The sequence below is a fragment of the Sturnus vulgaris genome, unplaced genomic scaffold (genome assembly GCF_052056855.1).
Source record: "Sturnus vulgaris isolate bStuVul1 unplaced genomic scaffold, bStuVul1.hap1 Scaffold_194, whole genome shotgun sequence".
Taxonomy (NCBI): domain Eukaryota; kingdom Metazoa; phylum Chordata; class Aves; order Passeriformes; family Sturnidae; genus Sturnus; species Sturnus vulgaris.
In genome coordinates this window covers 2,218,700-2,290,213 of record NW_028276164.1, presented here as the reverse complement: position 1 = coordinate 2,290,213, position 71,514 = coordinate 2,218,700, and positions in this window count along the sequence as shown.

The window sequence follows — 71,514 nt, the reverse complement described above, 5'->3', positions numbered from 1 at the left end:
TCCACCACTCTTTGTTCTTTTGTTTCTTCCTGGGACCTCTGACTGGTTACTTCATGTTTGCTGCTGATTTCTTCTTCCTTTTGAAGATGAAAATGGTAAAAGTGTCTTTGACCTGCCTTGCTGGATATTGTGAAGAGGAACAGTCATCTGTTGCAAGTGGAAGTGTCACAGGTGGAGCAGAATTCTGTGAGTGCTGTATCAAACCAGACCTCGTCAGAGCTGCCAGAACAACTGGTCCATGCTGCCCTTCACTGCTCTGCCTGTTCCCCACTGTTTCATGCCAGAGTAATTTAACTGCTGTTAATTGGGTGTGTGTTTCACTCGAGCCAGTCCAGCAGAACCAGCAGAAAGCAGCCCCAGAATGAATGGGGCTCTGCAGAGGAGCCCCAGTCTATTCATCAGCCTGCCCCCAGAACTGGCTCCAACTCTGAACCCTTGTGACCACACTCTGAAGAAGACACACTTCTGATATTTCTGAGGCACTTATGACTGAGGCACTGCACGTGCTTGTGCAGGGAAGGATCCCAAAGCTCTTTCTTACTTCAGGAAAAACCCTGCAGCAGTGCATACCCAGCATCTGCTATCAGCACATCCTGGCTGCACGCACAGGAGAAGCAGCAGCAGCATTGTACACGTGGGTTTGTTAAGCTGAACTCCCCTACACTTTGAACAGTGCTCATCACAAACATATTTCATGGCACACCGGTGCCATACATTTCTCCTAAAAGCCTCCCTTGTAACTAAACTTTGCTAGAAAGTTAATACCGAGGATGACGGAGCAACTTCGGCCTCAGTCCGAAGGTGGAGGGGTTCTAAACACTGACTTTCCGCGAGCAGCATCTCTCCTGAAGCGCTCGGGGCCACCCGAGCCGCCGCCGGGAGCGCGGTGCAGAAGGCGGCCCGGACTCAGCCGCAGCGCCGGGCACCACGCATCGCTGCTCTGCAGGGCGGCCCGCACGTCCTCCAGCAGCTGCCGCAGGCTGCCCTTCTCCTGCTGCAGCTCGGCCATGCGCTCCTCGGCCCGCTCCAGCGCCACCATCTCCTCGCAGCGCTCTCGGGAGCAGGGCCCCGGCGGCCGCCGCTCGGGCTCGGCGGGGGCTGCGCGGGCGGATGTGGCTCTCGATGTGCTCGCCCTCCCGGCCCAGCGGCAGCCGCGGCCCCGCGCGGGTGCTGAAGTGGCCGCAGAGCCGCGCGTGGAGCTGGCGGAAGGTGAGCTCGGCCCAGAGCCCGTCCCACAGCCCCGCGCACTCCTCGGGCTCCGCCGCCTCCTCCGGCGCCAGCGTCCGGCACAGCGTGCGGGACTCCTCGCCGGGGATGCGGCCCGGCCCGGCGCAGTCCCGCTGCTGGAAGATCTCCTGCAGGGACTGCTCCGGGCCGCTGGCCAGCACGACCATCTCGTTCTCCACGCCGCGCTCCAGCCCGGGGCGGTGGGCGAGGGCGCTGAGCAGCCACTGCGTGGGCCGGGCCGGCCGCCCGGAGGGGTCCCAGCCCTCAGGCGGCTCCATCGCGCCCGCCCGGCCCGCGGCGCTGCCCGAGCATCCTGAGCGCCGCCCGCCCGAGCGCTCGGCCCCGGCCCCGGCACGGAGCGCCCGGCTCGCCCCGCACGGAGCCGCGTCCGCCTTTGTCCAGCAGGAGCAGGGACTCGGGCAAAGCGGGCAGGTGCCGCCCTGCTCCCTTTGTCTGCCAAGCCCGAGCCCCAAGTGTGGTTCTTATTTCTTAGCTGATTTCTCCCTGGTTTCTCTCTAACACAAGCCAGACAAATAGCATCGCACAATCCAGTTTGACAAGTAAGGCTGGTGAACGAGTGAGCGCTTCCACTAAATTAAAAACTCGATGTGTTTGAATGCTGACCTTCTGTTCGCTCAGGCTTCCTCACCTCTGTAGATGAGGTGACTTCCTGGTGTTGGTGTGTGGATGTTAAGAGGTCTGTGTTAGAGATGAGTAAGTGTTCAACTCGTTCAAACGAGCTGCCCAAAGCAGTGATTTTGGTCTCTCTTTGCCTGGGGAGCAGGACGGGCGTTGTTGAACGCAGGCAGCAGCACGAGCAGGGCTCCTCCAGCAGCAGGGACACGCCAGGAGCCAGAGGGGACCGTGGCACCAGAGGGGACCGTGGCACCAGCCATGCCCGAGGTCTGAACAGGCTGCCAAAGGCAGGTGGTGCTGACAGGCTGCGTTAACAGCCCAGGCAAGGCGTGGTGAGGAGCCAGGGCTGGGGACCACCAGAGGAATCCTGTCAAGAGCAAATGGTTCTAATATTCTCTCAAGGATAAAAAAGGAGCAAACCAGTCCAGCAGATATGTGAGGAAAACGAATTCAAGTTCGTTTAAAACGCTGCTTAATATAGGGTTGGCTTTCTTTTGTGTGAACTGATGCTAATAAATATTTGCTCCCATATGGTGGGGTTTCTCTGCAAATAGGCCTTGATAGGAAATTTCTGACCACCTTTAGTTTTGCTCTTTCTTCGGTTGAGCACCTGAGTAGCTTTGTTGAGGAATGGAGAACTATTTGTAGGTCAGTATTTTCTCAGGAGGAGTCTTAAATTTCAGCACAGGAGGAAGGAAAGGCAAAGGATTGAAAGCCTTCCCCTGCTGAAGTGACACACTTTGAGAGGAGTCTGTGAGGAGAAGTCCCCTCAGGCACTGCCAGGGCTGTTTGCCTCCTCTGCAGGCTCAGTATTCTGGGAGTTCCACAAGCCTCAGCTGCCACTGTATTTTCCCCTGAATATTTCTTGTCGTGCAGTACACAGGGAGAATATTTTGTGCTAGATTCTCCTCTGGGCTGAGAGGAATGTTGAATTTGTCTTTAAAAATGAGCTCTGGATCTGCCTGTAGATAAGGTTAAGCACTGAGAGATAAAAGTAACAATGGGATGGATTCCACTGACTGATGAATGGAAAGAGATATTTGCCTTTACAAACAAACTGTAAGGCTGCTGATAAATGAAATTGGATATCAAAAGATGAAAGAAGCAACGGGGGGAAAACTATGAATTCTATAAAAAATAAAAATGAAAAGGGAAGGTTATACATTAGAGGGGAATTTCAGGTATTGAGCTTTACGGGAAGTCTGTGCCTCTTAAGTACCTCAGCCAATGGGGAAAGAGAGAGGGAAATGCGGCCGGGAAAATAGGATAAAAAGGAGGCTGCGTCCTCCGAAAATTTGAGAGATCCCAGGGGAATGTCCCATGGCCTCTCCCTTTATTCAAATAAAGCAAAAAGGACTCCTCTGTCTCCTTTTTGGACATAAACCTCTGGTGTTTGTGGATTAATTTTCCTGACAATTTTGGGGGCTCGTCCGGGATCTTTCCACCATCCGGGGCAGCGAGTGGAGCTGAAGGCGCCTCACCCAGTTTGGGTGATCAGCTCCCCTTGGTGCCGGCCGGTACCGGGCGATCCATTGGGTTCCCGAGACTGTCCAGGAGACAGACGAGTGGCGGACCAGGGGGGTCCGTGAAGAGTCCGCAGGGAAGGACCACTGAAAATCTCACCGGTGAGTAAAATGGGATCTTCGGGGAGCAAAGCTGGGAGGGCACCCATGGAGGGTAGCACAGGTAAAACGGGGCACCCAGAGAGGGTTGGAAAGGTGAAGCCGAGAAGGGGCCCCGGCAAATGGGATGACGATCCCATAATACCCCCGGAGGGTCCCTTGGGGAGAATGCTGAGGTCTTGGGACAGATTGTATATTCACCCAGAAGTAACTGTGGAAATGATGGTAAAATATTGTTATTTTGTGTGGCCAGAGTATAAGCTGGCAAGGGGACTTATATGGCTACTTATGGAACAGATAAAATTCATTTGTGTCGAATTTTGTGGAGGTATCTAGAGGAGAATTGGAAAGGATGGATTGAAAGGGAATGTGGATTAATATGGGTCAGACAAGGAACAAGAGAAATTTATGTGTTAAGAAAAAAAAGGAGAAGAGGAAAAAGAGGAGGAAGAGGAAAGTGGTGAGGATTGGGATGTTTTTCAGCACCTTCCCCCGTCTTGTCCTCCAGTGTTGCTGGCTGACCCAGGGCCAGCTGCAGGTCTTCTGTATCCTCAACTTCCAGAGCAAGGGGATCAGGAAAATGTTATTCCTACAGCCTCACCTGAGAAGGATGATGGTGTGGGGGGAGGGGAGCAGCATGTTGTATCACCCCCCAGAACTAGAAGAGGAACTCAGTTTAGGGCATCAGAAGCCCCCCAAGAGACAGGGGTACACCAGATGCCACTCTGTCAAGTTCCTTTGGGGAGTCAAGGGGGAGGATTTGGATTTGTAATTGTACCACTTACTACCCAGGATATAAGAGGGTTGTAAAAAGAATTGCCCCCATATTTGGATGATCCCATAGGGGTGGGGGAAAAGATAGAGGAATATTTGGGAAATGTGGATTATACATGGAAAGATTGGGATTTTCTTTTGGGAATTTTGTTTGGGTTATCAGAGAAATGAATGATTTTGCAGAAAGCTCGTCAGCTGTGGGAGGATGAACACCCACAAGCAGCAGGGGGGGCTGGACCCAATGCACCTACGGTGGGTGATGCCATCCCCCAGGCAGACCCCCAGTGGGACCCAAATAACCAGGCCAGTCTGGCTCACCGTGATTGCCATGCTTATTTGATCAGGGCAATCAAGTCAGTGGCTCCCAGAACTAACAACATAGCTAAGGCTCTGTCGTTAGAACAGGAGAAACAGGAAAGCCCTCATTGGTTGGAGAGGATTAGGGATGCCTTGAGGAAGCACGGGGGGATGGATCCTGAAGGGCCAGCCTTCAACACATTGCTTAAGGTGCAATTTGTTACTAAGGCCTGGCCTGATATAAGGAAAGGGGTACAGAAAGATGAAGAGTGGCAGAATAAGCGTCTAGAGGAATTGCTTAGAAAAACACAGCAGATATATGTAAGAAGGGATGAGGAAAAGGCAGAAGCTAAAGCAAGGATGATGGCAGAGTTTTTGCAGCCCCGGAGGAATAAACTGCAGGGTCCAAGGGGTCCCCAGCGACAGAGGGGACGGGGTCGGCCACAAGGAAGTGGCAGAGGGATTCCCTCCTCGGCAGGGGACAGCCGACCCAAACAGCGGCTGGGGAAGAACCAGTGTGCTGTCTGCAGGGCAGAAGGGCATTGGAAAAACGAGTGTCCGCAGAAACAACTGGACCCTCAGGAGCAGGAAGTCCAGAGGATAATGGAAATGGATTGTTAGGGGTGTCAGGGGCTCCTATTATACCAAGGACCCACCACTCAGGAGCCCTTGATAACTTTTAAGGTGGGTCCGGATCGAGAGGAGGTGTGTTTTTTGGTAGACACGGGGGCGTCTCGGTCCACCTTAAATTTTATACCTAAGGGGGGGGAAATTGTCAAAAAGATCCTTGGTTATTCAAGGAGTAAGCGGGAAGGATGAGCGAGTGCATTTTATTCAACTGCTGTTAATAGATGTGGGGGACAGATTTGAACTGCATGAACTCTTGTTTGTTCCTAATTGTGATTGTAATTTACTGGGAAAAAAAATTTAATGGCTAGAATGGGAATGCAAATTAGTATTGTACGAAGTGACACGGAGTCCGAAACTGTGATATCTTTGTGTAAAATGTCTGAAAAGGCTTATGCTGAAATAAATCCGGAAGTATGGGCAGCTCCAGGGAAATATGGGAAACTGGACATAGAGCCTCTCCAAATTACTTTGAAGCAACCAGGACAAGTGGTGTCTAAAAAGCAATGCCCTCTTTCAAGGGAGGGAAAGAAGGGGTTACAGCCTGTTATTGAGTCCCTGCTAAAAGCAGGTCTTTTAGAGCCGTGTATGTCTCCCTATAACACTCCTATCCTGCCGGTTAAGAAACCAGATGGAACCTACAGAATGGTGCAGGATTTAAGAATAATAAATGAGATTGTCAAACCAAGGCATCCCACAGTTCCAGATCCATACACAATCCTAAATCAAATCCCTTCTTCACATCAGTATTATTCTGTACTGGATTTGAAGGATGCTTTCTGGGGGTGTCCAATCACAGAAGATAGTAAACAGTATTTTGCTTTTGAGTGGGAACAGGAGGAAGGAGGGAAAATGATAAAACAACAATTGCCATGGACAGTACTCCCTCAAGGATATACAGAGTCACCAGTTCTGTTTGGGCAAGCTTTGAAGAAAATATTAAGAGAGTTTACTCCACCCTCAGGAGTCAAGTTGTTGCAGTATGTAAATGATTTGCTCTTATCAGGGGAACAGGAAAAGGTGGTTGAAGGGGCTACTGTAAAGCTGCTTAATTTTCTTGCAAAAGAGGGACTTAGAGTATCCAAAAAAAAAAAAAAGCACAGTTAGTAGAAAAGAAGGTGAAATATTTGGGACACATTCTGTCTGAAGGGTTATGGTGTATTGACCCAGAAAGGATACAAGGGATTTTACAGGTACCATTACCCCAGACTAAAAAGGAGTTACAGAGGTTTTTAGGGTCGGTGGGGTACTGTAGAGCATGGATCGAGGACTTTTCTGTGGTGGCCAGACCTTTATATAACTTTTTAACTCAAAACAGTCCTAATGTCGTGGTATGGACACCAGAAGGAGAGAAAAGCTTTAAGAAATTAAAAGACAAATTGGTTAAGGCCCCAGTCTTAGCTCTTCCAGATGCAGAAAAAGAATTTCAGCTCTATGTGGATGTCAAACAGGGTCATGCTAAAGGAATTTTGGTGCAAGAGCATGGGGGAACACGGAGGCCTGTTGCCTGTTTTTCTAAGTTGTTAGACCCGGTGGCCAGAGGCGGCCCCATTGTCTGCAGAACTGTGCAGCCACAGCTCTGATGGTGGCTGAGGCCCGAAAGCTGACAAGGGGAGGGGATCTCATTGTTAAAGTCCCACATCAGATTAAAGCTTTGTTAACTGAGAGAGCCTCTAAGTGGATGACGAGTGCTCGATTATTACAGTATGAATCTTGTTTAATGGAACAGGAGGATTTAGAATTTAAAGGTGGGGAAATTTTTAATCCAGCCTATATTTAAATGGCCCTGGAAAAAAAGGCGGGGCAGGAAGAAATCCATGATTGTATCCAGGTTATAGACCTCCAGACACGGGCTAGGGAAGATCTACGGGATATTCCCTGGCCTGAGGGAGAGAATGTGTTCATTGATGGGTCCTCCAAGGTGGTAGGAGGGAAACGATTTACAGGATACTCTATCGTGAATGGGAAGCAATTAAAGGAAGGGGGGAGGTTACCACACACCTGGTCAGCTCAGACAGCAGAGCTGTACGGGCTTGTGAGAGCCTGTGAATTATACCAGGACAAGACAGTAAATATCTTTACTGATTCTAAATATGCATATGGGGTAATACATGCATTTGGAAAACTATGGGAAGAAAGAGGTTTATTAAGCTGCAGAGGAAAGTCATTAGCTCACGAGACCTTAATCTCTCGCCTATTGGAGGCAGTGAATTTACCAAAAAAGGTGGCGATAATCCACATTAAGGGGCATCAGGCAGGATGGTCGGAAGAGGCAATAGGAAACCGACTGGCTGATGAAGAAGCTCGAAAAGCTGCATTGTTGCCAGAAGTCTCTAAGCTCCTGCCTTTGCTCCCAGTAACTGCACCGCTGCCAGAGAAACTCTCTTTTCCACCAGAGGAACTTGAGATAATGAAAAAGAGTGGGGCAGAGAAAAGAGAAAATAATTGGTTTACAAGGGATGGTAAGCAGTGGATACCAAGAGCTCTAGCCTTACAATTGTTAAAACAACTTCATGAAGGGAGTCATTGGGGCTCCCGAGGACTGGCAGAAGCCTTCCTCAAAATGAACGCTGCTGTTGGTCTCTTTAGCCTGGCAAAGCGAGCTATTGAATGTTGTTTAACTTGTGCTAAAACCAACAACAAAGTTACAAAGAAACTGGCCAGGGGAGGGAGGCGTTGGGCAGTACGTCCCTTCCAGAGATGCCAGGTGGATTTTACTGAAATGCCTCGAGTGGCAAGATTTAAATATCTTCTGGTAATAGTATGTCAATTAACCGGGTGGCCAGAAGCATTTCCAACTGTTTCAGCAACTACAGGATCAGTTGTTAAAATATTTTTGGAACAAATAATTCCAAGATATGAGATGGTGGAAGCAATAGATTCAGATAGGGAAACTCATTTTACAGGAAAAATTCTTCAAGGAGTTATGACTGCTTTAGGGATACAGTGAAAACTCCATACCCCCTGGCACCCACAGAGTTCGGGTCAGGTTGAGAGGATGAATGGAGAAATAAAGAAACATCTCCTGAAGCTGGTGATAGAAACTAAAATGCCATGGGTACGGCTCCTGCCCCTGGCTTTAACAAGAATAAGAGCCAGACCCAGGGGAGATATTCAATTATCTCCCTTTGAATTGATGTTTGGAATTCCTTACCCTTGTAATTCTCAGCCGAGTGGGGGGATAGAGATAAGTGATGTGTATTTGAAACAATATGTGGCTCGGATACTGTCTCTTGTGAAATCTCTTCGACAGGAAGCTCAGCTGGCACAGACCCTGCCTTTGGACTTTGCTGTTCACAACATCCAACCGGGACACTGGGTCCTGGTTAAGGAGTGGGAAGAAGCACCACTGGTGGCCAAGTGGCGTGGACCTTTCCAGGTGTTGCTGAGCACAGACACAGCCGTCAAGACAGCTGAACACGGCTGGACCCATCACACTCGGGCCAAGGTCTCTGCAGCCCCAGAGATTTGGACATCTCAGCTGGAGGAGAAGGACGGGAAGCCGCGACTGACACTCGGCAGGAGGGGACTGGAGCAGCAGCCAGGGCGTCGACATCGGGGGAAGCCTCGTGTGCCCACCCACAGAGTGCCTGCTGAAATAGTCTGTGTGGGCATCCCTCCTCTCAGATCTCCAGGCACTGGGGGCCAACCCTTGCTGTCATTGTTTTCTTTATGTTGAGCTGTTTCTGTGCCTTCACTCGCCACAGGTGGTGTGAAAGACAACGTGAAAGTAAAAATTAAGTTAGGAGATTAGATTACACAATCAGAATGTTTCTCTTAATAATGTTACCTTTATATTATTGGTTAGGTTGGGGCCAAGAATGGGAAAATAATTTTTTGACCTTAGGAGAAGAAGTAGCAAAAACCTTTAACCTTAGCAATTGTTGGGTCTGTGGAGGGCCAGGAGAATCTGAAAACTGGCCATGGGTGGCCAGCCCAGTAAAACCTCAATAGTAGATAAACACCCTGAGTAAGGTCTGTAATGGAACAGGATTTTGGGATGAAGAAGGAAGTCCATGGCGGCTTCATTCTTCTGAAAAAGACACTTATTGCCTAAATAGGCAAATAGATGACAATGGAAAAGTGGTGAAACAAATTGCAAAATGAATTTAAAAAATTAGCTCATGTGCCAGTCCAAAGATGAAAAGGATGGGAATGGGACATGTTTTCTTGGCTACCTGGTGGACTATAAGTTAAACAACTGCTTTTTTTTCCTCTTACGTGCTGTAGCAACTCTAATCTTTTTGCCAGGCATGTTCCCTTGCTTAGTACAACTTATTCAACATGTGATCAAAGGGATGCAGGTAAGAGCCACGCCCACTGATCCAGAGATGGTTACAAAAGGACAGAAATTGATGTCACCCCAAATAATTACAAAACCAAAAAAGACTCAGGAACAAGAAATTAAGTCAATGATACCTAAAGTGTGTAAAGACAATTATTAAAAAAAACAAAAGAGGAGGGGTTGAGAAGAATGTTGAATTAGTCTTTACAAATGAGCTGTGGATCTGCCTGTAGATAAGGCTAGCACTGAGAGATAAAAGAAACAATGGGATGGATTCCACTGATTGATGAATGGAAAGAGATATTTGCCTTTACAAACAAACTGTAGGGCTGCTGATAAATGAAATTGGATATTGAAAGATGAAAGAAGCAACGGGGGGAAACTATGAATTCTATAAGAATTAAAAATTAAAAGGGAGGGTTATACATTAGAGGGGAACTTCAGGTATCAGGCGTTCTGGGAAGTCTGTGCCTCCCAAGTACCTCAGCCAATGGGGAAAGAGAGAGGGAAATGCGGCCGGGAAAATAGGATAAAAAGGAGGCTGTGTCCTCCAAAAATTTGAGAGATCCCAAGGGAGACCCATGGCCTCTCCCTTTATTTGAATAAATCAAAAAGGACTCCTCTGTCTCCTTTTTGGACATAAACCTCTGGTATTTGTGGATTAATTTTCCTGACAGAAAGAACTTGGGGATTCTTACCTGCACAAGCACGTGCAGTGCCTCAGTCATAAGTGCCTCAGAAATATCAGAAGTGTGTCTTCTTCAGAGTGTGGTCACAAGGGTTCAGAGTTGGAGCCAGTTCTGCGGGCAGGCTGATGAATAGTCTGGGGCTCCTCTGCAGAGCCCCATTCATTCTGGGGCTGCTTTCTGCTGGTTCTGCTGGACTGGCTCGAGTGAAACACACACCCAATTAACAGCAGTTAAATTACTCTGGCATGAAACAGTGGGGAACAGGCAGAGCAGTGAAGGGCAGCATGGACCAGTTGTTCTGGCTGGTCTGATGAGGTCTGGTTTGATACAGCACTCACAGAACTCTGCTCCACCTGTGACACTTCCACTTGCAGTAGATGACTGTTCCTCTTCACAATATCCAGCAAGGCAGGTCAAAGACACTTTTACCATTTTCATCTTCAAAAGGAAGAAGAAATCAGCAGCAAACATGAAGTAACCAGTCAGAGGTCCCAGGAAGAAACAAAAGAACAAAGAGTGGTGGAAAAAAACAGGTGGAGCAGGGATCCTTATCTCTGTGTGGGAGATATCCTCTGCTAATGGGCCATCTGTTAAAACCAGGTGGGGCAGTGTTCTTTATCTTTTCCACAACCCATCCTTCCTCCAGGAAGATATCTTCTGTTAATGGGCCATTGAGTGCCACTGCATGACTGATAAAATTCCATCATCCCATTGGGAGATGCTCCAGCCAGGGGGAGGAGCCAAGCCTTTCCTACCTAGATAAAATCTGAGATTTGGAACACCAAGGCAGCCCTTACCCACTGGTTTCCAGAGGACAAGAGCTACCAGACCTTTCTACAGCATCACTGCTTCAAGAAGACCACTTCATCGGGACTGCTACCACCACCCTAACTAGCGGGGTGTCAGGTTGTATTCTGATTCTGTCAGTTGCTTTCTTCTGTACTATTTCATGTATTTTATTTCTCTTTTCTTTTTTCCTATCAAATTGTATTTCTGACTTGGAGTCTCTCACTGGTTTTGCTTTCAAACCTGCAAAATTTTGGAGGGGATTTTGGCTGAAGCTTGATATTTGGGGAGATTTGATGCGTGCCTTAAAGTTTGGAGGATTTTGGGTAGGAATCTTGGTGTTTGAGAGGTTATTACAGACACAAGATGCCCAATGACTTCAAGAGATGAACTTGGGCAAGGAGGAACACCCAGTTTATGGAGCTCTCTTCTTGTTATTTCCCCCTAAACCAGGAATTTTCATTCCTCAGGTGTGCGGGGATGGAGGATGCAGAAAAGCCCCAGAGATCCCTCTCGAGGAGAGGCTGCAAACCCATCCCAGGGAGCTGCGAGGAGGAAAGACCCTCCCCGAGCCAGGAAGGCGGCCGAAGATCCAGGCAGAGCTCAGAGCTGGTGGAGAAGCCTCCTGGAGGGGAGAAGCCCCACAAGTGCTTGGAATGTGGGAAGGGTTTCAGCTGGAGCTCCAACCTGATCCGGCACCGGAGGATCCACACTGGGGAGATACCCTATGAGTGTGGGAAATGCGGGAAAAGCTTCAGGGACAGCAACTACCTAATGCAGCACCAAGTGATCCACACAGGGGACCGGCCCTACACCTGCTTGGAATGTGGGAAGAGCTTTCAGTGGAGCTGCAACCTGAGAAGCCACCAGCGAATCCACACTGGGGAGAGGCCCTACGAGTGTCCCAAGTGTGGGAAGACGTTTCAGACCAGCTCCAATCTCCTTCTACATGAGCGGATTCACACAGAGGAGAGGCCCTTCCGCTGCCCCGACTGCGGGAAGGGATTCAACCGCAACTCCCATCTCACTGACCATCGTCGCATCCACACTGGGGAGAGGCCCTACGAGTGTCCTGAGTGTGGGAAGAGCTTCTCCAGGAGCTCAACCTTGACCCGACACCAACGGAGTCACCACTAAGGGAAGCCCTGTGAGTGCCCCGAGTGTGGGAAGAGCTTCGTGCTTTGCTCCAGCTCCATCCCCCATGGGAGGATCGGTGTTGGATGATCCCCAGTGACCCCCGTTGGGCAGAGCCCTGGTGATCCATGGTCCTGGTTATCCCCGTTGGGTCGGCGAAGGGGTTGGAGAGATTTCTTTCCCTTCTCCTTATCCCGCTGTGATTTGGTTGGTAATAAATTCCCTCGCTGTGCCCAGGCTGGCTCTGTTGTTCCCGTGCAGGTGCTCGGGGCGGGATCTCTCCTGTTCCTTCTCTCAACTCCCGGGCCTCTCCTCAGCCAATCAGAGAATGCGATGAAGAAGATTCAGCCAATGAGAGAGAGCAGCTGTGATGACTCACCGCTTGCCGGGCAGACCTGCAGCACCCTGCAGTGTTCCCCACCTGGACCCCACCCTATCCCCCAGTCACGATCCCCCCGCGGGGTTCCCCCAAGTCCTTTCCCAGTCCCGCCCCCCAGTAAATGGAACTGGGTGTAACTGGGAAGCTTTATTGGGAGGACTGGGAGCAGCTGGGCTTAGGCAGAGTTACAGCAGGGCTGGGGCAGACCCACAACCCTCCCAAAATCAATGTGGGTGCGGAGCGGGGAGTCCGGGCTGTGCCTGAGGTCATGGGGAGGGGCTGCAGCCGCTGCCGGCTCAGGAGCTCTGTGGGCAGAGAAAAGGGGGTGACACCCGGCTGGAGGTCCCCAGGAGGAGCACACACACTCTGGGGGCGGGGGAATATGAACCCCGGGTCCCTCCCTCACCTTCTTGCACAGGTAGAAGCCGAGCCCCAGCACCAGGAAGACGAAGCCCAACACGGAGCCACCAATCTCTGTCAGCACATTGCTGTGAGCGGCGTCTGGCGACATCTCTGGGTGATCACAGGGGTCTGGGCCACCCAAAACCTCTCACGGACATTTCAAGCCTCTCCAAGAATCCTCACAATCTCCCCCAGCCCACCTAGGGCTCCCTAAAACATTCTTCTAATTCTTCTAATCTCTTCCTGACTTCCTTGGGATCCACCAAAGCCCCTCCTGTCCTTCTCAAAATGCCATAACTCCCTCCCATTTGCCCCCCACTGCCCCAGGACCCCCAAACCAACTCCCCGTCCCTTCCCAACTCCACCAGGACTCATCAAGACCCCTCCCAGTCTCTTTCCAGCACAACCAACCTCATTCCAACCCCTGCTTTCCAATCCCTGATCTTTTTCCAGCTCCTTCAGGCTCACTCAGATCCTTCCCAGTTATACCCAGCACCCCCAGACTCCCTCCTAGTGCCCTCCAGGACCCCTAGAACCGCATCCCACCCTCCCCAGCATCCTTCAAACTCATTCTCAGCCATTCTAGACACCCAATCCCTTCTCCTGTTTTAATCCAGGCTATCTCAAACTCGCTCCCAGTTACTCCCAGCACACCTCAATCCCTCTCCCAGCTCCCCCAGCGTCTCCCCCACTCCCCTCACACTGTGGGGTCCGGGCCGTGCCCCAGTGCCGGCTCAGGGGGTGCTCCAGGCTGACGAGCTCCACCTGGAGCTGGAGCTGACCCTGTTCCGGGAGGGTTTTCCAGCAGCACCAGGAGCTGGTGGGTCCAGTCCCCATTAGGGACTAGGTTGGTGGCCACCACATGCTCTGAGAGATTCTGCTGGCCCTGGGACCAGCTCAGCTGGATGTCGGCAGGGTAGAAATCCATCACGGAGCAGAGCAGGCAGCCGGGGCCCGGCTGGGAGCTCGAGGGCCATAGTGAGATGGGGACACTGGGGGGCGCTGGGAGAGAGTGAGGACACACTGGGATCAGCTGGGGGGGACTAGGAGAGATGGGAGAGTGCTGGTGTGGCACTGAGAGGGACTGGGAATGAAACTGGAGAAAATGGGAGAACACTGGGAGAGAGTGGAGTGGATTGGGGACCGGGAGAAAGAGTGGAGGCTCGGGATTGGACTGAAAAGGACTTGGAACAGACTGGGAGGGATTGGGAATTCACTGGTAGAGAGGGTGGAGGTCTGGGAGTGGACTGGGAATGGAATGGCTGTGGACTGAGAGGAATTTGGAGGGACTCTGGTGACAAGGGACTGGGAGAGCCACTGGAGTCACTTGGCGTGAGGGGGCAGGAGGCCCCGGGGATGGGCACAAGAAGGGCTGACGTGTCTCGGGTGATTCCCAGGGAGGTTTTAAGGGGCTCCAGGGTCATTCCCAGGGTAGGGCCCGAGGGGACACGCTCTGCCCCACGCTCACCTCTGTGCTCCACGAGGAACGGGCTGGACAACTCGTAGTTGTGCCGGCAGTGCCTGTCCACCGCAGCCCGTCTGTACTCCATCCATTGCGGGTCGCTGTTCCAGTGCCTGGCAGCCTTGTCCCCAAAGGAGGTGTCCCCACGTGCAGCCCCACATCGCTGCCCAAGTGCAGGAACTGCTCCCGCTTGGAGATGTTCCTCTCCACGAACCTCAGCCAGTCGGTGCCGTGAATGCAGTGACACTCGGACTAAACCATCTCCTGGAACAGCGCTGTGTGTGCAGGACACAGGTCCGGGGGTGTCCTCCCAGCAGCCCCCCAGCAGCCCACAGTAGCCAAGAGCTCCGGGGCAACCCGGACTCCGCACCCCCAGTGCCCCATGGCTGCCATGGGACCCTTCTTCCCGCAGTCCCAGATCCTCTTTTCCACTCTTCTCTGTATTTTCCTCCCCCTTTCCCAACATTCCCCAGTCACCAGCCCTCCCCAACATCTGTTTGGGGGTCCCACCTCCCCATTTCCCTTTCTATCCCCACCGTTCCCACCACTTCCCGTCCCCCCCCTCCCACTCACCCGAGAGCTCCGCGCCCCCAGCCAAGGGGGCTCCCAGTGGCACCAGTAGGGCCCCAGCTGCCCCACACGCCCCATGGCCAGAGCCGGGCAGGGTCTGACACCTCCCCCCTGCTGGAACCCTGGAAACTGAGGGGTTTGGGCTTTCTGTGCTGACAGGCACTGACCCCCAGGAAAACACTGCTTTTTACCAGAGGCCATGAAGACGCTTTCCAGAATTGTGTGATAGAACTGGGATCACTGGTGTGTAGTTTGAATAGAAGTGTGTAATGTCCCATGGTGGAAAATTTAGAATTGGGGTTTTAGAATATATTAATACATATAAAACAAGATGGAGGTTTTAGGGTGGAGTTTTCTTTCTTTTTCGCCTTTTTCACGGGTCTAGGTGGCACTTTTGTAATTGGATAGATAATTCCCCATTTCAGGTCACAGCTGATTGATTGTTGGGTTAATAGTTAAAAGAATTTAGGTGTCTGTTCTTAATTGGACAGATTGGCCCTTAAAAGGCCTTGTAGAGAGAGAGATACGTGTCCATTTTTAGCCTGTTAGCTAGAAGTGCTGTAGAACTCACTGTAATATAGATAAGAATTAATAAATATTTGAGTCCAAACACTAAATTCCGTCTGTCGAGCATTTAATCCTGACTCTGGAAGAATAAAAAAGAAGATAAAATCCTATATCACCCTCCCCAAATTCTCCTGGCGGGGGGCGCTGGGGGCGGGGCGCGGGTGGAGTCCAGGTGAGGAGCTCTGGGCGCTCTGGGACTGCCTGAGGAGTCATCAGCGCCGCCCGCTCTGATTGGCTCAATTATTTTGGTGCCTTCTCTGATTGGCTGAGGAGAGGCCCGGGAGTTGAGAGGAGGACCGGGAGAGATCCTGCCCCAGGCTAGCGGTGGAAGAACATCCAATTAACAAGGCATGCAGATCATTTCCCAGCGGTGCCCACACTCCTGTAGGAACTAAATGCACCGAGGATCTCACGAGGGTCACCAACTCTCTGGCGGCCAAATCCAGCCCTGCGCTCCCTGCGGGTGTGGGCACTCTGGGAAGGGCTCAGCTGCGGGTCAGATGGCCGGAGAGTGGCTTGGTGGTCAACTCGTGTGTGAGGCACTGATGGGCTGGGGAGATGCGTGGACACTGCACATAATCACTTCCAAGCAAAAATCATTCCAGGAAGGAGTAACAGCTTCTGACAGAGACCAAGTGTTGCCACCAGGTGCTCCTGCCAACAGCCGCCTGCAGAAAGGAGCACACACACCAATGCACGTGGGCTTTGGCTGTCCTCTGGCAGAGAAGTCCCCAGGGGACACAGGTCTCTGTGGCAGGAGCAGGCACCAGCATTGGCAGGCCTTGGGGGCGGCAGGTCTCCTTTGGCAGGCACTCTGCCACACCTCCTGATTTCACTGCTCCCAGGACTCAGAGCAGCATTCGTGCCCTGGGCCATACGTCCCGTGTCTGTGTCACACTCCTGTGTGTGTGACGGCCACCCAGCACCGGGTCTTGTCCCAGAGCGGCCCTGGCAGCTGCTGTGGAAGGCCCCGATGCCCTTCCTGCTGCAGCTGCATCGGCAACCGTGGGGGCTCCTTCTGCTGCCCTGAGCAGGCAGAGCAGAGGAGCATCTGCTTGTTGTTGGAGCCATTCCTAAAATTCCTGTTGGGCTGTCCTCGAACCTTGGGGGAACGTCTTCCTTGCAAGCTGGGCCACTTTGGGGGGTGGGGGGGTGGGGGTGTCCCCAGGGCACGTGGAGGTGTGTCCTAGGGCTCTTTGTGACACAGTGCACCGTGGTCACGGTGCAATAGGAAAGGGACAGAACGTACAAGGGTGACCCTTTGTGACACATCGTGACATAGGTGCTGGCGGTGACACGGCCACACCACAGTGCTCGGTGCACTCGTCGGGACAGGACGGAGAGAGCGGTGCTGTGAGGAGCCCCCACACAGCCAGCTTGTTCCCTACTGACCCGAAGCTTTTCCAAAGCGTTTCCTCTGCAGGTGGCCTCGAGGACAGACTGCAGGACACGGTGTCCTGTAGCCTTCCCAAGGCTTCTCTGTTGCAGCTGCCTACAAGGCACAACTGCAGCACTTGCTCATCTGGAGCTTTTCCGAGACATCTCTCCTGCAAGCAGTCCCAACTCCATACAGTGACATGGAGCAGACACCACCCAGAGTGCCCAAGCTGGCCTGGGTGAAGGAGGAGGAGGAGGCTGCAGCTCCCTCAGCACAGCAGCCTGAAGAGCTGGAGCAGATCCAGCTGCTGCAGGAGAGTGAGTAGCAGAGCTGGGCCACAGGGGCTGGTGCCTGCAGCCAGCTTAGCCCCATCCCATCCCATCCCATCCCATCCCATCCCATCCCATCCCATCCCATCCCATCCCATCCCATCCCATCCCATCCCATCCCACATGCCCATGGATAGGACAGAAGAGGAGCTGGGGCTGAAGCCCCAGGCAGCCACACCCCATCCCTGGAGCATCCCAGGGCTGTCCCTGCCTGGGAATGCAGGGCTGGCCTGTGTTCTCCGGCCTCTCCCACAGCCCCTCAGCCCTGGCTGCGCTCGCTCTTTGCCAGGTGCCGCCATGGACCCAACACAAGAGCAGGACCCTGCCCGTGGCCGCTTCCGCAGAACAGCGCAGGTACTGCAGCCATCCCCACCTGGGCTGGGCCTGCTGTCACTGCTCAGCCCAGCACCGAGCTTGGAGCACTCCATGGATTCTCCCTCTCTTCCTGCCCTTCTCCTGCAGATGATCTATGAATTCATCATGTGCATTTGGCGGGAAGAGACCACCGGTGTGGGCACTGGGCTCTTGGCAAACTTTCCTCTCTTCACTGCTGAGACCGGGGCTGCCATGCTGGATTTGCTTGTGGAGAAGGGTGTCTCCAATCCAAAGCAAGTAAGCAGCCTGTGGCCAGGATTTGTGTGGTGCCTCAAGCCAGCTCTGCTGGGTTCCTTCAGTCTTTGAGGCCCAGACCAATAGGGTGGGAAGGGCAGCACTTCTCAGGGGAAGCTGGGGAACCTGCTGCTCGGGCAGGTGTCCAAGTCTCCCCGGGCCTTCTGCAGGTGCCAGCCATGGTGAGGTACATCCACAAGTGGCTCACGGCCAATGAGTCTGCTGGGCACAGGCTGGACAAGGCCCTTCTGGAGCTGACCAGGGAATACCCCTGCGATGTGCTGATGACTCTCTTGCGCTGGGCCCCATCGGGTGACAGGTACGGCAGCCCCACCTGCCTTGAGGGTTTAGGGTTCCCCGGCCCGTTACCCTGTAGAGCCTGTCCCTGGTGACTGCCAGACAGGGGGACAGTTCCAGGAGCCTCTGGCTCCTCCGTTTGCCAGTGCTGCCATGTCAGCCCCTGAGCGTGCTGCCACGCTCCCTCCCTGCCCCTCAAGATGCCTGCACCCCCGTGGGCTGGCTGGGTGCTGCCAGCGAGGGCCGGTGGGCAGAGGCAGGGCTGACGGCCAGCGCGGGCCCCTGCAGCAGCCCAGGCCACAGTGCTGTGGCCCAGACCCCCCTGACACAGAGCTCTGACCCCACAGAGCTGCTACGGCCATGTGGGGAGTGATCATGTCCTCCACTGGGACTGCGGAGCCGGCGCTGCAGATACTCCTCAATGTGCTGAACGCCTGGCCAGTGGACAGTGTGTACACCTCCGATGGGGACAGCACAGGAGTCTTTGCCCTGGCTGTGAGTTCCTGCAACTGACCTTGGCTTGCCCCTAGGCCACCTCTCCAGCAGCTAGCTCTCTGTCCTCCCCCCAGCTGCATCTCTCTGCCTCAGGCACTGCGCTGAAACCTGCCTTAGGGGCAAGGTTCAGGGGCACCAGGCTGGGCCCCCCCGCGGTGTCTCCCCCGGCCTCTCCCTGGCATGCTCGGGCCCTGCCACACGGATGTCTTGGCACTGAGTGTTGTCTCTGGGTGGTTCATTTTTTGCAGGCAACCGTGACACTGTGGAGGGTCTTCAACCTGACCTGGTGCCCACCTATAGTGTTGGAGTATTTTCCCCGTCTCTTTCTGTGTCTGCTCTTCCAAGTTTACATCAGCGCATTGGATACGCCAGAGGAGGTTGATACCTTCTGGAAGGGGTGCCAGGAGCAACTGGGCCTTGCCACCAACCCCCAAAGGTGCTCCATCCCAGTCCTCCCAGTCTCCCCATCCCTTCCAAGGCAGGAGCCAGGGCTGCCAGCATCACCTGGGCTTTGCTCTGCACACAGGTTTGCGGTGCAGACCCTGAAGGTCCTGCTCTGCCGAGTGCACTGTGAGCGTGTTGTGGTAGCCATGGAAGGCAAGGCTGGCTGGGACACGCTGCTCTGTACTGACACCCACCACTATGCAGTGGGACTCCTGGCCAGGTGAGACCCCCTTCTCCCTGCTGCCCCCGGCACTTGTGCCCAGGGTGCCCCACACAGTTCCCATGGGCAGGGGTGAGAGGGCTTTGTCACAAAGAGACGGACGAGCAGACTGGAAAAGGCTGGCACAGGAGGGTGCCCGGGAACAGCCGCCTCACAAAGTGCCCACGGGGGGCTTGGGAAAAGACCAGAGCTCCGTGGGTCACTCCTGGGAGAGCTTTGCCCTCCCGGCTCAGGGGCAATGATGCCTTTTCCCCCCACCAGGGAGATGCGCTGTGTCTCCATGATCTGGTGTTGCAGCTTCATCTCCTGCCTCTTGGAGCTCCTCAGCCAAGACATTTCAGACTGGCAGCTGCTTGCCATGGCGTTCCTTGTGGAGGTGAGCCCCATGGGCAGCACAGCTGAGCTGCCTCCCACCTCTCTGCCCTCTCACAGCTGCAGCTGCCTGGGACGGTGCCCGTGCCCTGTGCTGCTGCCTTGGCTCAGGCCTGTGCAGTTCTGAGCTCCTGCCAGCTGGGCACCCCGGTCACTGCTTTGTGCCTTTCAGGTCCTGGACCTCCTGGACATCAATGAATGGGGTGACAGCCTCCTGGAGATCATGGCAAGGCGCCTGCAGAGCATGTCCAGGGAGATGCGTCGCCTGGTGCTCAGAGGCCTCGTGCAGCTCAGCAAGGACCCCTCGATGGTGAGAAGACAGCAGCGGCTGAAGCTGTGCGGGCAGCGTGGGGCTGGGGAAAGCAGCCCCTTGGGCTTGGCTGGGCTTTGGGAGCTGTGGCAGCTGCTCCCAGCTCTCCTGCGTTGCTGTTCAGCTGCCCGAGTGCTTCAGGACAGGCCTTCGGCCCCTGGGCTCCACGGCAGCAGCAGCAGCAGCGTGGGCTTGCCCTGCCTTGTCTTCCGTGCAGAACATTAGAATGTACAGCCTGACAGAAAGCCTTGTGGACCTGTTGTGGGATGCAGATGAAGACATCGTTGAGATGACCGTCACGGTGCTCAGCTTTCTGCTCTCGCACAGACACCTCGCAATACCCAGCCCCATCGCCCTGCGGCTGGCTGGCGCGCTCTGGCCACTGCTGGACAACGTAAGGCTCTGTGCCCCCAGCCACGGCCACTGGGTGCTGTCCCCAAGTGTGGGGCCCCGTGGATTTTTGGGCCTGTGCACAGAGGGGTCTGGAGCAGCTCATGAGGAGGGCTTTTGCTTCCTTTCCAACAGGACAACCACCATGTGCAGCTGCTCTCCATTCGCCTCTTCCAAGAGGTGATGAGGTTGGTAGCGGCCAAGGGTAAAAAGCCCCTCAAGATGCTTGTGAGCAAGAGCCTGCTGCCACTCTTCTTCAACTGCCACGATGAGAACATGCGTGTGGCAGAGGTGAGGACTCCTGGGCGCTGCTGTCCTCCTGGCAGGGGGCTCAGCTGTCTCCCTGCACCCGGGCACCTCATGGGCTCCAGCCTCCTCCTGGCCTTGGCACAGGGAGGCAGCTCCTGTGCCCTGGGCTGCGGTGCCATCTCTGGGTCTCTGCTGCTCTGCAGGCCTCTTGTGAAACGCTGCTTTCAGCACTAAGCTTCCTGAAGAGGAGAGATCTTGAGCACCTGCTGATGGCGGATCAGATGTGGAGGTTTGGCGAGTGCTTGGTAAGAACGCTGCTCCCTTCCCTGGGCTGCCCACGCGGGCTCTTCTCCAGGCTCCTCTGGCCCCAGGGCCGGAGCTGATGGAGCCCCGAGCTCCATCAAGCCCGCGCCTTGCCGGGCCCTCTGCCCCGCTCAGGGCTGTGCGGGCAGGGCAGGCCGGGGCCAAGGGACAGAGCCCGCGCCAACCCTTCCCTCCGTGCCCTGCCGCTCTCTCCAGCTGGCACAGGACAGGAGCCGAGCGGCCGAGCTGCTGCGCCAGGCGCTGCCCTACCTGCGGAGCCCACAGGAGCCCCTGCGAGAGGCGGCCCTCAGGTTTCTTGGTGAGCCACAAGCCCGGCTCCCTCCCCGCCCCGCCGCAGCTCGGCCCCAGCCCCGCCTGCTGCCCCGGCAGCGCCATCCGGGCCGGGGCTCTGGAGCCCCGCCTGCCCTCGGCGCCGCTGCCGCCCTCTCGCAGCCGTGTCCTTGGGCGTCAGGATGCGGCGAGGGCCGGGCCCGAGACCTGCAGGGGAAGGCGCTGCTGTGGCCGCAGGGCTGGCAGCGCCGCTGCGGGGCAGCTGTGCGGCTGGGGCCGTGACAGGCTCTGTGTTGGCAGGGATGGCCGGGCGGTTCCTGAGAGAGCAGCAGCGAGAGTTGCAGCTCATGTGCAGGGGTGAGTGAGGCCAGCGGGCTGTCAGCGGGGGCTGGCGCTGGCAGCTGCGTTCCCTGCCCCGGCTGGGAGGGCTCTGCTCCCTGCGCGCACGAGGGGCGGCGTGGGCAGAGCACAGAGACCTTCCAGGGGCCTGCGGGAGGGACATTCGTGGCCAGCGCCTTCCAGCTGATCCTTGCTGTCTCCTGCTTCCTCCAGGCCATGGCAAGAGCTGCCGTGTGGGAGGGATGGGGCAGGAGGGTCTCCCCAGGTCCCTGCAGATGCAGGCTCTGACTGTGGCTCTGTTCCTCTCTCTTCCAGCCCTTCAGGACATGACAGATGACACCAGCCCTGCCATCTCATGCCTGGCTCTTCAGACTCTGTATATCAACAGAGTTGTACAGAGCATTCCCTCCTCCCGACTCCAGCAGATGCGAGATGGATTCCGCCGGCTCTGGAAGTCACGGCCTTCCCTGTGTCGCGGGGGCTGGTTGTCCTGTGTGAGCACTGTGGAGAACTGATCTGGGAGGCTGCGTCTGCTGGGGCCACCTGAGCCTGCAGGGAACACCTCTGCACTTCAAGGACGTTCTTTCACCCCACCGTAGGATTAGTAAATTGCTGTTGTCATACACAGAGGTGCAGGAGCTTTCTTTTGGTGCCCAGAGTCTTCAGGCCAATGGGGAAGAGGGCAAAAAGGGTGCTTGTGCTCAGCAAGTTGGCCAAGCGTGCGGAGTGGAAGGGAAAGTGGCCAAAAGGCCCTTGGCCTTTGGTGGTTCTGTGGAAGCCTTAAGGCTTCCGACAGAGCGGGCGGGCAGAGGCCGGAGCTGCGGCGGGGATCCCTGAGAGACCGGTCCCTGGAGATGGCCAGCACCCCTCTGCCAGCCTGGAAGCGCCATCTGTGTCCTGCCCGTGTGTTGCTGGCTGGATTGCTGAGGGCTCTGAGGTGCCTCTTGATGCGGCTCCTCTGGAGCTCCTTCAGCAGCCAGGCAGGCCTGGGGGAGGCCTGGAGGGCACGGGACAGTGGGAGGCCATGAAGGGCTGCGGTGCTGCCAAGGCCTGCCCGGAGAAGGCAGTGGGAAGGCGTGAGGGGGATGCGTGTGGCGCTGGGTGGCAGGAGGCTGTGATGGGCCAGGAGGACTTGTGTGGATGGGTTGGTGGGAAGCCCTGAGGAACTGGGTGGCAGAGGCCATAAGCAGCCCCCAGACAGCCACCTTCTTCCTGCCAGCCGGCTGCTCTGGCGCTTCCCCGACGCGTCTCTGGTGCCTGTGGCAGAAGCCCTCGAGGCCTGGCCTCAGCAGGACGGTGGGGACAGCCCCGAGGTGCCCAGGCTGGTTTGGCTAGGGACAAGGAGGGACAGGGATTCCAACCATGCAGGACTTCTTCTTCTTCTTCTTCTTCTTCTTCTTCTTCTTCTTCTTCTTCTTCTTCTTCTTCTTCTTCTTCTTCTTCTTCTTCTTCTGTCTATACTTATAATGATTATGGCATTTACTGCTACCACTATTTCTTCTTCAACTTAGTATTTTTATTATTCTTCTTCCCATTATTTTTCTCTACTACTATTATTCTTATTGGCTTCTTCAACCTGTTCTCTTCCTTCTACATCTTATTCTTATATTCTTTTATTCTTATAGTCTCATTCTTATTCTTACTGGGTTTTATTCCTTATTCTTAATTACTATTCTTTGTCCTATTCATTTTAAAATTATTCTTATTTTTCTTATCCTTTCTGTTTCTTTTTTCTTATTTTTCTCCTTTTCCAGCCCTCCTGCTGGGGCAGTGGAGCCAGGCAGGGGCAGCGGCAGAGGCGGCGCAGCGCCCGCAGTGCCCGCCGCAGCCGGGATCGATGGTTATTGATGGCTGCAGGCGCTTCCACACGGGCAGGGCAGGCACAGCACGGGCCTGGGGAGCTCGGCTCAGCTGATCCCGGCTCAACCCAGGCCTGGCGAGGGGCAGCCCAGGGGAACCCGCCTGCTGACAGACCTGCCCATCTGCGTTCTCTCTCTGCCTGGTCTTCCTACAGCTCCAGGAGGCTGACTCTATCTCCTTCATCCTCGTCTGCTGGTGAGAGGTCCTGCACAGAGCACGCTTCCTCATGGGGCTCTTCTTGGTACAGGCTGGTTTCAGTGGGGACAGCTCCTGCTCAATGCAGGCTTCCCCTTGGGATCCCTCATGGCAGCTGTTGCTGAGGTTGCTGCATGGTTGCAGGCCTGAGCTGTCGCCTGTCCCCAGCCACTGCCCGCTGAGGGCCTGCTCTTCCAACCTGCTGGGCATGGGGCTGGCTGCTTTGGAGTTGGGCTTCACCTTTTCCTTCTCCATGTGCAACTGTCTGGAGCACAGAGATCCCGGGAGCTGCTTCCTCCTGAGCCAGTGGCACTCATGGCACTGGGCAGCGCAGGGCCCTGTGCCCCGTATATACCCCTGCAGGGCGGGGCTGTGCCATGTCACCAGGACAACAGAATGGCCAACAGCACCCAGGAACCCGATAGAACGGCCCTGTGTCACAAAGGGCCCAGCCCAGCACCCCTTCAGCAGCCCAAGCCCCTGGAAGTGGCATGGAGCAGCAGCCAGCCTGGAGGGCTTCGAGCCCCTTGTTCTGATCCACTGATGAAAATGATCAGAAATGGCTCTGCCTCAATTAGGGTGCAAATGAGAGCATGTGGCAAAGTCAGCAGTATGGATTTTACTGTAGGGTAAACAAGTGGCAGAGAGAATGAAAAAAAAAGAGAAAAATAGAAATGGAATAGAGGTGGGGGGAGAGAAAGAGTGAAAGAGACAGATTAAGTAGAAAACCTCACCACTCTGTGGATCCCAATGGAATTCTGCTCTCTGATAGAGAGCATCCACAGATGTCTTGGAGATGGATCCCAGTGGCATACTGTGGATGCTCTACATCTCCATTTTCTTGGTGCTGAGAGTCCCCCAAAAACTCGGAGTTTAGGGGGTCGAGACACACTAATCCATGATAAATGTATATTATAGTTAAAACTTTCACAAAGGATTTAATAGAGGCTTTGTATTGTGCATTATAATATTAATATTTGCAGAAATAAATTTAGTTGTGAAATAATAAATAGTGCTTTTAATTTTAAAACTAACTGACAATATTTAGAATAACTCAAATATATTTATGAAATGGCTGTGTTGATTCAAAGTACTTACAATAAACTTACAGTAGTGGAAATAGATGAAACCGTCTGCATGTTCAGACATCATTGAAAGAACCATGCAGATAACATTGAGAGAACAGATGTAAGGAGGACTCTGCTGCTGACTGTCAATAACTGTCACTGAAATTACCAAACAGGGGACCCTTGTGAGCAAGTGACACAGGACCCTCTAAACTGCACAGAAGAGGGGACAGGGGTCGAACCAAGCTAAAGAATTGCCAGATGTAAACTAATTCAAAGCAATGTTTGAATATGTATAATCCTTATAAATATGTATTTGACCAATGCAATGAAAAAGATTTTATGGTTACCCAGTGTGCCTCTGGCTGTGGCTACATACCCAGCACTGTTATTGTCCCTTTTATCTCTTATTAAACTTTTAAAAATTTTAAAGAGTGAGGCTGGTTCCTGACAAAACGCAAGGTGCTCACCACTTTCTTTCCCCCCCAAGCCAGAATCTGTCAATCCCAAACTTTGTTCAGATGTTGGAGGAGGAGGCTGCGAGGAAAAGGAAGATGCCCTGGGTAGGAGGCAGGTGAAGGGGCAGGTGCCCCTTTCCTCCTCTCCTCTGCTCCATCTCCCAGCCCAGCATCACCCCCGGCTGCAGGACAACCCCGCTGCCGACACCTCCTGCCAGGGACGGATTGGGGGGGATCTCCTTCCCCTTCCATCTGCAATGGAGGCAAATCCCATCCTCTCCTTGTCCACCTTCCTCCCTCTCCTCTTCCTGTCCTTCATCCATCCACGTTCCTTTCCCTTCTCCTTCCTCCCTTGCTCCTTCTTGTTCTTTCCTCTCCTGCCTTTTCCTTTTCCCTTCTTGCTGTCCCTTCCTCTCCTTGTCCTTCCTCCCCCAGACATTGAGCTGCAGACAGAGACCAGGGACAACAAATCCCTGTCACAGAACCTTGTGGAAGAGGCCGTTTTGAGTGGCTCCGTGGCACAGAAATGCAACGGGAAGGAAAAGTCCCAGAGATCCCACACAAGGAGGGGCTGCAAACCGAGCCCAGGGAGCTGTGAGGAGGAAAGACCCTCCCTGTGCCAGGAAGGCAATGGGAGATCCGGCCAGATCTTGGAACTGGTGGAGAAGCCTCAGGCCATGGAGAAGCCCCACGGGTGCTTGGAATGTGGGAAGGCTTCAGGTGGAGCTACAAGCTGAGGAAACATCAGAACATCCACACTGGGGATTGGCCCTACGAGTGTGGGGACTGTGAGAAGAGCTTCAGGCAGAGCTCAGCCTATTCCTGCTGCCTCCAAACACAGCAGTTCCAGATGCAGAGATCCCCCTGCAGGCCCTGGAGATCCATGGGGAGGCAGAGATCCCCCTGCAGACCCTGGAGATCCATGGGGATGTAGAGATCCCCCCACAGCCCCTGGAGGAGCCACGCAGGAGCGCGGGGATCCCTGAGAGGAGGCTGTGACCCCGCAGACAGAGGGGCCCCCGCTGGAGCAGCCTGTCCTTGAAGGACTGAGCCCGTGGCAGAGTGACCCACGCTGCAGCAGAGTGAAGGGGGCTGGTACCCATGGGATGGACTCAGGTTGGAGAAGTCCAGGAGAAGTCTCCTGTGAGAGGGACCCCAAGGTGCAGCAGGGGAACGACTCCTGTCCCTGAGCAGAGGGAGAAGCCACTGGGGATGAACTGACCATGGCCCCATTGAAGCGTGGAAAAACACTCAATAACCCACAAAATGAGTTATAAGAGTAGATGTGTATTTATTCAGCGCTGAGGTGCATGGTGGATAGCTCTTCCAAAAACATGCACACCTTTGGCGACCTGGCCTCTCCTTTTATTCTCTACAAACTAGGACTACACAACACACCTAATACATATTCATTGCCTATCCCAGCTTCACATTGAAATTACTTTCACTCCTCTTTTCGACTGAGCATTTGTAGCCGTGGAAAGGGATTTTAACCCTTTAAGTGCATTGGAAATAAAATGCAAAGTTACATGGTCATCTTTCATGATAGGAAAGAAAGAGACAAGTTTATTCAGAAACATGTTTGTTTTTATAGCATGGCTCACAACTCCGAGAGTAAAAGAAGATGACTGGTTCAGAGAGAAGACACCCCATTCACAGGGCCTAGTCACGTACCACAGCAGGTGCTTTATCTTTGTTATTAATTCCTTTTTATTTTGACCAAGTTATCACCATGGGAGAAATTCCCCCTAACTTTCAGCTGGACCAGCTTATCGGCTGGGAACAGAGCCGAGAAGCTCCGGCCTGGAATATTTTCCAGGCTGTAATTGTCTTGCTTTCTCAATATGTGTCCCTACAGAGCATTGTTCCTTTTAGGTTGCTCTGGTGATCGTCTAGGACTCTTTGGGATAAGGTAAACACTCTTCCTCTCGGTTTGAACTTTTCACCTTGCCTTCTTGCACATGCTCTCTTTTTAGTCCTTCGATCATTCTCCAGACTTTGCTATCAGTTTTCCAGGTCTCACGGGTCTGAGGACCCCCTTATCCTGTGATGTCTTTGTCCTTGCAGCCTGTTTGCACATTCTAGCCCTTGACCCCACCTTGTAGCCTTGCTCTCCTTCTGTTCTTGTAAGCGCCGTAAATTATAGCAAACAATACAGTTTTGTCAGTCCCCTTTTAGTCAAAGCATTTCTTAATGCTTGATTCTTAAATTTCAATTTCTCTATTTCATGGCGACTCGCTGAATTGAAACATATTAGTCAGCGGAGAAAAAGAAACTAACGAAGACTCCTTTTAGTAACAGCGAGTGAAGAGAGAAAAGCCCAGCGCTGAATCCTCGCCCCGCGGTGGGGAGCGGGACCTGTGCTGTACAGAAGCCCCCGTCCCCATGGGCGGTCTCGGGGGACCCAAGTCCTTGTGATCGAGGCCGCAGCCCGCGGACGGTGTGAGGCCGGTAGCGACTCCTGGCGCGCCGGGCCCGGGGCTTCTCGGAGTCGGGTTAATTGGGAATGCAGCCCAAAGCGGGTGGTAAAATCCATCTAGGGCTAAATACCGACATGAGACCGATAGCCACCGAGTGCCGTAAGGGAAAGTTGAAAAAAACTTTGAAGAGAGAGTTCAAGAGGGCGTGAAACCGTTAAAGGTAAACGGGTGGGGCTGCGCAGTCCGCCCGGAGGATTCAACCCGGCGAGTTGCGCTCGGCCGGCGCGGGTTCGGCGGATCCTCGCCTCCGTCTCCCCTCCATCTCCCGGGCACCCGCCGCGGGGAAAGGCCGAGGGGGCCGGGCCCGTGCGGGGACCCCTGCCCAGCCGGTGGCCGGCCCTGGCCAGGCGCATTTCCTCCGTGGCGTTGCGCTGTGACCGGCTCCGGGTGGGCTGGGAAGGGTCCGGCGGGCAGGCGGCCCGGTGCCGTGCGAGCTGGGGCAGGTGTTACAGTCCCCAGGCAGCAGATTTCGGCCGAATCCCGGGGCCGAGGGAGAGAACCGCTGCCGAGCCCTCCTCCCCCCTGTCGGCGGCTCCGTCGCAGCGGGGGCGTCGCTGCTCCGGGGGCGGCCGGTGGAGCGGAGGACCCGCCAGTCCCCGGTGCCGCTGTCATCCGGGGCGGACTGTCCTCTGTGCGCTGTGCCTTGTGTGGCTCCTTTGCCGGCCCCAGGCAGCCTGAGCTGTTCCCACTGCCCTGGCCAAGCCCTGGCCCTGGCCGGGGCTGGGTTCAGAGCTGCTGGCAGCTCCAGGGAGTCCTTTCTCCCCTGACTGCCCCACAAGGGGCTCCTTCCATCCCAGTGTGGGGCCACTGCAGGCATGTGCTCCCTCTGCCCCTGCTCCTGAACGGAAAGCTGAGCTGGGGGAGTGCCTTGGAGCACTCACTGCACTCACTGCCACTGCAGCCTGAGGAGAAATGGAACTACTTTCCCTTCAGGTCCTCCTAGATGGAAGAACCAAGGCGTAGGAGAAAAGAAATCCGTGGAAGCATCCAAACTGCTGGACCAGATGCTGAGTGATCTGCAGAGACGCCGTGGTGGGTGCATTTCCCTCAGCCTTCTCCTGACACTCAGCAGCCGGGGGCTTTCTCTGCACATCTGGACACGCCGTGCCCGGCACAGCGGGAAGGGATCCATGGCAGCCTCGCTGTCCCACTGCTGCTGTCACAACCTGCAGGGCTGTTTCCCAGCCTGGCCTGGCTGCAGCTTCTCCCCAGCCTCTGCAGGAAGGCATTTGGCATCATCTGACAAGGAGCCCAAAGTGCCCCACAGGCCATGCACACCCTGAGATCCCTGAAATTTCCTGGTCTTGGGGTAGATCAGGAGGGGTGGCTGTTTGGAGAAGGGAGGGCCCCATGGCAACCCCTATAGGCTGGGCCTTTTCCTGATCCTTATCCATGTCTTGGACAAATATTACTTACTGAAGATGCCCCCTCCCCAATGGGGAATGGTTCCATCTGATCCAGCTGCGCCTCTTCCTTTCTCCAGAGGTGGACCAAAAGGCCTTGGTGAAGGCAGCGCTTCCTGGAGGAAGCAATGGCTCCGTGCCAGCCCCTGGTACACAAAGGGAGGAGATGCCAGGCAGAGCCACAGAAGGTGATTGCTGTGCCAGGCTCAGCCAGGCTGAGCAATCCTGCTGGGATCCCTCCGTGGGAGACACCGCCCGAAACCTGGGAGGGGCTGCAAGGGGTGACCATGGTGGGGAAAGGGCAGAGGGGGAGAGCAGGGCTCCAGTGTGTCCTGACAGGGCCTGGCTCTGTCCCCTTGGGCTGGGGGAGCTGTCACGGGGCAGGGAGGGTCGGGGCTGGCAGTGGCTGCTCAGGGATGGGTTGGGCGCGGCTCCCTGGAAGCAGCGACTGCCCAAGCAGCTGCGCTGGCCCCGGGCTCTCCTCCCGGCCTCCTGGGCTTTGTTGGGTGGCACAGCCTGTGCCAAGGGGTGCCAAGGTGCCTGCAGGCCCCAGCTCTGGGGCAAACAGAGAACGTCCTGGCCGTATGCAGCGAGCTGCCAGCTCAGCAGTGGAGCACAGCACGGGCTCACGCTCCCCATTGCTCCCACAGATGTTATCCCTGAAACAGGAATAGATGCTCAGGATCCAGCGCGCCTTCCAAGAATTGTCTGCCCCCAGGATGTGCGCAGGTCCTGCATGATCGGCACAGTAGTGACAATGTTCACTGTGCCACTTGTCCTGCTCTGCTGCTATTTTGGCATTCGGAAGCTCTATCAGATAGGACGGTAAGTTGCTGATTTTTCTCTGCAGTTTTATTAAAACTCTGCTCATTGCATTGGTAGCCTGGCTCATGGTCATGCTGCTGTGGAGCTGTGGCAAGTCCCTGTTGTCCAAATAACTCTGATAAGGGTTCTGCTGCTGCCCAGTGCTTTAATTGGCCTCTTAATTGCTGGGCCTTGTCCTGGGGAGCCCGCTGGGGCTGCAGCCAGTGCTGGCTCCCACTGAGGCTGCGTGGCCAAGAGCAGCCCCAGGAGCAGCGGCAGAGGCAGAGCAAGTTCACAACAATATTTGGGAATGCATTTCAGGATGGGAATGTGGTTATTTAGCAGCTCATGTAAAGTTTCATGGTAATAATGATGTTACAGGATGAGCAAATTTTCTACAATTCAGTGTTTAAACAAATCCAACCTGATGGAGGTTTGGCTTTGGTCTTGAGTCTTTGCTCTGTGTGTGAGCCCTGTTCTCGACTGATTCCCAATCAGCCTTGGAGCCACTTTTGGGTGAAGGCTCATCCCAGCCCTTGGCAGCTCTGGGCTCAAAGGGACAGCTGAGGCTGCACTGCACATGACTGGGGTGCAGGGCTCCATTATCAAAGGGCTTTGAGAAGTTTAAATTACTGTATTTTTACTACATGGTTTTGTTTATGAAATTAATCCACTTTTGTTAAACCTAGCTTTAAAAAAATTTCTTTTCTATTGCTTTTACCAGTTATTTGATCTAGTGAATTATGGCATAATTATCCCATGGCTGAATTAGAAGACTGTAAGTACTAGAAAATGAACTTATTTTTACACTCTTCTTTCACAGACTTATGCTGGTTTGATGTGACCAACAGAAGAGGTTTTTGCTTGCTTTGAATTCAAACAAGGAGCAAAGCTGGAACCTGTTGAAATGAGTCTCTTGACTTCACAGCTAAAGCAAACTGCCAGGGTTCTTTTTTTTCAGCCTTGGGTGAGGATATAAAAATATACCAGCAGCATATACTATAAATAAATATATACTAAATACATAGCAACAAATAGTCCAGTAAAGGAACTGATCTAAATGAGGGGTTTGGTGTGTTTGCTCACTAAGCCCTGAGTTCCTCAGAGCTGCAGCTCCCTGCTCTCTGTGCAGACAGAAGCTGGCTATGGGTGACAGTGCTGTGTCTGGCCTGGTGCACACCAGCTCCACACAGGAGCTAAGGGATTATCCTTGCACACTCCATCCTGGAAGAACCGAGTTCATTGATAAATCTGACACAATTTATTGGCATGGCAGCAAAAAAAAAAAAAAAAAAAAAAGGTTAGAATTTATTCCATTCCAAACATTTCACATTTTGCTGTGTGTAATGCAGATAGGAACTACAAGTTTCCTATTCGTGCACAATTTGCTGTCTGAGAGCCCACAGTCCTCAAACTCACAGGGGCTTGCAGAGCTGTGTGAGAGATGACTTTAAAAACAAAAACAACCTTTATGTGCAACACCTGTCTTCAAAATTTTACAATCCAAATCACAAGCTGATTCCTACTGGTAACTGGAAAAACTGCTTTGTTTTCATCTTAGACTTCTTTGTTTTCACAGGGGTGACTGCTGCTGGCTGTGAGTGCCCTTGTGGTACATTTGGAACCTGGACAGATGTAATGTCTGTGGGTTCCACTGCTGCACCATCAGACTCTCCCTCTTTAAGGCAGGGGGAGGGTTTCTCACCAGCTGGGGAAAGGTACTCCTTCAGCATCTGGCTCATCTCTTTCCCCTACCCACTCTGGGTAGTTCCTTTCTGAAGTGGGCTGTGGGGCAGGGTCAGGCTCTGGGGCAGCAGCTCGATTTCCTGGGGTAGGTATCAGGGTTGTTATCCAAATCAATCTCCCCTGATCTCTGACTGCTAAATAGAACAGACATATCAGCAACACCAACCACTGTATGATATCATGAGCATTTAGAGTGGATCTGAACTCCTTCAAATCTGGTGGAGAGGACTTAAAAAACTGGGTGATGGGTTGGGAGTAAATTTCCCCTGCTGTCACTTCCTCACAGTAAGTACCATTATTGAAGTAAACCCCAAAACTACACACTTGGAGTGCAAAAGCTCTGAATCCATGTGGCTGTCTTCCAGAGAAAGTTAAAAATCCATGAATTTCTCTGCTGATCAACCCACAGAATGAACTGGATAATAGCCACAATAACCTCAGTGATAAGACCCATGTTCAAAAAAGGGCTTGCAAATGGGAGAGATATAGCAGTGACCACATGGAGCCCAAACCAGGGTAAGCTGGACAGCATGGTGTCACCTAACACAAAACTTAGGTAACTCAAGAGAGCTGTTATTCCTTTTTCACCCTCCTCTCAATGCCCTCAGGGCCAAATATCTCTTGGCTTGGAAGACAAGTATTTGCCAAAAGAGACAGTAGCCTCTCTTTGAAATGGAGACTTCACTCCCTTCACTTTACTATAATTTTGAAATCAAGGGGCTCTCAGGTAAAGATATGGGGGGTAGGAATAGCAGTTCTTTACTAATATATCTAACAAGACAAACAAAAACAACAGCTATGAAATTAACAGCCAACAGAACAATAACTCAGTTCTAGCCCTTTTTTGGCCGCAGACACCCTCTCCTTGCCCTGCAGTTACCGGGGCTGTGGGCAGGTCCCGTCCCCGCAGCTGCGGGAGGACCGGGGCAATGGCTGCGGCCTCGTCCCGGGTGGGAGAGGGATGGGCAGAGACTTCTCTGCTCACCGTGTCGGTCACGGTGCCCAGCAGGGTGTCCGGAGCTGGGAGACCGAAAGCGGGAAAGGGAGCAGTGCGGTGTCCCACAGCAGAGAACGCGGCTCCCGGCGCTGGGATGGCGAGGGGGTGGCGGCAGCAGCACCGGAGTCTTTCCTCCGACTCCACGAGCGAGAGAGCGACTCCCAAACCTCTCCTTTACCTGCTGCCTGCACATCGCGGTGTTTCCCCCTCTTCCCTCCCCCTCCCCTCGAGGGAAAACCAGCCGGCTGAGCCAGGGGGTAGCCACAGCTTCTTAGCATAACAATGGGGAAAATTCCACAGAGAGAAAAAGGGGAACACCCAACCTCCAACAAACAGTCATATTCACTTCATAATATTTGTATGTGTTATAGGGAAACAAAAGTATTTTGTCCATAGTTTAAAAAAAGAGAAATTTTAGTTCATGACTTTTCTCCTTTCTTTATTTAGGATTTGACTTATCTTTTTGTTTTATTTTGGTGTTTTTATGTTGTTTCTGTGTGTATTACTATTTTGTCTTTGTTGTTGTTGTTGTTTTTTTCAATTTAGGAGCGAAAATAAAGTATCTGTAAAGTTTTATTCTGGGCACTGAAAGAGTTAATACCTTGCCCAGGCAGCAGAGGGTTTTGTGATTCTTTCCAGGTAGGGTGGTCAGAGTTATTTAGGATAAAGACTCCTTCAAGGCCACGCTGGGGGCTGGGTGAGGACTGTAGGGTTTAGTCAGAGGAGCCGTGATGAGTTTCTGGTTTCATGGCTGTTCTCCAGCACCCGCTGCACTCAATTCCAGCCACAGGCCGGGGGTTCTTCCTCCACCCTGCCCAGCAGGGCACCACCAGAAGATAGGATTGAACACAGAAGATTTTCTGGGGTTGAATATGAACAAATTCATTCTCCCCAAGGAATTCCCAATGTTGGTTTGCATCCTGATGGACTTTCCTGCCCCTGCATTCAGGATGATGCAGAACCCCCCAGCCAGGTGTCTTCCCAACAGGGATCACCAGAACCAAAGATGACCAGGGCTCTGCCCAACGGGGGTCACTGGGGATCATCCAACACCGATCCTCCCATGGGGGATGGAGCTGGAGCAGAGCACGAAGCTCTTCCCACACTCGGGGCACTCACAGGGCTTCCCTTAGTGGTGACTCCGTTGGTGTTGGGTCAAGGTTGAGCTCCTGGAGAAGCTCTTCCCACACTCAGGACACTCGTAGGGCCTCTCCCCAGTGTGGATGCGCCGGTGGCTGATGAGGTGGGAGTTGCGTCTGAATCCCTTCCCGCAGTTGGGGCAGCGGAAGGGCCTCTCCTCCGTGTGAATCCGCTCATGTAGAAGGAGATTGGAGCTGGTCTGAAACCTCTTCCCACACTTGGGACACTCGTAGGGCCTCTCCCCACTGTGGATGCGCTGGTGTTTTCTCAGACTGGAACTCCACCCAAAGTTCTTCCCACATTCCAAGCAGGTGTAGGGCCGTTCCCCTGCGTGGATCACCTGGTGCTGCATCAGATGAGAAATAGTCCTGAAGCTCTTCCTGCATTTCCCACACTCATAGGGCCGTTCCCCAGTGTGGATCCTCTGGTGCCGGATCAGGTGGGAGCTGCAGCTGAAACCCTTCCCACATTCCAAGCACTTGTGGGGCTTCTCCCCTCCATGAGGCTTCTCCACCAGCTCTGAGCTCTGCCTGGATCTCCGGCCGCCTTCCCGGCTCAGGGAGGGTCTGTCCTCCTCACAGCTCTCTGGGCTGGGTTTGCAGCCCCTCCTCGAGAGGGATCTCCGGGGCTTTTCCTCGTCCTCCATCTGCCAATGCCTTGGGAATGAAAAATCCTGGTTTGGGGAGAGAACAAGAGAAAACAGCTCCTAGGACTGGGAGTTCCTCCTTGCCAAAGTGCAAATCACGAAGTCACTGTGCATCTTGTGTCTGTAAGAACCTCCAAAACATCAAGATTCAGCACAAAATCTCCAAACATCATGACAAAGATCAAAAACTCTCCAAACATCAAGACTCAGCCAAAACTCACTGCAAAATATAAGGATTCAGGCCCAGCAAAAAAAACAAAGAATCAACTTTTAGGCCAAAAAAACTCAGAAACACCAAAGTTCACCCCTCTGAAAATCGTGGATCCTCCTCTCCGGTCACCTGCTAAATGTTGGGGGGGGACCAACGCCCTGGGACTGGAGGGACGCTGTAGATACAGGGAGGTTTGGAATCTTGTGCTGCTTCCCGTTTCAACTTCTCCTTCTCCTCCTGTGAACCTGCTCTTCCTCACATTCCTCTCCTTCCTATTCTTCTTCGACCTCCTGCACAATCCCACCTTCTCCTCCCTCGGGCATCGTTTGACCATTTGGTTCTTCAAGCCTGCTTCTCCTTCCCTTCTCCTGCTGCCCCCAGGCCCAGCACCCACTGCCGGCTCCCTCTTCCCCCCAAACCCACAGCATCCCAGCGCAGGGGCAGCGATGGAGCTGGGGCAGCTCGGGCTGGGGCAGCGCTGGGCTCTCGGCCGCTCCCGCCCGCACTCGCTCCCCACTGCAGCCGCTGCCGCCACCACAGCGCGGGGGGGCCCGGCCTTGGCGCTCCCCCCCTCCCACCTCCCCAAATTCCCATCCAGGGGGGCGCTGGGGCCAGGAGACAGACGAGTGACAGATCAGGGGGGCTGGGAAGAGTCGGCAGCCAGAGAGCACTGAAAATCTCAGCAGTGACTACAGTGGGATCTTCGGGGACTAAACATGGCAGGGCACCCATGGAGGGTAGAAAGGGAAAGCCAGGAAGGGCTCCTGGCCAAAGGGATGATGATCCCAAAATATCTCTGAAGGGTCCCGTGGGAGCATCTTGAGGGAGTCTGCACATTCTCCCAGAGGTAATCAAGGACAGGGACACTGACGGGGGCAATCAGGGAAGTCCAGAAGGGATTTAGACAACAAGGGCTGGATGCTGTTGGTGTGATGAGAAGGGATTGGGTGAAGGGGAGTGTGCAGGAATATGGTTCAGGCAAGAAGAAGCAGGAGCAATCGATGTGGAAAAAAAAATGAAGGATGGTAAAGAGGAGGAAAAGAAAAATTCTGAGGATGGGGATGTTTTTCAGCAGGCTCTTATCCTCAGAAGTTGCCAGCTGATGCAGATCCTTTGTATCCCCGGTTGCCAGGACAGGCACACAAGGAGGTCAGGATTGCAGGGGGTTTCTCTGTGCTGGGCAGCGGCAGGAGCGGGCGCAGAGGGGCGGCACCGGGAGCACGGGCTGGGGGCCTGTGGGGAGCTGCGGGGCCGGGCCGGGGCTGTGGGGCAGCCGGGGCTCAGCGCCGGGCGCTGCCTGAGCCCAGCACCCCCCGGCAATTGCAGGCCCGGCAGTGGCCCCCGGCCCCCAGGAGGCTGCGGGACGCCCCGGCCGCTGCCCGGCCCCGTGGAGCTGCCGGCCCTGCCCGCCGGGGGGGCCGCGTTTGGACACTGCGGCAGGACAGGCACCGGCTCTGGGATACGGGCTGGCCACGGCAGCCACAGCACAAGGAGCAGCACGAAGGAACAGCTGGGAAATGGGGATTGGACGTGCAAGCATCGAGATCAGCTTTTAAGCATTTTCTTTGGGTCTCTGCAGAAAGGAATGATTTAGCAGAAAGCTCAGCAGCTGTCAGAGGATGAGCACCCCCAGGCACTGAGGGGGCTGCAGGAGGGGCAGAAGAAGCCCCTGGAGCACTTGGTCACAAAGGCACAGCAGGGGAATGCAAGAAGGGATGAGGAAAAGCCCAAGGGGAAGGCAAAGGCCATGGCAGAGTTTCTACAGCCCCTGAGGGATGAACCCCAGGGCCCAAGGGGGCCCCAGCACCCAGGGGCTCTCACATCCTTACACCATCTTCAACCAGGTGCCCTCCTCACACTGACACCATTCAGTCCTTGATGGCAAAGATGCTTTCTGGGGATGCCCACTGACACAGGATGGTAAACTGGATTTTGCCTTTGAGTGGGAACAAGAGGTAGAAGGGAAAATGGAAAAGACATGGACGGTCCTTCTGCAGGGATGCAGGGAAGCACCAGCCTTATTGGGGAAAGCCTTGCAGAAAATATCACAGGAATTTACCCCATCCCCAGGGATTGGGTTAATGCAGGATGGGGATGACTTGCTGCAATCAGGAGGACAAGAAGTGGTAGAAGAAGCCTCTGTGAAATGGCTGAATGTTCAGGCTAAAAAACATCTTTGATTATTTGAAAAAACAGCGCAAATGGAGAAAAAAGTAAAATATTTGGGACATATTTTGACTCAAGGTTTGTGGTGTATTGACCCAGAGAGGGACCAGGGAATCTCAGAAGCAATATTACCCAGCACTAAAAAGCAGCTGGGACAATTCTGAGGATTAACAGGGATTTGCAGGACCGGCACTGAGGATTCTCTGTTCCAGCCCGAATATTGTATGACTTTTTAACCCCAGACAGCCCTAGTATTATGGTATGGACATAAGAAAAACAACAAAACTTGACAAAATGAAAAAACAAAGTGATTGACGCCACAGCCATGGCTCTACCGGCCTCAGAAGAGAAATTGGAATGAGATGTGGATGTTACATAGGGCCATGCCAAAGGAATTTGGACTTCCCGGCTGCAGGAGCAGCATGGGAGGGCACCACTGACCCTGCACTGAAGGCAACGCAGCAGCAGCCAGGGCTCCACATCGGGCCAAGCCCCTGGGCCTGCCCACAGATCCTCTGCTGAAATCCTCTGCCTGGGCACCCTCCTTTGGCATCTCCACACACTGGGGCCAATCCTTGCTGCCACTGCTGCAGCTTCGCTGCTTTCTGTGCCTGCACTGCCACAGCTGCTGGGGAAGACAATGGCACAATTCCACTCTGCCCCTCAGTTACACTCACACACTGGGCTGACGGGGATTCCATGGTCGGAAAATATACCAAGTCTAATTTTAAAAATCTATTTCTCTAGTCAGGCTTCATGTGCCTTTGCATTGGGGAAACGAATTTTAAAGAGATTTCTAAGGAATGTTCCTCCGCTCAACAGAGAGGAGTTTAACATCTCAATAGACTGGGAATAGCCCAAAAGATACTCACAAAGATAACGACCATTAAGGCCCATCAGCAAACATCAAGGAACACCCACCCCAGACACTGCCCCTGGCATAGTTGGAGATGCCTGGTCTGCAAAAGGCTGAGAAGGAAATCCAGGAGTGCGGACCTAATTAATATAGAGGGGAAGAAATCCGGGGTGATAGGAAATTAAATACTTAGAATTGTACAACTTGGAAGCAATGAACATAAACCCAATGGATTTCTATAGGTTCTGGACTGTAAAAAGTTAAGGGAAAATCTAGTAAAACTCACATATCATGGAATGATTTCTCTGCACACCCGGGCTATGTGTGGCTGAAATTATTTCTGTTGCACATCCTGGCCTGAATCAAGTAATGCCTTGATTCTCTAACAGTAGAAATGGTGTTGAAGAATTTTGGGTCCTCCCGCGGTTTTGGTGACAAGATTACACCATTAGAATGTTTTTTCTTAATACTCCTACTTTTGTATTTTCAGTTAAGATTGGGCCAAGGGTGTGAGAAACACATTTTAGTGTTAGGGGAATAAGAAGAAAAAATCTTTATTCCTTTGGGGATTTTTTTGTGTATGTTTATGAGTGGCTGTTAGTGATGGCAAAATTTTGGTATGGAATTTGTAATGTTCACTGTTCACCTTTAGGCTGCATTTGGCAAAACCAGAAGCCCTGTAATATTTAATAGAATATTGTTTTAAAAGGAGACCAAAAAATAAAAGCAGGGTAAGGGGGGAGGGGAGAGAGGAAGGAGAGAATATGTGAGTCACCTGATGGGCTTTCAAGAGGTGCTTGAATTGGGGAAAAGGGGATTGGATCCCCAGAGGTAGCAGGAGGGACCTGGAGCTGTCCGCTTTGAAACTACACCCCAAAAATACTGAAAATCAGGGATTCCTCCCAGAAAAAAGCTGCCAGGAGCTGTCCAAAAGGAGTGAAAGAGGGGGTTGGGAACCCGAGATTGAGCAGGAGAGGCCTGGAACCCCCAAAAGCAAGCACGGGTTAGGGGGTTTGATGTTGGAGTGATGATTGGGAATGGGCCAAAGAATGGGGGAAAAGAGGGAGCTGGGACGCCCAAAGATTGGGGGAGGGGGCTGGGAAACCCACATTGAGTCGTGAGGGGTCAGTAGATTTGGGGAATGATGAGAAAGGGGGGGAGAGGGGAGGGAAAGGTGGAGTTGGGATGGAAGAAAGGTGGTTCCCTGTCCCTTAGCACTCGATCCCTGGAGCGATTATCTGCGGCTTGGATGGGGGGGCAGATCCGCACTGGAGGGGCCCCCTGCCCATCCCAGTGTGTCCATCTCGCTGCTTCCCTCGAGCTCCCAGCCCGGCCCCGGCTGCCTGCTCTGCTCCCTGATGGATTTCTACCCTGCCCACATCCAGCTGAGCTGGTTCCAGGGCCAGCAGGAGCTCTCGGGCCACGTGGTGGCCACCGACCTGGTCCCCAGTGGGGACTGGATTTCTACCAGCTCCTGGTGCTGCTGGAAACCCCCCCGGCACGGGGTCAGCTCCAGCTCCAGGTGGAGCACGTCAGCCTGGAGCACCCCCTGAGCCGGCACTGGGGCACGGCCCGGACCCCACAGCGCCGGGAGGGGCTGGCAGGACACGGAGGGGATTGGGGGTCCTGGGCTTAACGTGGACACCCTCCCTGGGAACCCTCTTCCCGCTGTCCCATCTCCCTTTATACCCCCTCTCCCACCCCTTTCCCACCAGTCCTGTTCCCGCCCCGCTCACCCGAGAGAGCTCCTCGCCGGCAGCCGAGAGATGGAGGAGAAGGGGCAGGAGAGGGAGGAGGAGGAGCAGGAGGAAGAGGAGAGGTAGAGGAGGAGCAAGAGGAGGAGGAGCAGCGAGAGGCGGCAGCCCGTGCGTCCATCGCTCTCTGGATCTGCGGCCCCTTCGCGCCCGCAGTATCGGCCCCCCCGTATTGTGTAGGTGACCGGGAAGGGGGACCTCGCCCCGAATATCTTGGGCGGTCCTGGCAGGGATTTTTTGAAAGGGGGAGGGATATTTGGAGCTCCCCCGAAGTATCTTTGGGTCTCCCTGTTTGTGTATTTCGGGAGGTGGCAGGCGGAGCGATGTTTGCATCTTGCAGGGCTCCAGAGCTGTCCCGAAATCCCCTTTTGGGGGATCCTGTGGGGTCCCCGGGTGGTTTTTTGGGGATGTCTGGGTGGTGGCTGCAGACAGAGCCCCGGCGGTGGGTGGGGGATGGAGGTCCCCGGAGCCCCGTGGTGATCGCCCGGGACTGGCAGGGCGAGGGGAGCAGCCTTGAGGGGGGAAAGCGAAAAGGGGAGAGCCCCGGGAGTGCCAGAGCGTGAAATGGGGGCCTGGAGAGGGGGGACCCCGAGAGCCGGGAGTGAGGGGAGCCTGGAGAAGGGATGAGCCTGGAGACGGGGAACCCCTGGGACACCAACGTGGGGACCCCAAAGCCTCCCAGGGCTCTGGCCACGCCAGGGGCTACAAGGCCACGAGGCCGGGGCTGCTCCGGGCCGCTTCCAGGCTGTCCCTCTGCTCTTGGGTGCCGGGGGTGGCCCTTTGTGACACGGGCGTGTGTCAGGGCCCTCGGTGATGCGGGACATTGTGGTGCTGTCATGAATGAGAGCGTTTGAGATCGCTTAAAAATCGGTGACAAGGGCATGAACAAAAGTCAGATTTAATATTAAGCAACAAAGTACAATAAGTTTGTTGGCAAGATTCATTCTACTGCCTACAGGACAGGTGAGGCACAACAAGGCAAGAACAACACCAAATAAAATCCATGCAATCAGAACAGAAATTAACTGGGAACTCTCTAGGGGAGTGTGGATGGGTGTGTGCTGTGTTTAGGTGCATGCAGGGATTAAAAGGAACACGGCCTAAAAACTTAACAACTCTAAACAACTCTTTAACTTCTACCTTAATTTGTAACTTAACTTATTCCTTAGGCCTAGCAAAGCAACAGACGAACAACAGTGAATTTGTACCTAACTTAACTTATAACTTAACATTAACAATTCCACAGAGCAATAACACTTAACAGCATTTAACCTAACTTACAGCTATAACTTCCAAATTGTATTTAGCAGCTTAATACAAAAACAACACTTACGATTACATTTAAGAACTTAGCAAAACACTTAGCATTTAATAGCATTTAAGTATGTTCATAACTATAACTGAACCTTGCTTACAGGCCTTAGATATCCAAGGTACTTCCACATCTAGGAAAGCTGTATTTCTCCCAGATTTGCTATAGCATATGTGCAGGGGCACACACAGACAGGAATAGTCAGAGCAAGCAATTCCCCCCAGAGCTCAGTGAAATCCTCCCTTCAGATGTTTTTGCATCTCCCACTGGCCGAAGGATGGGGCCTTGAGCAGTGAGGGTATGGGCCCAGGACACGTCGTGTTTCAGTGATCCTCCAGGCACAGCAAAGCCGAGGGTTTGCTGGCTCTGAGAGGCCCCTCAGAGGGAGACTGCTGGTCACAGCACACGGTGGCCCAGGAGAGCTCAAAGGTCTCCTTTTGGATTTCTGCTGGCAGGGTCACAAGAGAGTGGGCTCCAGTCATAACCATGTTTCATCCTGGCCTCAGTTTGGGTTGGCACTTTCTCTAGGAGTGGGGGAATGCATCACCACACTGGGATCTCAGGGGTGCCCATGGCCTGGGTGACACTGGCCCAATGCCAGGCACCCACCAAAGCCACTCTGACCCTGCCCCACCCAGCTGCAACAGGGGAGAAAAGGTTTAACCAAGAGTTCCTGGGTTGGTGTAAAAAGGAGAAACATCCCGTACCAAACAGCAAAATGTGCATCACAACCCCAGCCTCGGCATGGAGAGGAAATTTATTACCAACCAAATCACGGCAGGACAAGAAGAAGGGAAAGAAATCTCTCAAACCCCTTCCCCCTCACCCAATGGGGGTCACTGGGAATCATCCAACACCGATCCTCCCATGGGGGATGGAGCTGGAGCAGAGCACGAAGCTCTTCCCACACTTGGGCACTTACAGGGCTTCCCTTAGTGCTGGGTCCTTTGGTGTTGGGTCAAGTTAGAGCTCTGTGAGAAGCTCTTCCCACACTCAGGACACTCGTAGGGCCTCTCCCCAGTGTGGATGCGCCAGTGCCTGATGAGGTTGGAGTTGTGCTTGAATCCCTTCCCGCAGTCGGGGCAGCGGAAGGGCCTCTCCTCTGTGTGAATCCGCTCGTGTAGGAGGAGATTGGAGCTGGTCTGAAACCTCTTCCCACACTTGGGACACTCGTAGGGCCTCTCCCCAGTGTGGATGCGCTGGTGTTTTCTCAGGAGAGAGCTCCATCCAAAGCTCTTCCCACATTCCAAGCAGGTGTAGGGCCGTTCTCCTGTGTGAACCACCTGGTGTGGCAACAGGTCATAGATGTCTCTGAAGCTCTTCCCACATTCCCCACACTCATAGGGCCGTTCCCCAGTGTGGGTCACCTGGTGCCGGATCAGGTGGGAGCTCCTGCTGAAACCCTTCCCACATTCCAAGCACTTGTGGGGCTTCTTCCCTCCATGAGGTTTCTTCATCAGCTCTGAGCTCTGCCTGGATCTCCGGCCGCCTTCCCGGCTCAGGGAGGGTCTTTCCTCCTCGCAGCTCCCTGGGCTGGGTTTGCAGCCCCTCCTCATGAGGGATCTCTGGGGCTTTTCCTCCTCCTCCTTCCACTGACACCTTAGGAATGAAAAATAGTGGTGAGGGGGAAAAACAAGAGGATAGAGTCTTGGGCTGGGCATTTCTCATTCCCCAAGTGCAACTCAGGAAGACATTGATCATCTTGTGTCTGTAAAAATCTCCAAAATAACAAGATACAGCCTAAAAATGCTACAAACATCATAACACAGATCAAAAACCCCCAAACAGCAAGATTTAGACAAAACCCTCTCCAAAATACTAAGGTTCAGCCCCTGAAAAAAAACAAAGCCCCAATATTTGGAAAGTTAAAGCTCAGAAACACCAATATCCACCCCTCTAAAAATTGTGGAACCCCACTGTGGTCACTCGCTGCATGTCGGGGGGGCAACGCTCCTGGGGCTGGGGGAGAGGCTGCAGATACAGGGCGGGGTGGAACCTTGTGCTGCTTCCAGTTTCTGCCCCTCCTCCTCCAGTATCCCTGCTCTTCCTCACACTTCTCTTCCACCTCCTACTCCTCCTTCTCCTGCACAATCCCACTTTCTCCTCCCACGTGCATCGTTTGACCATTTTGTTCCTCAGCCTCGCTAATCTATCCCTTCTCCGGCTGCCCCCAGGCCCAGCACCCACTGCCGGCTCCCTCTTCCCCCCAAACCCACAGCATCCCAGCGCAGGGGCAGCGATGGAGCTGGAGCAGTTCGGGCTGGGGCAGCGCTGGGCTCTCGGCCGCTCCCGCCCGCACTCGCTCCCCACTGCAGCCGCTGCCGCCACCACAGCGCGGGGGGGCCCGGCCTTGGGGCTCCCCCCCTCCCACCTCCCCAAATTCCCCTGCCGGGGGGCGCTGGGGCCCGGGCCGGGCGCAGGTGGCTCCAGGTGGGCAACGCTGGGAGCTGCGGCTCTGCCTGGACACTGTTGCGTCATCACCGCCGCGCGCTCTCATTGGCTCAGCGCTGCCCGAGGGGCGGGGCTGCACCAAGCCGGGACACCCTGCTCCAGGGGGGATGGCCCCAAAACGGGGGACCCCCATGCAAGGAACAACAGCAAAGGGTCTCTACAAACACATGCTGCGAATCCCCTTGGACACAGGGCCGGGGACGCGGACATAAGGAAGTGACAGCAGAAGCCATCAGGGTCAGAAAATGTTATTAATTGACCACACAGACTGCTGCTCAGCCAAGGTCCTGCTCAATTCATGAACTCCCAGAAGAAGAACAAACACTAAACAGATCCGTGAATATCGTTAGCTATACAAAAGTGGGGTGCATATTCAGGGGATGAAGCAGTGAGTGCATTGGGAAATCTGTACCTCTCAAATACTTCATCCAATGAGGAGAGGGAGATGCAACTGGAAAAATTAGGATGAAAAGGAGGCTGTGCTCTCCAACAATTGCAGACACGCCATGGGAAATAGCTCATGGCCTCTCCCTTGTTTTATGAATGAAATTGCTTTCATAAGACTCCTCTGTCTTATTTGAGCACAGAAACCTCTGGTGATGTGAATTTTTCCACACACCTTGGGGGTCGGCAGGAATTCCTTCCCCCGTCCGGGGTGGCGGGCAGTGAGTGGAGCTGAAGGTGCCTCACCCAGTTTGGGTGATCAGCTCCCTTGGGTGGCGGCGGCACCGGGCATGGATTGGGGTTGGGAAGGATGAATTAGGGAAACCTTATCAATACGAGTGCCTAACAAAAGACTTTGAGAATAGGAAAAATATAAGCAAAATAGAAATGACAGCCATTTTTGACTGTGTGGCTGAAAGCAACTGAATGCCTGAAGGCCCCTTTGTTTAGATAATGTTAGATGCTGCGAATACCAAAAAGCAAACAGACATCCTCCCTAGGCATGGCACGAAAGGTCCCAGGTAAAATTTAGAGATAAGAAAAGCAGTAAAACATGGTAATATAGTCATTCCTATAGGTTGCATACAAATGTTAGACAATTTGTATCTTCTATAAGAGTGGTTAGTGGAAACTAGAATATTCAACATAGAAGGAAATTTCTTGTATCGTAAACGGGAAAATCTCACTCTTATGCACTTACTCTTGCCATCTTTCTTACTCTCTTACGCTCTCTGCTCTAACTCTTGCTCTGTCACTCTCTCTCCGTCCTGCTTTGAGCTGCAGCTGCAGTTCCTAGCAGGGCCTTATATATACCCACGCCCTACCAAATAAACTGCAAACTTCAAGACCAGAGCGCCTCAGTTTGTCCCTACAATCCCAACGCAGTAATTCCTACAGACTGTGTACCCGAGAGTGACCAGGAGACAGACGAGTGACAGATCAGGGGGGCTGGGAAGAGTCGGCAGCCAGAGAGCACTGAAAATCTCAGCAGTGACTACAGTGGGATCTTCGGGGACTGAACATGGCAGGGCACCCATGGAGGGTAGAAAGGGAAAGCCAGGAAGGGCTCTCGGCAGAAGGGATGATGATCTCAAAATATCTCTGAAGGGTCCCGTGGGAGTATGTTGAGGGAGTCGGCACATTCTCCCAGAGGTAATCAAGGACAGGGACACCTAGGGAGGCAATAAGGGAAGTCAAGAAGGGATTTAGACAACAGGGGATGGATGGTGTTGGTGTGCTGGGAAGGGATTGGGTGAAGGGCAGTGTGCAGGAATATGGTTCAGGAAAGAAGCAGCAGGAAAAATCTATGTGGGAAGAAAATGGATAATGGAAAAGAGGAGGAAGAGAAGAATACTGAGGATGGGGATGTTTTTCAGCAGGCTCTCATCCTCAAGAGTTGCCAGCTGCTGCAGATCCTTTGTATCCCCGGTTGCCAGGACAGGCACACAAGGAGGTCAGGATTGCAGGGGGTTTCTCTGTGCTGGGCAGCGGCAGGAGCGGGCGCAGAGGGGCGGCACCGGGAGCACGGGCTGGGGGCCTGTGGGGAGCTGCGGGGCCGGGCCGGGGCTGTGGGGCAGCCGGGGCTCAGCGCCGGGCGCTGCCTGAGCCCAGCACCCCCCGGCAATTGCAGGCCCGGCAGTGGCCCCCGGCCCCCAGGAGGCTGCGGGACGCCCCGGCCGCTGCCCGGCCCCGTGGAGCTGCCGGCCCTGCCCGCCGGGGGGGCCGCGTTTGGACACTGCGGCAGGACAGGCACCGGCTCTGGGATACGGGCTGGCCACGGCAGCCACAGCACAAGGAGCAGCAGGACAAAGGAACAGCTGGGAAATGGGCATTGGACGTGCAAGCATCCAGATTAGCTTTTAAGCATTTCCCTTGGGTCAGTGCAGAAAGGAATGATTTAGCAGAAAGCTCAGCAGCTGTCAGAGGATGAGCACCCCCAGGCACTGAGGGGGCTGCAGGAGGGGCAGAAGAAGCCCCTGGAGCACTTGGTCACAAAGGCACAGCAGGGGAATGCAAGAAGGGATGAGGAAAAGCCCAAGGGGAAGGCAAAGGCCATGGCAGAGTTTCTACAGCCCCTGAGGGATGAACCCCAGGGCCCAAGGGAGCCCCAGCACCCAGGGGCTCTCACATCCTTACACCATCTTCAACCAGGTGCCCTCCTCACACTGACACCATTCAGTCCTTGATGGCAAAGATGCTTTCTGGGGATGCCCACTGACACAGGATGGTAAACTGGATTTTGCATTTGAGTGAGAACAAGAGGTAGAAGGGAAAATGGGAAAGACATGGACGGTCCTTCTGCAGGGATGCACGGAAGCACCAGCCTTCTTGGGGCAAGCCTTGCAGAAAATATCACAAGAATTTACCCCGCCCCCAGGGATTGGGTTAATGCAGGATGTGGATGACTTGCTGCAATCAGGAGGACAAGAAGTGGCAGAAAAAGCCTCTGTGAAATGGCTGAATGTTCAGGCTAAAAAGCATCTTTGAGTATTTGAAAAAAAAGGAGCAAATGGAGAAATGTTAAATATTTGGGACATATTTTGACTGAAGGTTTGCAGTGTAATGACCTAGAGAGGGTCTGGAGAATCTCAGAAGTGATCCAGGACTGAAAAGTAAGTGCAAGAATTCTGAGCTTTAATAAGAAATTTCAGGACCTGGATTGAGGATTCTTTCTTCTACCCATAACATTTTATCACTTTCTAAACCCCAATAGCCTCAATGTTGTGGTATGGACAGAAGAAAAGGAACAAAAGTTGAGAAAATGAAAAATAAAATGATTAGTGCCCCACCTATGGCTCTTCCCGACTGAGAAAATAAATTTATATCCTAAGTGTATTATTAGTACATATTATATTACTGACTTTTTGAAAATATTAAAATGAATGGTCTACGTTGGAAAACTTTGCTGCATGAACAGTTTAGTTTAGCTTTGCTATTTACAGAACTTATAAATAATAGTGATAAATATATTTTTTTGGACTACAACATTTTGATGTAAAAAGCTTTTGTTCATGTAACTAACTCAGAGAATGGTAAAAAAGATAATCAGGAAATTCTTCACATTCCTGGATTATGGAACACCAAAACCCCAGGGAAGGAAAAAATAGTGATTTACAGGTTGGAGGGGAATGATTCAGAATAATGCATGAAGGTCTATGAATATGCAACATGTTACTGCATTTAGGAAGTGTTTTCTGAGTCAGTGTGTGCCCTTGGCTGAAGGCCAAGCATCCGGCCATTATAACCTTTGGCCAGAGCCAGGGCAGATATTCAATTCTCTCCCTTGGAATTGATCTTTGCAATTCCTTACCCTGGGAATTCTCCACCTAGTGCGGGCTGGAGATAAGGGATGTGTATTTCAAGCAGTCTGTGGCCAGAATCCTGTCTCTTGTGAAATCTCTGCCACAGGAAGCTGGGCTGGCACAGAGCCTGCCTTGGCACTTTGCTGTTCACAGCATCCACCCAGGACTCTGCCTCTCAATTACACTCACACACTGGGCTGCCTGCGATTCCATTGCTGGAAAGTATACCAAATTTAAATTTTTTTACATTTCATTTTACTAGTCAGGCTCGGTTTGCCTTTCTCTCAGGAAAGAAAATTTAAAAGGTATTTTTTATGGACTGTTAGACCACTCAACAGAGATGAGTTTAATATCTCAACAGACTGGGAATAGCCCAAAAGATATCCACAAACATAACAAACATCAACAAAACATCAAGGAAACATCAGCAAACATCAAGGAACACCCACCCCAGACACTGCCCCAACATAGATGGAGACACCTGGTCTGGAAAAGGCTGAGAAGGAAATCCAGGAGTGGGACCTCATTAACATCACAGGAGGAGAAATCCAGGTCCAGTAGGAAACTAAAGACTAAAAACTACACAACCTGGAAGCAATAAACACTAAAACAATGGATTTCAATGTTTCAGACTGTAAAATTTCAGGAAAAATCTAGTAAAATTCACATCTCATGGAATGATTTTCTCTGCACACCCGGGCTATGTGTGGATGAAATTATTTCTGTTGCACATCCTGACCAGGATCAAGTAATGCCTTAACTCTCTAACACTAAAGATATTGCTGGAGAGTTTTTTATTGTCCCTGCAGTTTCAGTGACAAGATTACACCATGAGAAAAAATTTTCACATTAATCCTACATTTAGACTGTCAGTTAGGTTTGGGCCAGGGGTGTGACAAGCAATTTTTACTCCTAGGAGAAGATGTAGAAAATACTTGATTGCATTGGAATATTTTTCTATATATTTGTGGTGGCTCTTAATGACGGCAGAATTTCAGAATGGATCTTTAGAAGCTCACCTTTAAGTTGCATTTTGCAAACCTAGAAGAGTATTAATGGTGAGGCTTTAACGCATAAATAGTTAATAAAAAATCGTTAAAAAAAATAATAAAGAAAAATAAAGCAGATTGTGAGGGTGGACGTGTGAATCACCTAAAGGCTGCTCTGGAAGAAAATCCTAGTTCCAGGCAGCCAGGAGAGGAGTTTTAGAAATGCAAATTAACATTGCTCTGGAAATGTGTGGACAATGCCCAAGGGCCTTCTTGCCAGGGGGAGGAATTTCCCTGAGTCCATCTGCCCCTCACCCCCAGCTCTGCCTGCTTGCACAGATGGAATTTGCACAACTAAAGACAGAGCCCATAGTGAGGATATCTGACTGCAACAGAAACTGGTTAAGCTGCAAAGGGAAACAGCAAATGGAGAATATTGAGCAAATTTCATGAAAAAAAGTGTGTGGGGGGGGATCATCCCTCTCCCCAAAGCAATGAGGTGTTTTTGCTAGTCCAGAGAAATGAGTTGGGAATCCAAACATTTTATAATTTCATAAGATAAAAGTGTTCAATTGATGCAGCCCTGGACGGAGAGAGCACCCAAAAAAGGGAAAAAGATGAACGGCCACCAGAACAAATCCTACAACACCATGGACCAACCCCTGCGATCCCGAATGAATTCATATCAGGACACAGAAAACCCATCCATAATTTGAGTGGCATAATTAGGTTAAAAAGTATCCCTGAAATAATAACCAAGCAGACAGCTCCAGCTCCTGACCTTCCTGCTCACCAAGCCGCTGAAATGAGGAACGAGACATTTCACCATGGGATGGAATCAGATTATCTACTTACAGAAGAAGGAGGAGTTTGTGGAAAATTAAATGACGCAAACGGCTGTTTGCAAATAGATGATAACCGAAAAGTGGTGAAACAGATAGCAAAGGAAATATGAAAATATCTCGTATTCCGGAGAAATAATGGGAATGGGACAAATTTTCGTGGTTCTCTGGCTGACCATGGCTTAAACGAATGCTGCTCCTCCTCTGACGTGCTGCAGCAACTCTCAGCTTTTTACCATGCACGACACCTTGCGCCAAAGAGGACACAGGAAAAGAGACTGAGTCAATGGAAATTAAAAGTTTGTAAAGGCAATTCTTGAGAAAATAAGAAAATGAGGGATTGTAAGCAGTAAGATTAATATCGTAGTAGGAGTGCATATTAAGAGGGACATGCAGTAGGCGGATCGGGAAGTCTGAACCTTCCAAAAACGTCAGCCAGAGGGGAAGGGGAGAGGGAGATGCAGACGGGAAAATGAGGATGAAAAAGGAGGCGGCGCTTTAGAGACCGCATGGCAAATGCCGCATGGCCTCTCTCTTTGTTCATCAATAAAGTCACTTTTACAGGACTCCTCTGTCTCCTTTGGGCACACAAACCTCTGGCCACGGGAATTTTCCCGCACAGCCCCGGGCACAGGGCAGACACCTCTGTGCCACCCACAGCAACCGGGACGAGCCAGCGCTGCTCCGGCACCGGCTCCTGCCGAGGCCCCAGCGGGAAGGAGACCGCGGGCAGCCGCTCCCGCAGCGCCCTCAGCCCAGCGCCAACACGGGCCGGCACCGGCACAACCAACCCGCCAGAGCCCCCTGCCGCCCCCTCGGCCCGCAGCGAGCCCCGAGCCCCCGCACAACCGAGCGCGGCTCCCACCTGCGCTGGGGCCGCCTCCGAGCTCCGCCGCCGCCTGTGGCTGAGGAATTCGATGGGATGTGTTGCCTTAACCTTTCTGACCACTCCCAGCCCATCTATGCCAGCATTCAAGCCCTGAAAGAAGGTGTGAATAAACTTCGGGTAGATCATGGGTACGACTGGCTGAACTGGCTCTTAGGGCACTGGGGACTCACTGGCTGGGTCAGGAATTTAGTTAAAATAGGTTTGTATGTATTAGGCATCATATTATGCATTGTAGTAGTTATTCCTTGTATTTTACAGTGTGATAAGAATTTAATAGACAAATCGCTTAAGAGTGTATTTTTAGTTAAAAGAAACGGGGGAGGTGTGGATATGGGTAATGCAAATGAGACTGATAGTACTGCAGATTGAATCAGCAAATGCAGCCTGACAACGAGGATGCCTGGCAAGAGCAAACAGAGATCTGACTGCAAGAGGACTGGATCAAGTCTGGGTTATGGGAAATAAGATTTTACTAAGTCCAAATGTAAAGTTTGTCTATGTGAGAGTTTGTCTATGTAAGGTTTGTCTATGTGATTGCAGTAAAATATTACCAGCCTTCCTGTAAATGGTATATAAGCACATGTAGTGCTCAGTAAAAATTGGATTTTGATCACCATTCAGTGTCCCCGTCTCTCTCTCATCGTCGATAGTTCAAGTACTCCCAGTGGGGTCCTGGAAAGAGAATGGTGGCACATCTACTGCCTGCTACCCCCTCTAGGCAATATTCAACTGTTTAGTTCACAGACTCATCTTCCAGCACTCTTAGTGGGGTCAGCAGAGCCACTTCCCACTGGTGAGGGCAAAGAGCACCCTCTGTGCCTTTGTGGTGGGAGCAGACAGTGTTGTCTCAAAGGAAAGGTCAGAGAGAGACCAAGCTGGACCTCTGCCTCCTGCCCCTCACCCCACAAGGGCAGGAGGGCACAAAACTGCGAATGCTTTTTTTCTTTTCGGTCCTGTCTTTCCCAGGAGCTTGACTAGTTTGAAGGAGAGGATTAGAAGGATTTCTTGAGGATCACTGCCAGTGCACAGCACACATGGCATCCCTCACCCTTTACATCATCCTGGGATGGAGGGGTAGGAACCAACAACAGCCCTACCCCACTGCTCCAGAAGCCAAAACCCCCACGCAAGCATTTAGTTATGGCCTTCTTAGAGAACCACATTCCCACCCAAATCTTCCCCTCTGCAGCAGCTCATTCCCACAGGAACTGGCAGAGCAGATGGGCTTTGGACATTGGCTGGCTTCCATTGCACTCCTTGCCCTGGAGCTGGCACGGCAGGAGAAGGGCTCTGGTGAACCTTCTCCTCCTCCCATGTAGGCTCTAACCCAGCTGCCACAACTTCAAGTTCTCAGAGCACTTCTGGGCTCTGAGCAGCGGCCACGGGAGGAGGAGATGCAACTCCAAAGGCAGCAGTTCCCAGGCCCAGCTCCTGCCATCCCAGTGGGGCTGTTCAGTGGTTCAGGAGAGGAAGGGAAGGGCAAGTGCAGGTGGCAGTAGCTCATTTCCGACTGAAAGAGAGAAAGGTAATTTATTCACTTTGAGATCATTGCATTCAGGCTCTTATTTTAACCTGAAAGAGAAGTAGCACCTTCTTGTGTTTAATTTGGGTGAAGAACAACTGTTACATTTGATGTGGTAAGCAGTTCAATTATCAGAGGGAAAGTGTACAGCAAAATTAGTGTTCACAGAGAGAGAGAAAATCAGGAGGTAGCAAAAGAGAGGAGGAAAAGAAAGCACACCCCAAGCCAGTGTTTTTCCCAAATCCAGGATTTTCTGTTTGTAGGGAATGGGGTGCAGAGTAGCTTTCCCTTGAGATTCAGGACTGAGAGGCCAGAGATGGAAAAGTTTTTCAGTGAGAAATCCCCTCTCCCAGATCTGTACAAGAGCTGTTCTTTAGCTTTTACATGGATGTTTAAAACCTGACATATCCTTTGCTCATGTGACTCATCCCACGACCAGTAAACATAGTTGGACTTAATTACTGTCTTAGTCTATTCTGTTACACAACTCTGTATCATCTTAAGTTCTTTGGTGATGGAGTCATATTTCCACCGGGCTAGTTTTCTTCCCAGGGGGCTATTTAAGGGTATATCTGTTGACATATTTCCATTTCTTTTTCCCCTGGTGAATTTCTGCCTTGCTCTTAGTCCCATTCTTCCCACCAAACACCGGTTCTCACAACAAAAGCCACCTTTCCGACAGACAATTACAGGTCCTTGAAAGCAAAGCTGGACTACCAGGAATGTTTTTACAGATCAAGATCTGATTTCTTAGGAACATTAGTGTTAAATAAATGAGGATTTTCTCAAGAACTGTCTGAATGTTCCCACTGTTCTGGATTTGACTGGGCTTCATTTCTTCCCAGAGTAGCACAATGATGGGATTGGATGCAGGATGGGAATGCTGTGTATGACAGGGAGAGAATTTGGTTGTTGCTAAGCAAGGCTTGCCCTCCTCAAGGACTCTGCAGGGTCCTAGAAGCCACTCAATATCCCATGCTCTGCCATCGAGGAGGTGACAAAGAGCCTGGAGGGAGCCTGTCCAGGACAGCCAAAGGGACTGGACAGAGGGATATTCTCGCTGCTGGGAGCACCTGGATGTTGGACCAGCCAGCTCCTGCTGCCTTTTGGTGGTGCCTGAGCAGGGCTGTGACAATGCCAGGGACATCCTGCAGTGACATCTCCCCTGTCCGTCTGGGCGTGCGCTCGGTCCCAAAGCTCACCCTGATCCTGATCTCAATCTCACTCCATATTGAGACACACTCACTCTCCTGGATTTAATCTCATCCCAGTGCCAGACTCGTGCAGCCCCAGAGCCAATCTCAAGGCCAGGCCTAAGGCAAATGGCACATTTAGCCTTAACCCCAATTCCAGCTCTAATCTAAACCCCAGCTCTAACTGCAAAGCCCAGCCCCAATTCCAGCCCCTTGCCAAATGCTCAGCCCTAAACCAAATGCCACGTTTAGCCCTAAGCCGAAAGCCAGCCCCAATTGCAACTCTAAGCCCAACTCCAATGGCAGTCTCAAGCCCTAAGTGCAGCTTTGAGTGCCAGCCCACACTCCAATGCCAGCTTTAGCTTGAATTCCCAAACTCAGCCCCAGTTCCTGCCCTAAGGCCAACACCGTTCTTAGTCCTAAGCCCAATGGCAGCCCCAGTCACACTCCCTAGCCCAAGACTGGCTCTAATCTCAAGGCCACTGTGATAAATATATTACACTGTCGGCTTTAGCAATTGTTAGAGTGAATACTACATGTTTTCTAAGGTTGACTTCTGTAAAAGAAGTTTTCCTAAAGTTTAGAGATCTTTTAATGCGAATGTTGTGTTGTGAATGTTGGTGAAGAGTTGTTGTAATGTTAACATTTAACCAGTGAAGGAATTCACACCTGTTGAATGTATTGAAAAGTAACAAATGATGAGGACTGGGAAAACTGCAAATGCTTGAAAAAGGTAGGACAGGGGAGAAACTCTGTTTAAGTGTTTGAATATGTATAGCCTTTCGTAAATATGTATTAGGCTGATGCAATACCCAGGTGGGCAGGGGGTAGTCTCTGTCCTCACCGATTCGGGTGGACTGGCTCTGGCTCCATCCCCCTCTGATCTAGGGGGGCCAGTGCAGTCGCTGTTGTTACAGATGAGCAATGTGGTGGTTGGCTCTCACAATTAAAGAATGAACAGTGTGTGTATGTTAAGTTTTGTGAATGTATAATGATGTTATTGTAATATATCCTCCCATAGTCCTCTTTCCCCTCCCCCTTGCATTGTTGTCACGACATGGCTCAGGCAGTCGGGGCATTTGGGGAGGGCCGGCTTGTTCCTACACCTGACCTCCAGTGCAGATGTAAGAAAGGAGTCTCCAGCAATGGACGGCAGGGAAGGAGTTCAGCGACAAGACTTTGGGAGGGCCCAGGGGCATAAAAGGCAGAACATCCATTCTGTAGGTGAGCACGTGGGGGTTTAGTCCTGCGCTCCCAGTGCTGATTTTTCTCCTAATTCAGTCTTTTGCTGTATTTTTCTAAGGTTTAAGAAATTCCTGAAAGTTTTAAAAGAGCAAGCGCCGTTTCTCCCACCCTGCACTGCCGGGGTAGGAGGTGCAGCTGGAAGGAGGGAGGCGTGTGGAAAGCTGGTTTGAAGGGTCTCCATTTACTTCTCATAATGCTGCTCTGAGTTTTTGGAGTTTTCTGCCAGAAATCTCTCCCGTCCACTCATCCACCGGGGTTTGGGGCAGTTTTCCCATTTTGGGGGTGTGACAATTGATAAAAGATTCGTGTTAATCACAAAAGCATTGAGGTTTGCTTAAACCAGAATACTAAGCTCTGAAGTGAAGCATGGACACTAGATAAAGGAAATTATATGATTAAATCATTCTGTTTAAAATCACCTTATGTTATATTATGTTGTATTATGTTACATTACATTACATTATGTTATATTATGTTATGTTTTTCAAATGAGTTGTATCGACTACCAGCTTACAAATTTGGACTTCCCAAAAAGCCCTTCCTGCCTTTGTCTGATCAATACTGCTTATCTCAAGGACCAGACTCCCAGAACTTCTCTGGTGGTTATCTACAAGGACCAGATGGCTATCTGTGACTGATTATCACCCAAAGGCTTTGTGAATTTGTGTAAGGATTTTTATTCGACCACCACTGCTTACCTGGCAAAATTAAGACAGCAAAAAAACCACCAAAATTATTGATTACAACGAGGAACCACAGTATAAGAAGAGGCTGCAAACCAAGGTTGGGTGGAGCGTGGAGTGGGCGGTGACCCCTCACGTTCCCCAGCACGCTGCTTGCTCTTTCTATATCAAATAAAGCAATCTAAATTTTGCTGAATATCGAGACTTTTGTCTCTCATTTATAACAATTTGGTGCCGAAACCCGGGACGTCCTTGGAGCCCTGAGAGGCACTGCGATTTCGGGGAGGCGCCCCACTGCTGTGGCCCCGGTTCGTCAGTGATTCTCGGGACCCATCGACGTCCCGCACCATAGAGACTGAGCAAGGAAAATCTCCCTGGGAGACCGCGGCAAAATCACCTGGAATTCTCGTGCACGAAGAGCCAGACAGGAGCATCGGACTGTGAGTATCTGTGTGGTTTGGTGGGGATGACTGTGTGCTTGCCTGAATGAGACGTGGCCTTTGCTGCGAAGCGAGAGTGGAGTCCTTCTATCCGCGTTTCCAGCATCCCGCGAGGGACCTGGCCGGGGACCGGACGAAGCGAGTGAGCACAAAGGGAGAGACTGCTTTTCTTGTCCTAGCCCAGGTAGAGGCTGGGTCCTTCCCATCCTAGCCCAGGAAAAGGCAGGACCCGGGGATGGGGGAAGGGGGAAGGGGGAGGAAAAGAAAAGCAGATGGCAACACACGAGTCACGGAGGGAGAAGGGAAAAGCTGCTTTTCCCATCCCAGCCCAGGTAGAGGCGGGTTCCAGTCCATCCTGACCCAAGTAGAGGCAGGGGCTCGGGCAGAACACATCGGGGAGTACAAACACCTCAAGACAGTCCCTTGAGGTAAAAATGGGACAAAGAAAGAGTCAAATTCTGAGTCCCAAGGACCCACGAAGAGGTTCAAGTTCATTAGGTCCACAAGGAGCCTGAGAAAATAAAGACAAGACAAGTAGGTTGCCAGAAATACCACCAGGCAGCCCTTTGGGAGTAATATTAAGATGTTGGGACACAGGGGCGGTATACAGAGGCAAAAGTAAAGAAAAGTTGATTCAATATTGCATGGTGGAATGGAACAGAGAAATTATCCATAAAGATAACCTATACTGGCCCATGTTCGGATCATTTGAGGGTTGGATTTGTCGGGCATTAAACACATATGTGGCTCATAAAGAACCATTTAACAGAGAGGAATGTGAGTATGCTGCCCTGTGGGCAAAACAGTCCAAGCCATCCTTGATATATACTTTAAAAGAAAAAGAGGATGATGATAAAGAAAAGGTTACCTGGGAACCCCTTGATAATCTCCCACCTCCGTATAATACAGAAAATACAGGAGACCCCCCCACGCACCCACTTCTCCTCCTGGTACTCCCATAGCTCTAAGAACTCGCTCCAGTCAAAGAAATACCAGGAGAGATGGTATCACCAGAGAGGAGGGAGATAACGACACAAAGGCTCGCCTTTACCCCCTGAGGGAAGTGCCATTAGCAGGACAACAGGATGGATTAATTGGATTTGTAAATGTTCCCTTGAACACAGGGGAAGTGAGAAACTTTTAAAAAGAAATGCGAAAACTATTGGAAGATCCTATAGGGGTATCTGAGAGACCAGATCAATTCCTCGGACCAAGTATGTATACTTGGATGGAATTACAATCTATATTAAGTATCCTATTCACCACGGAGGAACGGGAAATGATCAGACAGGCTGGAATGAGGGTATGGGACCGGGAGCATCAGATTTGACCTAGGGGAGACCAGAAATGGCCATTAAATAATCCTAACTGGGATAATCAGAATGATGTCCATCGCCAGAATATGATGGACTTAAGATGGACACTCGTTAAAAGTATCCGAGAATCAGTTCCTAAAGGACAAAATATTAATAAAGCTTTTAGTGAACAACAAAAAAAGGACGAATCCCCGACTGACTGGTTGGAGTGGCTGAGGAAAGATCTCCAAATGTACTCCGGGATAGACCCTGACACACAAGTGGGTCAGGCACTCCTCAAAACCCAATTTATTGCTCGAATATGGGGAGATATTAGAAAGAAATTAGAAAAGTTAGACGATTGGCAAGATCGGGGGTTACAAGAATTGCTAAGAGAAACAGAAAGCAAAAGTTAAAATCTTTATAGCTGCAGTTCGTGAAACACAGAAAGAAACCCAGCAGAAAGGGGGACGGAAACCATGAAAACCCCCAAAACAAGGAAATGAAGCAGGAAATAATTCACCAAGGCGAACCTGCTTTTACTGTAACAAGAAAGGTCATATAAAGAAAAACTGTAAAGAACGGATACAGGATGAAAAAATGTTCCAGGAAGACGAATAGGGGTGTCAGGGGCTGTATGTATTAGGGACCATACCATCCAAAGAGCCCTTGATAAATTTAAAGATTGGTCCCCAGGGAGAGGAGGTGGAATTTTTAGTAGATACAGGAGCCAAAAAATCCACAATTAAACACCTACCAAAAGGGTGTGAGCCTAGTAGAGAAACGGCACTCGTAGTTAGAGCAAAAGGTGAACCATTTCGGGTCCCTATTATTAAAAATGTGCAAATTGAGACCCAAACCAAAATTGAATTAAAAGATCTGCTGTTACTGACAGAGGCAGAAAAGAATTTATTGGGGAGGGATTTAATAATAGCATTGGACTTGAAAACTGAAGTATCCCAAGGGCAGCTTAAAATTCTTGCTTTAACTCAAAAGGATGAGGAGCAAATATGTCCTGAGGTGTGGTACACCCCTGGAGAAATAGGGAAGTTAAAAATGAAACCTATCAAAGTGCAAATCACTGATCCAGATTTGCCTATCCGAGTTCGTCAATATCCAATATCTCTGGAAGGGAGACGGGGCCTTAAGCCTCTCATAGAAAACCTTTTGCAACAGGGGGCTTTGGAACCATGTATGTCCCCACATAATACTCCTATTCTGCCTGTCAGAAAGACAGACGGGAATTACAGATTGGTACAGGATTTGAGGGCTATAAATCAGCGAACTGTTACCAAATTTCCTGTAGTGGCAAACCCTTACACACTCTTAAGCCAGCTGTCCCCTGACTACACTTGGTATAGTGTAATAGATCTAAAAGATGCCTTCTGGGCATGCCCATTAGAGGAAAGTAGCAGAGATTGCTTTGCCTTTGAATGGGAAGATCCTGATAAGGGCAGGAAACAACAACTGCGTTGGACACTATTGCCTCAGGGCTTTACAGAATCCCCCAATCTCTTTGGACAAGCCCTAAAAGAATTAATGCAGTCTTTTGAGTCACCAGACGGGGTGAAATTGTTACAATATGTAGATGATCTATTAATAGCAGGAAAAGACGAGAAATCTACTAGAAATAGAACTATAAAACTTTTAAACTTTTTGGGACAACAGGGATTGAAGGTATCCAAAGCCAAATTACAGTTCACAGAACCAGAAGTAAAATATTTGGGACATTGGCTAAGTAAAGGGAAAAAGAAATTGGATCCTAATAGAATCTCTGGAATTTTAAGTCTGGGACCTCCAAAAACCAAAAAAGAAATGAGGAAAATTTTGGGATTGCTGGGATATTGTCGCCAATGGATAGAGGGATTTAGTGAGAAAGTAAAATTTCTATATGAAAAGCTTACCACTAATCGCCTAAAATGGAGAGAAGAGGATGATAAGAGTTTTGAAAAGGTCAAACCTGCTTTAATTCAAGCCCCTGTACTCAGTCTCCCAGATTTGGAGAGACCATTTCAGTTATTTGTAAACACCTCTGATCAAACAGCATATGGGGTACTCACCCAGGAATGGGCAGGCAGTCGAAAGCCAGTGGGATTTTATTCTAAACTGCTCGACCCTGTCAGGTGGGGTTGGCCCACATGCCTCCAGGCCCTAGTGGCCACAGCACTTTTAATTGAAGAAGCCCGAAAAATTACCTTTGGGGCACCCCTAGTGGTCCACACCCCTCATAACGTAAGGGGAATTCTGAATCAAAAAGCTGAGAAATGGTTAACTGATGCCCGAATATTAAAATATGAAGCTATTCTAATCACTTCCCCAGATTTGGAGCTAAAAGCAACAACTGCTCAAAGTCCTGCACAATTCCTATATGGGGAACCAGGAGAAAACTTAGAACATGATTGTGTGGATGTTATAGAATTACAAACAAAAATTAGACCTGACTTGGGAGAAGTTGAATTTAAGGATGGAGTAAAATTGTTTATAGATGGATCTTCTCGAGTGGTGGAAGGAAATCAAAAATCGGGATATGCCATAGTAGGAGGAGAAGAATTGAAATTAGTAGAATCCGGACCCTTAAACGCAGCAGGGTCTGCTCAGGCTTGTGAACTATTTGCTCTTTATAGGGCATTGTCTTATTTAGAAGGTAAAAAAGGAACGATATATACGGATTCTAAGTATGCCTATGGCATAGTCCACACATTTGGTAAAATTTGGGAAGAAAGGGGGTTAATTAACACTCAAGGACGGGGGTTGATACATCAAGAATTAATTGTTAGAATACTAGAGGCTCTTAGGGGCCCCACTGAAATTGCTGTGGTCCATATAAGAGGGCACCAAAAAGGAACAAGCTACCATACAAGGGGGAATAATCTGGCTGACAAAGAAGCAAAAAAAGCAGCATTGGAGCAAAAACAGGTTTCTGTATTAAGTACTACAGTTAAAGATCTCAGCCCCAACCAGGAATTACAGAAGCTATTTACTCCTCAGGAAAAAGAAGCAATAAAAAAATTAAAGGCAGAACAGCATGAGAATAAATGGGTTTTACCAGATGGCAGGGAAATTTTACCTAAGACCCAGGCCAGACAAATTATTGAACAATTACACCATCAAACACATTGGGGAACCAGAGCACTAGCAGACCAATTTTTAAAATTTTTTGGATGCATCGGCATTTTTGATATTGCAAAGCAGAGCGTACAGGGTTGTTTAACTTGTCAGAAAATTAATAGAAAAGGTATGTGACAAGGTCCGTCAGGAGGACGGAAAACTGCTTACACACCCTTTGAAAGAATACAAGTAGATTTTACAGAATTACCAAAAATAGGAAGGTGGAAATACTTACTAGTGATAGTAGACCAATTAACCCACTGGGTAGAGGCATACCCTGCAGCTAGGGCCACATCACAAGTGGTAGCCAAAATATTGATGGAACACATAATCCCAAGGTATGGCCTGGTTCGAGCAATAGACTCAGAGCAGGGGACGCACTTTACATCAAAGGTGCTGCAGTCACTGACCCCGGCACTGGGCATCAGCTGGGAGTATCACACACCTTGGCACCCTCAGAGTTCTGGCAGGGTTGAAAGGATGAATCAAACATTAAAACAACAGCTGTCAAAATTAATGATTGAGACTAAAATGCCATGGACAAAGTGCCTCCCACTAGCCCTGTCTAATATACGAACAATGCCAAATTGGAAAACAGGGATTTCACCATATGAAATGCTGTATGGTATGCCTGACCCTAAAGGAGAACGCCTTGATCCGACCTTAGTTCAGGACCCTTCTCTTCAGAATTACATAATAACAATCAGCAAAAACTTGGAAGAATTAAGAGAGAAGGGGATTTTAGCTCAAACTGTCCCTCTAGGATTTGCCATACATAAAATTAAGCCAGGACAACATGTGTTAATTAAAGTATGGAAAGAAGAAAATCTAGCTCCAAAATGGGAAGGACCATAATTAGTTCTGTTAACGACTGAAACAGCTGTGAGGACAGCTGAAAAGGGATGGACACATGTGAGTAGAGTCAAGGGTCCTGTAACCCCTCCTACTGCAGGTTGGGCAGTGACATCCGAGCCTGGAGACCTCAAAGGGCGAATTCGGAAGACTTGATGTCAATATCGGATCAATTCGTCTCGAAGGTCTCCTAATCAGGACTGAAAGTCACCTGCCCCAAACCCAGGTGTAGCCTGTTCATCAAGAAAAGGTGTCCATATTGTACTGAGTTGTTGTGGTGTTATTCCTATGGTGGGTATCCCCCATTCCCATTATGTGTCCAGTGTAGAAGAAATGAATGTAAGGAAACTATTAAAGTATTAATACCCTATCAGCACAAGGAGAAATCGAAATTGATGATCATAACTGGTGGGAGGAATAAGGAAAAAAAGAAAGCCAGAGCAGAGGTATTGGCAATAGAGTGTCAGAAGGGTTGTGTATACCGAGCTGTTACTGCTGTACCTCCTACTGGAAAGTTAAAGCTAAAAGCTGGGACAAAATTAAGAAACACTACCAAAAGAGAAAGACAAAGTGGGAGAGCCCAGGACATATTCCCTGCTGCCGAGAAGATCAAACAAACCTCGGCTACTGGCAGCAACCCCGTAGGCCTTGAGGGAGGCAGAGGGATGAAAATGGTCATGGGAGTCATCCTATTGCTAATGATGATAAAAGGAAATAATGCTGATGCTTGTTCCAAGTGTCACCAGACAATTGGGTACGGGGATGCACGGTATCCACCCTTGCCTTCCACACACACATCAATTCGGCCTGCTAAAATAAACACAACTTAGAAACTTGCACTATTATGGGAAGAAGTTACTGGGTAGCCACCAATTTGGGAAAAGGAGGGTGGGCTCCATCGGCATACCAAAGTTGCCCAGTAGGAGAGACACACCTCTGCTTCACAAAAGAAGGTATGTGGGGATATTCAGATCAGGGAGGAGTGCAAGATCACTACAAGGAGAAATTGATTAAAAAAATATTATAACTAAAATGTTCAAAGGAACAAGGACAAACCGTGGAGGAAGTTTTAACTTGTATGAGAAAATAAAACAACAACTCAGCGAATGGGACTTACCCACCTTGGGAAAGAATTTATTTGTAGAATTAATGAAAGAAATTACTACTGAACTTAACTCACTGTTGTATCTGTAGAGGAATGCAGATGACTGAACAATGGCCATGGAGGTGGGGTGAAGGATTAGGGCCAGAGCAGTTGTTACAGTGAAATCAAACAGAAATATCGAGGGGGAGTGTGTGGGAAGTTTAATAATTCTGAATGCTGCTTAGAAATTTATTATAATAGTGAAGTAATGACTAAAATTGCAGAAGAAATAAAACGAATAGCCCATGTGCCTGTACAAACCTGGAACTCTATGCTTAATGATAATTGGTGGAATAACCTGTTGGGGGGGAGCTTGGTGGAAAAAATTAAGGTTTATGTTAACATGTGCATTATTAGGACAACTGTTCATCCCTTGTCTTGTTCCACGCTTCATTCGACTAATCCAGTCGGTGGTTCAAGGAATGCAAGTTGCTACAATACCAAGAGAACCTGAGAAGGCAAAAAAATTAATGATAGTAAATGAATTAAATCTAGTACAAGAGGTATTGACAAAATTTGAAGCCAGAACACGAATCAATGGGATAAAAAAACGAAAAAGAAGTGGGGAAATTGTGATAATTGATAAAAGATTCGTGTTAATCACAAAAGCATTGTGGTTTGTATAAACCAGTATACTAAGCTCTGAAGTGAAGCATGGACACTAGATAAAGGAAATTATATGATAAAATCATGCTGTTTAAAATCACCTTGTTATGGTATATTATTTTATGTAATGTTATATTATGTTATGTTTTCCAAATAAGTTGTATCGGCTACCAGCTTGCAAAATCAGACTTCCCAATAGCCCTTCCTGCCTTTGTCTAATCAATACTGCCTATCTCAAGGACCAGACTTCGAGAACTTCTCTGGTGCTTATCTACAAGGACCGGATGGCTATCTGTGACTGATTATCACCCAAAGGCTTTGTGAATTTGTGTACAACGAGAACCCACAGTATAAGAAGAGGCTGCAAACCAAGGTTCAGTGGAGCGTGGAGTGGGCGGTGACCCCTCACGTTCCCCAGCGCTGCTTGCTCTTTCTATATCAAATAAAGCAATCTAAATTTTGCTGAATATCGAGACTTTTGTCTCTCATTTATAACAGGGTTCACCTTTTCCTCCTCCATGTGTAACGTCGTCTAGAGCACAGAGGTCCCAGGAGCTGCTTCCTCCTGAGCCAGTGGCACTCCTGGCACTGGGCAGCGCAGGGCCCTGTGCCCCGTATATACCCCTGCAGGGCGGGGCTGTGCCATGTCACCAGGACAACAGAATGTCCAACAGCACCCAGGAACCCGATAGAACGGCCCTGTGTCACAAAGGGCCCAGCCCAGCAGCCCTTCAGCAGCCCAAGCCCCTGGAAGTGGCATGGAGCAGGTGCCCAGCAGGTGCTGGCTTTGCAGGCTGGGCTGTGCGGGGCCAGAGGAATTGGCCGGATGGACGCAGGCAGGGAGTTGTGGTCAGCGGCTCCATGGGCGGCTGCAGGCCGGGGATGAGGGGTGTCCCTCAGGGAGGGCTCTGCCTCGGCCCCGGGGGGGCCCAATGCGAGGGCGAGGGGCTGGGGGGGCCATGGGGGCGTTCGATCAATGGGGAGGGCCCGGGGAGTGCTGAGAAGGGGGTGGTGAGTGGGGGGGAGGGAGGGGTCCCATGGATTTGGGGGGAGTCTTGATGAGTGTGGGGGGAGTCCCATGGATTTTGGGGTCCTGGTGACGGGGGGGGAGCGGTGAGTGGGGGGGTCCCATGGATGGGGGAGGGGCGGTGAGTGAGGGGGGGGTCCTGGCGCCCTGGGGTGGTCCCAAGTATCCCGGGGGGTCCCAGCGCTTTGGGGCGTTCGGTGAAGGGGGGGCAGTGAATAGGGGGAGCCCCGGTAAATTGGGGGGGTCCCTGGTGATAACCGGAGGAGGAGAGGGGGGAACGGAGCGAGCCCCAAGGGACGCCCCCCGGTGCTGGGGACACCCCGGTGCCCCCCCAGCGCACGGCCCCCCCCCCCCATTCCCGCTCCTGTTCCCGGGGGAAGTCAAAGGGGAGGGGCGGAATCCCCGGGATGGGCAGGGGGGGGCACAAAGGGGGGGCCGGGCCCTCTGCACCGGAGGGTGGTCGGTACACGAGGGGGGGGTCCAGTTCCGGTGCCCGAGGGGGCGTCCCGGTGCCCGGTGATTCGTGAGGGGGTGTCCGGTGATTCCTGGGGAGGTCTCCGGTGGTCCTGGTGCATGACGGGGGGGTCCCGGTGACTCATGGAGGGGTCTCCGGTGATCTCGGTGCCCGAGGCTGGCGATGTTTGAGGGGGGTCCGGCGGTCCCGGTGCACGATGAGGGGGTGTCACTGCTCGATGGTGGGGGGAGTCCCGGTGCACGGTGACGGTGCTGATTGATGGGGGAGTTCCTCTGGTGGTCCCGGTGCCCGGTGATTGATGGAGGGGGTCTCCGGCGATTCCTCGGGAAAGAGGGGGCGGTCCGGTGATGCCGGTGCACGAGGAGGGGAGAGAGGAAACTCGAGGGTCCTGAGGGGGTCCCGGTGCACGAGGACGGTTAAATTCGGGGGTCCTGGTGCTCGGAGGGGGGGTCTGGTGTGTGACACAGAGAGAGACCCCGGTGACACTGGGGACCCTGGGACGGGGCTGGTGACACTCAGGGGCTCCCGGTGGCACAGAGACTCTCCCCAAATTCTCTGGCACGAGGTCCTGGTGGCACGAGGGGCTCTCGGTGATACGAGGAGCTGGTGGCACTCCAGGGGCTCCTGGTGGCACAAGGAGCTGGGGGCACTTGAGGGGCCCTTGGTGACACAGGGCTCTCGGTGTCACTCGCAGGGCTCTCGGTGACACTAGGATCCCCCAGATTCCTCTGGGTGACACAAAGACCTCCCCAAACTGGTCTGGGTGACACAAGGAGACGGTGGCACAAGAGGAGCCCTTTGCACGAGGATCCGTCGCACGAGGATCCCCAAAATTCCTCGAGCGAACCCCCCCGAAATCCTCGCGCGGGACCCCCCACTCAGCGCGAGCCCAACCCCCCCCTCCTACTCCCCTCCCCGGGGGTCTCCGGGTGATCCCGGCCCAGGTCCTCCCCTTTCCCCCTTTCCCCCCAGGACTGGGAAGGTCGGAGGGACTGAAGGGGGGGTGCAGGTGTGGGGTTTTTTCGGGGGGGTCCCGGCGGCCCCCGGGGCGGGGTCAGTGCTCAGCAGCGGGGCCGCGCCGCTCGCACCCCTTGGCCGAGATCGAAGGCGGGGGGGGGGCGGGGGCGGCCCGGGGACCCCGCTGGGCCCCCAAATCAGACCCGGGTCTGCTGCTTTAGTCCTGTGCTCCCAGCGCTGATTTTTCTCCTAATTCAGTCTTTTGTTGTATTTTTTTTGCTAAGGTTTAATAAACCTATATAATTTTATAAAGTGAGCGTCGTTTCTCCCACCCTGCACTGCCGAGGTAGGAGGTACAGCTGGAAGGAGGGAGGCGTGTGGAAAGCTGGATTGAAGGGTCTCCATTTACTTCCCATGCTCTGAGTTTTTGGAGTTTTCTGCCAGAAATCTCTCCCCTCTCCCACTCATCCATAGGGGTTTGGGGCAGTTTTCCCTTTTTGTGCGGGAAATCAAAGCCATGCACTGATGCTCCTAATTAGGAGGTAGGAGAAGTGAGACTCCTGGGCTTCCCGCTGAGCCGGAGGCAGCGAACACGCGGGGCTGGGAAAGGCGTGCCGGGAACTGCGGGAACTTTGTTTGTGTTTCCAGGCCAATGGCGGCTCGGGCCCGGGCCCGTTCCAGGGCTGTTCCTCATCTCCGCCTTTGCCCTCCCACAGCCCGGGGGGCCCTGAGAGCGCGGGCCGAGGCTGGGCCGTGTGCAGAGCCCGGCCCTCGCTGCCATTGGCTGATTGTGCAAATGTCACTCCTGGTTGTCGCGCGCTGATTGGGCAGAGCAGCAAAGGCGCCATTGTGGCAGCGTCTGTGCGGGCCCGGCAGCGGCGGCAGCGGCCGGAGCCCGGGGAGGCGGCGGCGGAGCTCGGAGGCGGCCCCAGCGCAGGTGGGAGCCGCGCTCGGTTGTGCGGGGGCTCGGGGCTCGCTGCGGGCCGAGGGGGCGGCAGGGGGCTCTGGCGGGTTGGTTGTGCCGGTGCCGGCCCGTGTTGGCGCTGGGCTGAGGGCGCTGCGGGAGCGGCTGCCCGCGGTCTCCTTCCCGCTGGGGCCTCGGCAGGAGCCGGTGCCGGAGCAGCGCTGGCTCGTCCCGGTTGCTGTGGGTGGCACAGAGGTGTCTGCCCTGTGCCCGGGGCTGTGCGGGAAAATTCCCGTGGCCAGAGGTTTGTGTGCCCGCAGGAGACAGAGGAGTCCTGTAAAAGTGACTTTATTGGTGTTATGAATGATGTTCTATTTTTCTCAATTTATCAAGCAACAAGATTAAATTTAATAGTAAGTTTTTAATAGTAACAAAATGAATACAATCAAAGTATTGGAGATGACAATTAAAGTATTGGAGATGAAACAATCAAAGTGCATATATTTAAGAATATACAAAATTTGGCAGTAAGTAATTTAGTATAATTGAGGTTCGTATAAAGCATAAGCAAAACCGACCGGGGAGGGGCCCCCCTCCGACCGGGGATACGGGGAGTGGCTCGCCATTCCTCACGTATCAAAGCATCCAGGCTAACAATCCCACTTATATACTGTAGGCTACAGAAGTTTCTAGAAAGCTCCTCCTAGTTTCTATTCCTAAGATCTACGTAACTATACTGCACGGCGCATGCTCTACTAATGGGTTAGGGGGTCTCTCATCCTTTTAAGGGTCTTATTTCCGGTGAAGGCCCATCATCTTCATCAGTGACCGAGGTGTGACCTGCAGGTAGCGCAGGCGCCCTGTGTGACTGAGCAGATGTTTTCCATAACATGACTTTAATTAAGTCCCATGCTTGGAATCATTCCATTTTTGACAGCTTCAAGGTTGAAGCTGTATTTCTAGATGCCGCTTATCAGACCTTCGTCCTTCGACTATTCTTATCTGACTTTCTTCCAACCTCCTTCTTCGACTCCCAACATCTGGAAGATGTCTTTTATCCTGTCTCACTCATCTCCCCCTTCTCACTCTGTAACAATTGTCTTCTATTGATCTAAATACAATTTTGTTAATATAGTTACAACTTAATTAGCACGAATCACATTTATCACAATTCCCCCATTTCTCTTTTTGATTATATTGATTCGTGCTCTAAAAAGTTGCTACTTCGTATTGTCTATGTTTCTTTATACTAGCTTTTAATTTTTTTTAACATTTTTCATGTGGCATCTAGCTCTTCACATTTTTTCTCAAATTTGGTTAACATTTCTCATGCCAGGGTATTCTCTTTGCATTCAGTCACTATTTTCTCGATTTTTCTTCTTCGAGTGCAAGTGGATTGTGCTTTCAGTACCATCAAGGAGTTTATTTTTCCTTTTGTTGTTAATTCTGGATCTATAGGTATGGCTGTAAGTTGCATTCCTTGAATTACTGAGTGTATTAGTCTGATTAGACATGGTATCATGCAAGGCAGAAACAATAGACCTAAAACAGAACACAATAGCATGAATCCTAATTTTTTCCACCACACACCTTCAAAAAGATTATTCCACCAGTCAGCTTTCAGGATAGAATTCCATTTTTGAACTGGTACATGTGCCACTTTTTCGCCAGCAAGTTTGGTGATGGTTTCCCCGTGGTCATTCATTTCCACACAGCACTCAGATTCATTAAACCTCCTACAAACTTCTCTTTCTTCTGCCAACAGGTAGTCTAGGGCAATTCTGTTTTGATATACAAATGCTCGCATTTGTGAATGCTGTTTGGCCAACAACTTTAAGGCGTCCGCTGTGTGGTTTGAGACGACTTCCACTACAGCCTGGAGCCTTATCAACCGGTTTAATAGGTAAATTGGAGTTCTATATCCCCAAGACCCATCCTGAGCCCAAGTAGCAGGTTCATAGTATGCTATAATTCTTTCTGCAGGCCATTCTTCATCTTTCCATTTTTTGTTTCTTCCCGCCATCAGAAAGTCGAGATTTAATTCTTTTTTTTTTTTTTTCTTTCTAAGGTTTCATAAAGTGGTGTTCCTAGTACATCGCCCTTAGACCTTGGTCTGACAAAGAAGGAGGGTCGTATAATTCCTAAGGTACAAGTTCCCTCCCATTTTCGGGGTAGTTCACTGTATGCTTGTTGCCTACAAATCCAATATATTTCATCAGGGGCTTTCCATCTTTCTTTTTTGTATTTTCTGGTTGTTCCCAATAAGATTTCAAGTCTTTTATGGATTGGTAGGGGTTAGCTCCAGAACTGTTATGCCAGCACAAATTAGTTTGATTATTCCACTCGCAATTCATTTCTTTTGCTATTCCCCAGTATCCAGTAGGACTCTTGGGTCGCCAGGTCTTTGTGTTATTGTCTGAATTTACTACTAAAGTAGATAGGCAAGGAGTATATCCTACCATTTCAGTGTATTTTCTCCCTTCCCGAGTTATACAAACTGTTCCAATGACTTGATGACTCAGGACCCAGCCTTCAGGCCGTTTTAGGGTCTTAGAAATTTGTGTATGATTCCATTTTAAAAATTGTTCTGGAGCCAAACCTTCACCTCTCCATGGCCATCTTTTAGCCATTCTAAGTCCTCCACAAACAAAACATTTAGATAATCCCAATTCTGTGGCAATTTCTTGCATCAGATCTACAAACAAATTTTTGTTTGAAGTTGGCAAATCCCAGTCGCTATAGTGCTGTTTTAATTGTTTATACAGCTCATTCAATTTCCTTAACTCTTTCCTTTTGATCTTTTCCTATCTTTTTTTTGTTTGTTTCTTTTTATTTTTCAACTTCCATTATTATATTTTTCAAAACAAAAGAAAATTTTATATCTAGGACAAAGTTGATTATTGTTAGGATAAGGAGTTCACCCATTGAATCCTAAATTTCTTCTTACTCAATAGAATTTTGGACTTTTCACACAATTTTCTAAAAAGCTGGTACAGTCATAACAGGCAGCAGTAACATGTGAATGTGCCACAAAAACTGATTCCATCTTATCCTTGACCCACAGGGATCAGGAATAGTTTGTTTCTTTACTGCTGGCTCTTGCATTGCTTGTCTTCTTGTAATTTGTTCCTGCATGGTCTGTTCTTTTTTGCTCCATGCTGTCTTATGGTTTTAGCCAGTTGCCAGGGGTATTATAGTAAGCACAATGAAAATAATTCTCAGGAATTTTAACTTTCTACCTGTCTCAAGGCCCCTTGGGTTGCAGCCAAGGGCCGAGATGTCCATCTTCTTGGTAGCAAAGTTTTTATCCTGGAATTTGTTTCTTTTTGATACCCTTGGCCTCATAAGGTTCGTATGAACTATTTTAACTTTTTTTTTTTTTTTTTTTTTTTTGTTCCAAAGATGGCACAAAGTATTCGTAGTTCTGCAGCACTGCCTTATCTTTCTCCTTAGATTGATTAGCTATTTTTCCTAATCCACTAAAGCTCCGGAGATATGCCAACTACAAGATTTGTTTTCACATAACTTGTCCCAATAGCATTCCATTAAAAAATTACTAAAAAATTTTTTTTTTTTTTAAAGTTAGCTGTTTACATACACAACTTAAACTAACCAATTATCTCTTTTTTTTTTTTCTACTCTAGTTACTTTTTACTACAAATTAAAACAATAGGTACAAATAACACAAATTTATGGACAACACTTTAAGCCATGGTTAGTACTTTCCCAGTGTGTTAATTATGTTTTTGACCCTCTTAATAACAGGTGTTACCAGTCTTTTTTTTTTTTTGGAGTTGTAGTTCTTCAAATAAATCAGTTAATGTTTGTTGGAGGCTCTTGGAGAAATTTTTCAATCCTCCTGGGCTGTTTTCATTGATCAACGAGGTGTCTGATTCTTTCTCATCAGCACTGTTCTGCCTTCAGGTTCAATGAGGTTGCAGTTGGCAGCTAATTCAGGATGTCCAGACTTTGATAATGCACCTTTTAGAACAACTTTAAACTGGTATTTCAAACAGCAGTAAAATAATATTTTTTTTCACTGCACATACAAAAATCACATTCTCCCTTGGTCCCAAAGTACAGTGGTTCTATGCTAACTCTATATGGACTGTAGCTTTTGGCACCCAGTACTCTCCTTAGTTTCATTTGATTTATTACATTTTTTTTTGAGTAATTTGTTTTTTAATAAAATTTTACAAAATGGTCACAAAGTGCTCTCGTGCCCCAGTGAATCCCCCCATGTGAGCTGTCTGGGATTTGTTGGGCCAAAAGTCCTGGCACCGCTCTTTTACTATTGGGCAGAAAAATTCATCCTTTTTTCAGGGTTACCCCCAGCTTCTTCACAGCTTCCACTTCTGCCAAGGAAAAGCATGTTGCCCCACCCTGTGCTTTTGCTTCCCGAAAAGCCACACTCACACTGCTGTTTTTTCCTAGGGCTCCCCCCCTACTTTATTATCAGCTAAATTGTTTCTTTTTATTTTATGATGCTTGTATCTTTAAATAGTCTGTTCAGTTGGTGTTGAATATTGAATTCTGCAGCTTTAAGACTGATTCCAGGAGTGAAAGAGGCGAGAAAAAGTGCAGAATTAGTTATCAGAAACTACACTGACTCCCCCGCATTCCTGCTCACAGACCTAGTTGTCTGCAGTGGACAGCGGGAGAGAACTCTCTTTTGCTTTTTGGTTAGGTTTTTTTTTTCTTCTTAACCAATTAAAGTAAAAAAAATTCCCTGGAGTGTGTTTTTCTTCTTTTTTTTTTCTTGAATTATTCAATTTTGCTCTGGACTGAAAACCCAAGAAAGCACTGGAAGCTCACACTGTAGCTCACCTAGCCTGGCCTGGGCCAAGGCATTTCCCAGCACTGAAGGAACTGATACCAGACTAAGTAAGTTAAGCTGCAACTTACAAAAAAACCCTTCTTTTGAATCTGTCATCTTTTTGAAACAATAAGAAGTTTTGTTGTTTAATATTGTTCATTTTTATACTGAAAAGTGTTTTGCCTGTTAAATAAATAGTTATTTTTTCCACTTCTCTCTGAGGAAATATTTTTTTCTCTAACTAATTAAAAAAAGATTGCTTAAATTTGTTTCTCAGAAAAATTCTATTCAAAAGTTTCTTTCTAAATTTACCTTAAACTAAAACAAAGTCCTTGTGTCTACTAAAAATATGATTTCTTCATTTTGAGAATCTACTTTCAGCTTTATCAAGGGGTCTTCTGGTATTTTGGTTCATATTAAATAAATGAGCTCCTGACCCCCCCTTAGTTTTCTTGAATTAATATTTTTTTCCTGATAAATTCTTTGTGTTTGTGGCTGTTTGTATTTCTTGGATTGCTGTTATTAGAATCCTGGCTTTAATTTTCTTTTCCTCATCTCTCCGAACATACACTTCTTGTGCTTCCTTTAACAACTCCTGAAGCTCCTATCCTGCTAATCTTCCAATTTTTCTAATTTTTTCCTGATGTCCCCCCCCTAAGACTTAGCTACAAATTGTGTTTTCAAAAGGACCTGCCCTGCTGGTGTATCGGGGTCTATGCTTGAGTATAACTGCAAATCCTTTTTTTTTAGTCTCTTTAACCATTCTGCCAGGCATTCATCTTTTCCTTGGTGCTCACTCAGAGATTTCCCTATATTTTGTCCTCTGGGCATTGCTTCCTGAATACCTTGGATAATCATTTACCTGAAATCTCTCATATTTTGCCTATGTTCTACCTCCTGATTATTACAATTTGGATCTGCCATAGGCCATTTCTGATCTTTTTGGTTTGGCTTCTAATGATCTCTATTCTAAGCTTGTATTCCTGACTATCTAATCATTTCTCTCTTCCACTGTAAACAAGATTTCTAAAATAGACTGCAATTCCACTCAGGTGTAAATATTCAGTCCTAATAACTGATTTAGTTTCTTTGCTACCTCAATATGATCTTCTGGCATCCTGCCCATCTCTTTCTTAAATTTCCTAACGTCCCTAGTATTCAGGGGAACACTCACGTACCCAATAGGTCCCTGTCCTGGGGCCAGATTTGCCATTGGAACCTCTCTAAGAGGGTATAATCTATCTTCCCTTCCTGCTCCCTCGCCCTCTTTGTCACTTTCTTCCTCTTGTTCCCTTCTGCCTCTAGTTCTGTGTGCTACTGGCTCGTCCTGAATAGGGGGTGCATCAGGGACCAGGGGCTGGACAGGCTGGACAGGCTGGACAGGCTGTCTGTATGGGGGTGGGAGGTGATTTAACGAGTCCCATGGCTTTAGCCAGTCCCTTCTTGCTGCCCGTCCTTTAGTTTGCAAAGGGTATAACGAATAACCTTCTTTTTCTTGCCTTTGAACTATAAATTTACCCCTCACACACTTTTTGGAAGCCACAAAGCAGCATATTCACTTTCTTCTTAATTAAAACGTTGTTTTGAACTCATATATAGATTTAAAACCTGACAAATCTAATCCTCAAATGATTTAAACTCTGGCCAGTACAAATTATTTGCACAAATCTTTTCTTTTGTCCACTCAAACATACAGTACTGTATAATTTTCTGCTTACTTTTTCTCTTTGGGATTCCCTTGTACTTTAGTAT